This window comes from Notothenia rossii (genome assembly GCF_949606895.1).
Source record: "Notothenia rossii genome assembly, chromosome: 1".
Taxonomy (NCBI): Eukaryota; Metazoa; Chordata; class Actinopteri; order Perciformes; family Nototheniidae; genus Notothenia; species Notothenia rossii.
This window is the reverse complement of record NC_136912.1, coordinates 45,204,762-45,276,850: the sequence shown is the minus strand read 5'-3', so window position 1 is coordinate 45,276,850 and position 72,089 is coordinate 45,204,762. Positions and strand designations below refer to the sequence as shown.

At 44.3% G+C, this 72,089-nt stretch overlaps 2 protein-coding genes across 6 annotated transcripts; both read right to left on the bottom strand.

Moving 5' to 3' along the window:
* Window positions 1-30,560: 30,560 nt before the first annotated feature.
* On the bottom strand, window positions 30,561-47,260 carry LOC307013946 (adipose-secreted signaling protein-like). 3 transcript variants are annotated; one of them, XM_079641588.1, is made up of 6 exons: window positions 46,691-47,260; window positions 45,637-45,661; window positions 45,273-45,412; window positions 44,055-44,208; window positions 34,367-34,492; window positions 30,561-33,765 (listed from the first exon to the last, which is right to left on the bottom strand). In XM_079641588.1, exons 2-6 carry the CDS (start codon window positions 45,653-45,655, stop codon window positions 33,665-33,667), a joined length of 540 nt encoding a protein of 179 aa, XP_079497714.1. In that variant the 5' UTR covers window positions 45,656-45,661; window positions 46,691-47,260; the 3' UTR covers window positions 30,561-33,664. The 3 variants fall into 3 exon arrangements, with proteins under 3 accessions (XP_079497714.1, XP_079497713.1, XP_079497712.1); XM_079641587.1 differs by having other exon boundaries at window positions 45,637-45,691; window positions 46,691-47,252; XM_079641586.1 differs by having other exon boundaries at window positions 45,637-45,731; window positions 46,691-47,251.
* Window positions 47,261-47,550: 290 nt separating this feature from the next.
* LOC307013916 (dual specificity testis-specific protein kinase 2-like) lies at window positions 47,551-70,675 on the bottom strand. 3 transcript variants are annotated; one of them, XM_079641530.1, is made up of 10 exons: window positions 70,468-70,675; window positions 65,526-65,647; window positions 62,730-62,778; window positions 60,351-60,497; window positions 59,868-59,950; window positions 59,283-59,373; window positions 58,052-58,135; window positions 53,499-53,585; window positions 53,308-53,401; window positions 47,551-50,130 (listed from the first exon to the last, which is right to left on the bottom strand). In XM_079641530.1, the coding sequence occupies exons 1-10, from the start codon at window positions 70,672-70,674 to the stop codon at window positions 49,007-49,009; spliced, it is 2,088 nt and encodes a 695-aa protein (XP_079497656.1). In that variant the 5' UTR covers window position 70,675; the 3' UTR covers window positions 47,551-49,006. The 3 variants fall into 3 exon arrangements, with proteins under 3 accessions (XP_079497656.1, XP_079497657.1, XP_079497658.1); XM_079641531.1 differs by lacking the exon at window positions 65,526-65,647; XM_079641532.1 differs by lacking the exons at window positions 65,526-65,647; window positions 70,468-70,675 and adding an exon at window positions 64,553-65,458.
* Window positions 70,676-72,089: the final 1,414 nt, after the last annotated feature.

The window sequence follows — 72,089 nt, the reverse complement described above, 5'->3', positions numbered from 1 at the left end:
GAGAAGTAGACTCCTCTGCTGCCTCGAGAAGTCCCCCAGACCGCTGACGCCTCCTTCCAAGTCGTCTGCTGTAGGGATGTCCGCGAGGTCCTTCTCCTCCAGTCCGCTGATGCCTGCTTCCAAGTCGTCTGCTGTAGGGATGTCCGCGTTGACGATAGCCAGGTCCGTCCTGATGTCCTCCAAGGTCCTAGCCGGAGTGTTCCTCGCCGCACACTGGCTCCAGTAGTACCAGATGTCCCCCTTTGCTCCTCGGCGGACGGCATGAGATGTCCTCTGGGTCACTCTGTAGAGGCCGGAGAGCCTGGGGTTGAGTCACGTAGGCCTGACGAACTCCGCTGTGTCGGCCTCCTGCTCCTCGGGTCCCCCTTTTGGCGTCAGCAACCTGTGTGGAGAAATCTGATACCCACCCCTCAAGTCTACGCTCAGTGCTTCTGGGCCCTCAGGTGTTTGACCCACCGCGGGTAGGCCGCTTCAGAATTCTAATACTTGGCCTGTGTCAACAAAATAAACCCCAACATCTTCAGTTGAACTAAATAACATATCTCAATAGCTCTGAATTCCTGACAAGCATCTGTGTTATTTTAAATGAAATCCTTGAGATCCCATTTAAAATCTAAATATAATATGAACTGCTAATGTCTCTGGTATTGGAACACACTAATGTTATGGATTAAAAACAACTAAAATCATGATACTGACAAAGTGAATAATTTCCAGGCGAGACTGCTTCTACCTGTCACTGCTTGGATATTATCAAGCTGAAAAATGAATACAGAAATCCAACATACCGTCATCAAATGTCTATCTATTATGACTTTAAATTAAATGTACATCCCCATAATGATCTAAACAGTCTATGGCTTTTACTTCTTTACCAGGCTAGTTACAAGATGTTGTCTAAATTAAATTCTATCTCATTACATTACTATGTTTTAACTTAGCTGTAATATGTTCTTTCTACATTTCAAACCTCCGTTACTTTAATACCTGTTGAAATATTACCAAATTGTTTTCATTATCACAGTTCACCTTCTCATTCTCTTTCTGGAATGACCTCTCTCAGTAGCCCCTTGGCCACTGATTCTGCATCTGTGTTACCTGTTATAACTCAATCAATATTAGAAACATGTCAATATTAATCAAACAGTATCTTATCCCCAGATATGGAGCAGGTTAAATCTAAAACTGCCAATCAATGGTCAGATTGAACATCTGAGTTGGGGCGGCAGGTTTCTTCCAGTCCCTAAATGAAAATATCCCACACTCCCCCTTTTTACACATGTAAACATGTGTAATAAAATCCTGTATGGGAAGAAAACCTTCAGGTAACCAGTGGTTATAAGAAAATACCAAACATCATTCACAAAAGTACATCCATCATTTTTCACAGTAAACACTCCAGGGAAAATAAGTGTTCATTTCCAGCTGGCAGTCCTAAAAGAAACAGAATCTTTAGATTTTAGTTTGAGTTTTACATTTGCAAACCGCCAACTCCTGTGGGAATTAGAAACGGGTCACATGTGCATTTTTCCAAATGTGTGAAATCGTAGGAAACCTGTGTTTCCCATGGAGCTCCAAAATAATGTATTAGTCTAAAAACATGCTCGGTTAGTTATTGTTTTAGAATCATGCAGTTACACTGATCACATGCAGAAATTCATTCACACCCACACTGTCAGGTTGTAAAGTCAAGTTTGGTCAGCCCCAGAGTCAGTCATTGATAGTGCTTTTCTCAAGTCACACTGTCAGTCAGGGTCAAAGGTCATTTGGTCTCAGTTTCATTGGCCATGTGTCGTGCTCTGCAGAGACTTTAATATTCTACTAGCTGGAGTTGTACTAGTGACATCATTGTGTTGATGTCAACCAATGCAACAAAGTTTTTCTCGTGTTCGCAGCACCATTTTCTTCAGATGTTTAACAAACAAATGATCAATACACTTTATTAATATACCGCCCCTAGGAAACACAATAACAAATGTTCTGACAAATGTTCATGCAAGGCATTCTTAAGTGAACCTGCAGAAAACGGCCTTTTGAATTAATATTCCAAATTAATCAATAATAATAATAATCCATTTTATCAATTTGTTTACCCTTAGAAGTGAACATACCTCATAATGTTACATCAGGATGTTAAACTAAGCTTTGGCCAAATCGATCATTATTACTGTTTCAGATCTAACTGGAGGTTGAACAAACAAAATCTTTTTTTTTGTTTTGTTTACATCATGTAAACCACTAACATATTTCCCAATTTCAGCATCAGCCTTGTTACTCTCAAATTACATCCTAAATAGGAATATTAGGAATGAAACAAATATTTAATCTTCAGAAATGTTCTTAACAAATAGAGAGTAATGCCATCTCTCTATCTAGTGAATAGCCAACATATTTAAAAAATGTCAGATATACAAAAATAAGCCTAAATACTCTTTTACTATCAAAGTCTAAAGCTAGACCTAAGCTGAACAGTTTTGGTAATTGAAAATGTAATCTAGAAAAAAACAAAACTGGACCTGTGTTCTTGTGTGTTCTTCAAAATACATTAGTAAATACCTTGTGAAGTATTCACAATATAACTATTCCTCTCTAGGATATGAAATCCATTCATCTTTAACCAGATACTATTTCCCTATTTATTTTTAGTTCATGATAATAATGGTATAACGTCCACACGTTTACCCATAGCTAGTCACTATGTCAAGATTATCATGTGTGACATAATAATCAGATGTCTTGTTTGCCAAACAAGGATATTAAACCTTAACCCTTTCAGCATTCCAGACCATCATTAAACAATCAGCCTCCCTTCCTAAACACTAAGCATATCGTTCTACACCACCTTCTGATAAACTCTTGCACAGTTATGCTGTAAAATCATTGCATGATTTCTTCAGAGTCTGAACAGACTGAGACCAGCCTGTCTCAAGATCTTGTCATATTGAGAACAGTCAATGATTCATTGTCCTCTTCAGCTGTAGTCAGTGGCAGGGCCCCCAAAAAGCTAGAACCGGCCCTGGTCAGTGGGCTCCAAGGAAACTCTCTCTGGCATTGGGATGTCCCGAGGGGGAAGGGACCTCTGGATCAATGTGATACAATCAGCAGACACACGTTGTCCTCCGTGCCGCCGAAATCCCCCAAAACTGCAGTACCTCTTCACACCACTGTTGCCTTGACAACGAGGCACAAGCAAACTGTGAAACCCTCCTCTGAGATGTGTTCTATGCACAGTTCTTCTGTTTGCAATGAGCAACTTTTCACCAACACCCTGATTCAGAGTACAACCCAAAGGTGGCGCACAACTATCCAATGCTGCTGTAATCACAGCAAATCAGCTACTGAGAAAAACTCAATGTAAATCTCTCCCCCAGCGGGTTACAAAATAAAACAGCTGAGTGTCTATATGGTCAGGAATGCTGAAACATGTGAATGCTAAACCCATTAATGGTAACAGTCTTCCTATTCTTCATTACTTCAGTTCTCATTTAATAGGCAAAACAAAAAACTTTTCTTAACCACTATAGATTCATCTTTAATCTTCTTGCTTATTCTATTCTTTTCAAATTGTTTATCTAAGTTGTGTGTTACAAGCATGGTTAGATTTGTAACAGAATACAAAACTAACTGTATCCAGCGCTATATATTTAAAACAAGTAATCTGACTACAGTTAATGAATATATTTTGGAACACTTAAAGGAATTATTACAAAATGTAATCTTCATTATTACTAAAGCTGAAACCTAAATAAATCATCACGGGACATTTTTCTGTCCTTATTACTTAATTGTTTCAATAAAAACTAAAAGCATTGTGAAAACTCCCATTTTTGAGAACATCTCTCAACACTTTTATTCCATCTAAGCACGAATGTTTATGACAAACTCGTCCTATTAATCCCAAACGGTCTTTAATGGTATCAATTGTGAACATTTCTTAATATTAATTGTAAATGCAACGTACGTTCTCTTTAGAACAAAGATAGGATAGTTGCAGCTGAAACTGGTTAATAGCAATGTTCTGTTAACCTAGATAAGCCTGTTGTTCTTATATCTAGTAAATATATTCTTATTTCATGTTACTCACAAAACAATATGACATTTTCCAGAATAGCAGTAACTCTATATAACCTCTCAATATATATATTTCTTCCAATGAGTTCGTTGTTTCATGTCTAACAAATGTTCCTCTTTCCATGTCGTATTCTAGATGGAGAAATCCACCTATCATATTTAATTTGAATAAAACCTTAACTTTAATGTACTTCATATTCTCAGTAAATCTCTTTTTACTTTCCCCTAAGGTTACTGTATGTAACATAATTTTCCTTGAAGTATAATTAAGTACAATCCTTAGTTAATGACAAATACTATGAAATTCACAACGCAATGCAACGGTATCAATCAGTTCTCAAAGACTATATTTAAATAACAGCAAATCATTGTTTATTAATTTCAATATATCTACCACTTCAAATCACACCTTGATCTGTTAATTTTCTATGTATTTCAGTCCAACTTCAGATCACTAGAGACAAAAGCAAGCAGACACCCTCCGGGCCGCTGCTGCTCTCGAGAGGAAAAAGGTGGGGGGAACTCTCACAGACAAATACTGACACCCCCTTCTCTCTCCCCTGCTGTAGCTCTCAGCCTCTCCTTTGGAAAAGGGGGCTTCTTTCAACAATTAACACTTCTGCTATCCTTTTATTCAATTTTTTTTTTTTTTTTGCTTGAACCCACTGTCCTCGTAAGCTCCTAACTCACGCTCCTCTCGTTAAAATTCTCCTTACATTATGACTTCGTATCTATTCATCTGACTTAGGCTGTTTCTGTTACCAGTAAATATTCACAGACTTCATATCTATTGATCTGACTTACTGTCCTTGTTACCAGTAAATATTCACAACACACCAAAGGATATAGTGAGGCCCGGTCACTTCAGAATGACTTTCTGAAGTTTGCGTTACTCTCCTTTGGATCACTTATAACAAATAACTCATCTCCAGCCCCGTCGAGCTGTGGATTCGTTATTTTGGGTCAGTCTTATATGGAGACTTAATACAACCAACTGACTACTCTTAGACAGTTTAACTGTGGGGACTCAACACCGCCACTTCCAAGCCAGGGACTTTAATACCCTTCTGGCCTGTCGGAACTTGATATCCGATTTTAACTGTGGGGACTCTTATACCTCCACTTCCAAGCCAGGGACTTTAATACCCTTCTGGCCTGCCGAAACTCGATATCCGGTTTTAACAACTAAAACACGCATTTGCATTGTTACTATAAAAAAACACTGTAAACCTCGTCTGACAACCCTAAAATTTGGAATATGGTCAAATCACAGGTTTCGAATTAAATCGTGTCTGCTCACCTGGTAGCCTATTGTACAGAGCTCTGTTTGTAGTTGTCAGAAGAGGCCGAGATGTTTAGCCCTGGACTATTCCGTCCGCTCGCCGCTGGTGGTCTCTTCCCCGAAAACACCCCACTCAGAAACGTCGGGTTCACCACTTGTTGGAGATTTGGAGGATGTTTAAAACCAACCTCGTCTCCGCGTGTCGTTTGACAAGCTAGGTGAATTCGGGAAAAAGGAAGGGATTAAGAAACACCAGAATGCAAGTGAAACAATAATCCGGCTTTAATGATACAAGGTAACGATACAAAATACAAATACAAAGAAATCACGAAGCACTCTGCAGAGTACTCCGGGCTCAGGTTCTACCCCCAGTGTGAGACAGGTCTCAGGAACGGCCGGTGAAAAACAAGAGCGCGAACCAAAGGAAAACACAGTCTTTCATACTAAAACACAGGAGGAGGAGGTGTACGTGCTTTCCCCCAGAGGTCATCTTATTGGCAGAGACCAACACATGGCCTGTCGCACCCAATCAGTGCGACACAGCAGAAGAAACCCGGAAACAAAAGTCTCATTCAGTTTGACGAAGACCAGACACCTTTTGGTGTCTGGTACGAACCTGCTCTCAAGCAGTAAAAAGTACCGCACACTCATTTAGCCTGCAGCTCTTTCAGACACTTGAGCTATTGTTCTTTAAGAATATTTCCTGCAGAATCTTTATTTCAAATAAAAGGTTTCACATTGCATATTTCCAGCTTCCTTTACCCATACTGCTATTATTAATACAAAGCAATCAACCACACATCTATTTAAAACAAGTAGATTTCCCTGATCATTTGACATGCTGCTTCCATTTCCCATAGAGTAATAAAACATGTTTAATCTAATTTCTCCACACTGTTTGTAGCCATTTAGTACCCACATATGAAAGAATAAAAGCAGAGGAATCAAATAAAACACTAATACAGGAATAGTTGATAAATGATTATACAGGACATCTGATCACAGTAAGAAATACACACACATATTCTCTAGGAAGTGACCCTTGTTATAGGTCCGAATGTCCTGTCCCCTGAAAGTCATGAGTTTTGGTTGATTAACAGAAGTTTAATTGTTCTTGTGGCTTAATGGCTTCCCTGAACTTCCCTTCACCCCAAAGTCAGCTTACTAGGAATGAATACATTTTATTGATAAGCTCAAAAGGACGTTTATCTTGGTTACTGCTGGGTGACCCAAGTCTCCAGGCCTGCAGGATGTGTAGGAGATAAACATTAATTCTACAAGACTTTAACTACATTATCTGAAAATGTATCTGGGACTTCCCCTGTTAATTGCAAGGACTATTGATAATTAACAGAGAGACCCTAGGGGCCTCTTCTTGGTATCTGCTAGGCAGAAGTCACTCAATGCAGAAATCACAAGTTTAACACATATTCTATATAAGGTGACATTAAAATGAATATACCAGATTGAACTTTCCTGCCCTAACACGTTACTTTAATACTTCAAATAATTCAAATAATCCTTCAAGCTACGGCAGTGTCACGTTAGCATGTTTGTTTATTAGCTTGGATAGCTACTGCAGTGCGTCTGAAACTAGTTTGTATTTTTGAACGTACTCAACCAAAGTGGCTGGCGTTTTTAACCTTTATTTATCTATTTTTGAATTTCATATATAGGTTAATCACTCCCAAAGGCTTAATGAAAGTCAACTAAAGCCATGGGTGGTGGTCAGGAACGACGGTGTTGTGCTGGGAGCCCACTGCAACTGCACAGCGGGACTCGGGGAGAGAATATTTTCAACACGGGTTTGTTTACCACTAGCTTGCTACAAGCTAACTGGCTAGGCTGCACCAGAGCCACACTTGTTGAGTTAAAAAGGGACATCACAGAGTCCGTTAGCTATAATAACTGGGTGCTAGATTCTACTTCGGTAAAAATTAAACTGACCAGAAACTTTTTGTAGCATTGTACTTTATTCCTTCACCCACCTGATATGAAGTGATCACTGCATAAGCGAAAGCAAACGGCCGGGGGGTCCCATCTTTCAGTCTTGTTCAGACGGCTCCTGGCTCTTTTAATCGCTGCGATCCACTTTTCCCTCCTCTCCGCGTCTTTTGGAATGCGATAATAAGATACACCTTTCTTCTTCCCACGCCTATTTGTGCAACCTGGTGCACAGCAGTTATCCACCATCCTCGACAGTCTGCCAGTGCCTGCCAATGAATTTACTGACGCGATTACTGCCAAAATGGCTGCCCCCTTCGTTTCTCGTCACGTGACCAGCATATGTGACATCATCCGCAGGAGCTCTATAAGGCACATTTCGAGCATAGCCACTGAACTGATTACCCAAGATCCTCAGCTATGGTTTAAGCTTGCTGATTGGATGTTTTAGCCGCAATGCATGTAGGGATATGGTGTTAATGCGATATGAAGGCCCAATCCGAAACCACTCCCTCGACCCTACCCCTCCGTGACGGAGTGAACTCCGTCTGTAGCCACACTCGCAGCTCAACGAGGCTCCCTCCTGTCTGATGGAGTGAGTAAATACAGCAGCAAGCTTTGGGACGGCCTCCCCTCTCTCCGGCAGAAGCAGGACATGCCGTAACTGTATGTAACAACGATTTCAAATCAGCATCTCTTAGACAAAAAGTTTAAATGAATAACTCAAATAAAACTCCAAACATCTTTCATTGTGTTTCAAAGCTCTTTTAGTTTTAAACCTGATGTTTATAAGCTTCTTAGTTTTTGCAACGGTCTGTAAATATACACAACTTTATAATAAAATGCACACATTTACCTTTTTCTAGACTAAACACAGGTAGGATCCTAAGTTAAAAACATATGAGGTTATCATGAGGTTGTTAACATCGCAATTTATCAGTGGATGTTTGCTGGAACTACTTGTAAACAGCGTGTTTCCTGACGGACACACACAGCGTGACTCCATTCAGGTAGAGACCAGGGTTGCGTTCCAATAGTCCATTTAGCTTAGGAACCTTAATAACCAAGTGAAATGACCCGGAAGTACGTCAGTGGCAGCCATGTTAAGTGCCGTTCCAATTCTCCAAATGAAAGGAAAGGAGGTTTCAAACTTCCTTTATAACCTCCTTTAGCTTAGGAACCAATGGACCTCCCTTACCGAAAGGAGAGGAGAAAATGCTGCCCCACAATGTCTTGCAGCCGCAGCATTTGCGTCACACAACAGTCGGCCGTTCACGGAAACAAACGATTATAACGGAGAAATTATATCATGAAAGTTACGGTGCTTATTAAGCATTTTAAAACGTATGTGGTAAGTTGCCAAAGTGCTTTGTTTTGAACGTTCATCAGTATTATAATCAAAAAAAGAAATATGAATGTTAGTTTTTACTGAAATGATCAAATAAAGTCAACATTTCACTGAGCTGTGTGGGGTTTGTTCAACTTTTAAAAGATGTTTGAATGGTGATGTACACAGTAATAGGTGTTAAAGACTAACGTTTATAATAAATACATTTGTATTGATTTTAAGATATTTTCATACAATCATACGTATTGGGATCATTTGTATTAATGTGGACCGGAGGGAGAGGGTGACGAGCATAAATTTCACTTTCCTTTTTTATTTCAATTACAACTTTGGTCATGAAGAATATGTTTCTCTGTTGTCCACGTTCATAAAGCATTAAAAAACAGCATCAGAGCATGGTGCAGAGTCTCTAGATGAGTCCCCCGTTCTTATTAAACATCCAAGTAGTCCGTTGTATAGAACACTGTAGTTTCCATAGTTTCACCACAACAGCAGACGCACACAATGAAGTCCGCTGGCGCATCATAAACACATCAGATAGTGAAAGTGCATTCGGATTCTCTAAAGTACCGCAGTCTCTTCTCCTAAGTCCTTTTGAATTCTCCTATCCACTATCCCTTAACCCCGTGACGTTTCACTCAGAGGTCAAGGAATAGGAGATAGGGTTAGAACTTAGGAGCTGATTTTTGGATTATCGGAACGCAACCCAGGGCCCCGTCTCAGGTCGGTTAAATGAAATCCTTGCTTCCCTCACTTGCGTCGTTTCCCTGTGTTTAGTCCCTCCCTCCAGGGAAGCATGGAGGGACGCAACGAAACCACGAGAAGCAGGGAAATAAGTTTTAAGAGCAATGGGACGTCCTTTCCTCCGGAGTGTCTCGTGAAGCGACGTCCGTTTGTGATGACGCCGCACAGCTGTTCGTCTGACAGCAGCTCTGTCCCCGTTATTTTCACAAACACCCCTGCCACACATTTACTGACACAAACATTTGTATCATCTGTTGTAGACCCCAATAAATAAAATCAAATAAGAACTCATTCTCAAAAAAGATAAACGCCATTCTTAAAATGTATAAACGAACAATAGTTTGATTAATATTGATTAGAGTGCACAATAGAAATAAAATAATTGAGAGAAGAAAAAGAGATATATTATCTATCAAAACCCAGTTAGATTAACGTTCATTGGATTGCACACTTTGTTTGTTTGTGTGGATATGTAGCACGTTAACATTTTAATAGCACTTAATGACTGACTGAATGGAAATGACGGTAAATGAAAATATAAAACGAAAAAAGCGATCATGAAAATGTTTCCAATAAATGAATAAAATGATTTTTGACTACTTTGTTGTTCAGATATATCACATATTTGTAACTAAATGATACATGAATTGAAATAAAACACAGTTTAAACTGAGGAGTGACTCTCGTGAGTTTCATTTATTTTCTTCACTCCGCTGGGGTACTGCTCTCATGTCAAGAACAAGAAGCATGAGATCAGTGCATGCACTGCATCGTCCAATCAGTGAGCAATACACAGTAAGGGGGCGGGGCGAGTATCTGAAGATTTCATCGGAGGATGGACTGGTGGTTCCTCGATTATCTCTCCTCCATTATCGCTCCTCGCTCCTCAATCCTCGGTCCTCGGTCCTCCGGCAGAAATAAGAGCCATGGGACGGTACTCAAGATGGCGCAGACAAATCAACTTCCGGTGAGACCGAGGACCGAGGAGCGAGGAAATGAAAATAGTCGACCTGAGACAGGGCCCAGGGCCGTTTCTCAATCGCGAGGATGCTGGCTTGGTAGTCGCGTACTTCCAAGTCACTTCCTTCAGAAACGAAGCCAGTATGCTTTCAAGCCACGGCTTCAGAAAACAAAGAAGAATGGAACAGACTAACAAGTGTGCCACTCTCTCTAACGGTTTCAACATAAACTGTACCGAAAATAAATACCTCACGATGTCTATCTAATTATGAACTTGCTTTACTTTCACGGAACACATTTTTGGTGATAAAAAACAAATGTAACAAAGTAACATATTTACCAACACATGTTCTACGCCACTACATACTTACATTTAAATGTGTGCTGTGTCGGTTCAGCCATTCTCCGCAAGGTTTTTTGAAATTGGTCCATGGGCAAAGCATTGTGGGAATTTTAAGGACGCGAAGTCTACCCATGTGCAGCCTCGAAATTTCCCCCAAACCAAGGACACGGCCTCGGTGGAATTCCAAGTATGCTGGAGATTGGAACAGTCCTTCGACGGCACTCGATGACGTAGTATCCTTGAAATATTGGCTTGGAAGCCAGTATCCTCGAGATTGAGAAACGGCCCAGGGTTGCGTTCGAATAGTCCATTTAGCTTAGGAACCTTCCTAACCGAGTGAAATGACCCGGAAGTCCCTCAGTGGCAGCCATGATAAGTGCCGTTCGAATTCTCTAGAATGATAGGAAAGGAGGTTTCAAACTTCCTTTATAACCTCCTTTAGCTTAGGAACCACTGGACTTCCCTAACCGAAAGGAGAGGAGAAAATGCTGCCCCGCAATGCCTTGCAGCCGCAGCATTTGCGTCACACAACAGTTGGCCGTTCACGGACACAAACGATTATGACTGAGAAATTATATCATGAAAGTTACGGTGCTTATTAAGCATTTTAAAACGTATGTGGTAAGTTGCCAAAGTGCTTTGTTTGGAACGTTCATCAGTATTATAATCAAAAAGAGAAATATGAACGTTAGTTTTTACTGAAATGATCAAATAAAGTCAACATTTCAATGAGCTGTGTGGGGTTTGTTCAACTTTTAAAAGATGTTTGAATGGTGATATACACAGTGATAGGTGTTAAAGACTAATGTTTATAATAAATACATTTGTATTGATTTTAAGATATTTTCATAGTTCATACAATCATACGTATTGGGATCATTTGTATTAATGTGGAGAGGGTGACGAGCATAAGTTTCACTTTCATTTTTTATTTTAATTCCAATTTTGGTCATGAAGAATATGTTTCTCTGTTGTTCATAAAGCATAAAGCAACAGCATCAGAGCACGGTGCAGAGTCTCTAGATGAGTCCGTCGTTCTTATTAAACATCCATGTTGTAGTCCGTTGTATAGAAAACTGTAGTTTCCATAGTTTCCCCACAGCAGCAGACGCACACAATGACGTCTGCTGGCGCATCATAAACACGTCGGAAAGTGAAAGTGCATTCAGATTCTCTAAAGTACCGCAGTCTCTTCTCCTAAGTCCTTTTTAATTCTCCTATCCACTATCCCAGTGACGTTTCACTCAAAGGTCAAGGAATAGGAGATAGGGTTAGAACTTAGGAGCTGATTTTTAAACTATCCGAACGCAACCGATGGATGAATAATAAGGTAGAGACCGGTCTCAAGTCAGCACCGCAGCAGACTCGCTGTTTCAGGGCTTGATAGCCCACTCCCCCTCCACACCGCTCCACACTCGTTGGTTTGGAACTGTTACGGTGTGTGTGTAGGAAGCAGGACCCATATGCAGATTAAAGTGACAAAATAACTCCTTTATTTCAAGGCTAAACTCTAAACAAAGACTGAACAGAACACTCACCGAGGAACAAGCCATATGACAAGACGAACCGACAAAGACAGACAGAAAAACCAGAACTTAAATACACACAAGACTAATCAAACAAACAAGACACAGCTGAGGAGGGAGGAGAAAACACAGGGACACCAGGTGAACACAATCGGGTAAATTAGACACACCAGGGAAACCAACGACAGGGAACCACAGACAGATCAAAACAAGACAAAACACAACGCAGACAGAAAACCAAAGACAGATCTAGACAAGACACAACGCAAACAGAAAACCAAAGACAGATCTAGACAAAACAAAACACAACACAGACAAATCGTGACATTACCCCCCCTCAAGGGACGGATCCCAGACGTCCCAAAACAAAACCACAAAAGTCCAAAACCTAAAGCAGGGTGCGTGGAGGGGGTCAGGAGGACGGGACGTATCACTAGGCCACCAGGGTGGGTGGAGGGGGTCAGGAGGACGGGACTGAGCTGACCGCCCAGGGGCACAGCAGAGGACCAGGAAGGGATCTCGGGCGGACGGCCCGGGGGCAAGGCAGAGTTCAAAAAGGGGGATTCGGGCGGACGGCCCGGGGGCAAGGCAGAGTTCAAAAAGGGGGACTCGGGCGGACGGCCCGGGGGCAAGGCAGAGTTCAAAAAGAGGGATTCGGGCGGACGGCCTGGGGGCAAGGCAGAGTTCAAAAAGGGGGACTCGGGCGGACGGCCCGGGGGCAAGGCAGAGTCTAAGGTGGGGGACTCGGGCGGCCGAGCATGAGGGCGAAGGCAGCGGCAGGAAGAGTCAGGGGGCCGGGCCCGAGGGCAAAGACCGCGGCAGGAAGAGTCAGGGGGCCGGGATCGAGGGCGAAGACTGCGACTCTCAGGAGGCCGGGCTCGAGGGCGAAGACTGCGGCTCACAGAGTGAAAAAAAAATGGTGGATGAGAAAAAAAATTGTGTCGGCAGGTGAGGCAGGTGTAGTCACGTCTCTCTTGATATATGTATTACTTTTGAATTTCTTAAGACCCGTTGACATCAACCCGCTACAAAAAATATATGCAAACAATGCTGATCTGCTGCACCAGCAAACTAACCAAATTCATGGAACTTTGGACATGGGAAGCACACTCTAGCAGTGTTTCTCATTTTCCTGTCTCTGTACAAACAACTGAAAAAAAATACAAAGCCACCAACTCGACTTCAACAAAGCAACGCACTGTTCATCACATCTGTCTGCTGCTATCTGTAGATATTCATCCGTGTCCTGGTCCAAACCACGCTGAAGCCAACATCACCGCGGTCGGCACACTCAATACAACTTTCCCACGGAGTGATGTTTGGCTTACCCCGGGTGTCGGGAGAACAGCGGAGGTCGAGGAGGCTGGCTGTGGGCTGGGCTGAGCGGAGCGGCGCTGTTCGGGGTTGACCGACAACGATGGACCACCGTGAGGGGCGAGGGGGACGCTGCTGTACCACCGCATGACACTCAAAACAACACTTTGTCTGGCTGTAATAATCCACGTGCATTTGGAAACATTGATACTCCAAATGTAAACAGGAAGCAGGTAAACCCGGAAATCAGAAAGAACCGGAACCGGAATTTCTTTCAGACCGTCAATAACTCAAGAACAGTCTGGGATCCCAAAGCTAAGCCATCAGGCCTTTTAGGGGGACATCTGAACATAAGAAGCATCAAATCTAAAAGTGAGCAAGTCCATCATCTTTTAATGGATTCCAATTTAGACTTTTTGTGTTTATCCGAGACCTGGCTTCATGAGTCTGCCCCCACAGCAGCCTTTCACGTACCGGGTTTTAACATTTACCGGCGAGATAGACGCGGCTCAAAAGGAGGCGGGGGTTATGATTTATGTCAAGGACAGTATTCCCTGCAATGAAATACAGTGGTCAAATTGTAAATGATTGGAAACTATCAGTGTTAATATAACTTTCACCACAAATGTCATTTGTTCTTATTGTAATTTATAGGCCTCCATCTTCAAATAATCTTTTTTATGAACATTTTAAGAAGTTATTAAGAGAATGTAATTTCAACAAAGAAGTTATTATAATGGGTGATTTTAACATTAATTGGGAGGATAAATCAGCCAGAAAGAATTTAAAACAGATAACTGATCATTTTGACCTTGTGCAACTGATTAGTGGACCTACAAGAATAACAAATTCAACCAGCACTCAAATTGACTTAATATTTAGTAACAGACCAGAAATAATTTTTAAATCCTTTAACATGTTAACTGGTCTTTCTGACCCAAATATGACTTTAGTCGCCAGGAAACTAACCAAAAAGCGTTTTAGCCCTTACGTCAGGAAATATGAATCTTGTGGAATCCCCAAAAACAAATATGAGACCTTTACAAATGCTGTTGAACAGATTAAATGGGAAGATATTTTTGCCTGGAATAGACCATGAGGAAGCCAGTAAAATGTTCTCAAAAACGTTAGAGAGGACTATTAACAACTTCAACTACAAAATCAAGCATAGAAATAACAAACACACTGTCCCTTGGATAAATGAGGATATTTTCAGACTAATGAAGGAACGTGATCTAGTCTTAAAAACTGCAATCAAAACTAAATTAAGCCATGAAAGAAGTCATTTTACTATGCTTAGGAATAAAGTTTTAAAGAAATTAAGGAAAGCTAAGAGGGATTTATTTTTAACTATAATAGACAAGGCAGGAGGTAATTAGAAACTGATCTGGGACCAGTTAAAACATTAACTGGTAATCAACATAGGGAAAGAAAACAGTTAGAACTTAAAGTAAATGGTAGACTTATAAACACTCCAGGCGATGTAGCTGAAGTTTTAAATCACTATTTTATTGATTCTGTTGCTAACATTGCACAGTGTTTTTCTCCTGACTGCACAAGTAATTGTCAAATTGATACAATGGAGCCGGCTTTCAGCTTAAGAAACACAACTGAAGCAGAAGTTAAAAGAGTAATTAAATCCCTTAAACCATCTAAAGCAAAGGATATATTTGGTATGGATGCAGTTATGCTCAAAGACCTCAGTACAACTCTTTCTCATCCTATTGCCAATATCATCAACCTCTCTTTCTGTCAAGGAATGCTTCCAAATGTCTGGAAGCCGGCTGTAGTTATCCCAATCTTTAAAGGTGGAGACCCAATGTCTACCATCAACTACAGGCCAATTAGTATCCTTCCTACAGTATCAAAAGTCGTTGAAAAACTTGTAGCTGAACAAATTATGAACCATCTGAATAACAGTGCTTTTTCTCTGCATCCAATGCAATTTGGCTTTAGGGCCAAATACTCTACAGAAACAGCCAACTATTTCTTCACAGAAAAAATCAAATCCAATATGGATAAAGGTGGTGTTGTAGGAGCAGTGTTTCTTGACTTAAAGAAGGCCTTTGACACTGTTAATCACAGCAAAATCATATCTAAGCTATCCAGCATTAACTTCTCCACACTAACACTTAAATGGATAGAATCATATTTGTTCAACCGTTCTCAGTATGTCACAGTAGAGAATAATCAATCATCTAACCTCCAGCTGTCCACAGGTGTCCCACAAGGGTCAATTCTGGGTCCATTGTTATTTTCATTGTATATAAACGACTTACCATCGATATGTCCTGACACAAACATCCAAATGTATGCTGATGATACTGTCATTTATGTTCACGGAGGCAGTAAGACACAAGTGGCTAATGAACTGACGAACAAGATGGTTCATATAACAGCTTGGTTGGAGCAATGCTGTCTGCAACTCAATGTCAGTAAAACTGTATGTATGTTCTTCACCAAAACCAAGTCCTCCTGCGTTGAGCCAGATGTGTTTGTGTCCGGGGAGAGGCTACAGGTGGTCTCACAGTACAAATACCTGGGGGTCTTAATTGATTCAAGACTCAATTTTAAGGCTCAGGTGAAAAAGGTTTGCAACAGGGTTAAATTCAGTTTATTCAATTTGAGGTTTACCAGGAACTGCATGTCAACAGAGGCGGCTCTGATGTACATGCACTCTATGGTTCTATCTCATATCACCTACTGCTTAACAACCTGGTCACATGCCTGTACAACCACTCTTAAACCCCTGGAATCATTGTACAAACAAACACTTAAAATAGTAGATAAGAAATCAGTTCATTCTCATCATTGCCCAATACTCACAAAATATAACTTGTTGAGCTGGGGAAATGTAATGAGATATGCAAATGCTTGCCTCATGTACAAAATAATACACGGCCTTACCTCACCTCCGCTCAGACATTTTATCACCATACGCACACCTGTAACTTGGTCAACAAGAGCTGCAACAAGAGGAGACTGCGTTGTTCCATTAAGGAAGAGCTCATTCAGCCAATCTTTTTTTCTTTTAAAGCTGCACAACAGTGGAACTCAATCCCAGTAAAGATTAGAGAAGAAAACACCTGCAGTTTATTTAAATCTAACTTTAAAAAGTGGTTAGTGGAAAGTCAGCTCTGTCAACACTGACACAATCTGCACTTTACAACGCTCTGTTTGTACATGTGCCTTGACCTGTTGCTATCTGTCTGCTTTGTGAATATGTATTTTAGTTTTGTTTTTATATATGCTTTTATCATAATATAAGCATCTCTGTTGAATGTTGTTTTACTGATTGTATTTACCTGTTATTTGAAGTGAATTTTTGTTTTTAGGATGACTTTTAACATCTGTCCAGGGACTACAGACGAAAAATAGCCTATTGGCTAACTCAATGCTAACTCAATCAATGTGTTCTGTCCCTGTCAAATAAATATATAAAAAAAAAAAAAAAATAGAGGGCCGGGATCGAGGGCGAAGACTGCGGCTCTCAGGGCGCCGGGATTGAGGGCGAAGACTGTGGCTCTCAGGGGGCCGGGCTCGAGGGCAAAGACCGCGACTCTCAGGGGGCCGGGCTCGAGGGCGAAGACCAGACAGCTCCAGAGGCCGAGTAGTGCCCGGTGTCGGCCGAACAGGAACCGGAGCCGGTGGGATAGGCCTCGGCAGGATCCCCCACGGAAGAGGACCAGGTGTTGGTAGGACCCCCGGCAGGACAGGTGATGGCGGGGCCTCCAATGGTACGGGACATAGAGTTGGCAGGACCCCCGGTAGAAGAGTAGTCGGCGGGACCCCCAACGGGACAGGACACAGGGTTGGCAGGACCCCCGGCAGGAGAGTAGTCGGCGGGACCCCAACGGGACAGGACATGGGATTGGCAGGACACCCGGCAGGAGAGTAGTCGGCGGGACCTCCAACGGGACAGGACACGGAGCCGGCAGGACCCCCAGCGGAACCTCCATCGGCACAGGAAATAGGGTTGGCAGGACCCCCGGCAGAAAAGTAGTCGGCGGGACCACCAACGGGACAGGATATAGGGTTGGCAGGACCCCCGGCAGGAGAGTAGTCAGCGGGACCCCCAACGGGACAGGACATGGAGTTGGCAGGACCCCCGGCAGGAGAGTAGTCGGCGGGACCCCCAACGGGACAGGACATAGGGTTGGCAGGCCCCCTGGCAGGAGAGTAGTCGGCGGGACCCCCAACAGGACAGGACATAGGGTTAGCAGGACCCCCGGCAGGAGAGTAGTTGGCGGGACCCCCAACGGGACAGGACACAGGGTTGGCAGGACCCCCAGCAGAACCTCCAACGGACCAGGACATTGGGTAGGGACTTGAGAGGGAACTCGAGAGGAGCCTCGAGAGGAGACTTGAGAGGTGACTTGAGAGGTCACTCGAGAGAGGTCACTTGAGAGTGAACTCGAGAGGGGACTCGAGAGGAGACTCGAGAGGTGACTTGAGAGGTGACTCGAGAGGAGACTCAAGAGGTGACTCGAGAGGAGACTCGAGAGGTGACTTGAGAGGGAACTTGAGAGGGGACTTGAAACGTGTATTGAAAGAGGACTCGAGAGGTAACTCGAGAGGAGACTTGAGAGGGAACTGGAGAGATGACTCGAGAGGGTTTCGAGAGGAGACTCGAGAGCAGTGTTAATTTCGTCAACGAAAACTATGACGAAAAATATTCGTCAACGACCTTTTACATGACTAAAACGAGACGATGACGAGCTAAAAATCGATTCTTGATAACGAAAACTTTGACGAAATGTATATTTAGTTTTCGTTGACGAGACGAGACGGGACTAAGGTGTTAATGGTGGACTAACGGACATTCAAAATACAGGGTATTTTCCCCCAATTGTCCGTCTTGTCTGTCAAAATGCATCTTACGTTTCTAACTTGCAATATCATTATTTCCGCTCCCTTCACTCCAGAAGAGCGATCTCCCTGTGTCTCTCTGTGTGCGGGGGGCGGGGCCTAACAGACACGCTGCAGCGGCCCACAGAGATCTGCCGGGGACGGAGCGTTCAGAAGGGAGTGGGAGTGGGACACATGCTGGAGTCCTTCAAGTTTGAATGAATTTGTATACTGCAGGGTAGCTTGTGAATTTACTCCAGGTGGAACTAAAGTCTGATTCAACACTTGATTAGATTTCACATCATGCATCCATATCTGTAAAGTAACTAAAGGTATTAAATACATGTTTTGGAGTAGAAACACAGTAGCAACATATTTAAATACTCCAGTAAAGTACAAGTACCTCAACATTGTACTCAAGTACAGTACAATATTTTAACATAATTATATATATTTCATTTATTTCACATTTAAATAAAGCAATTAATTCGGTTAACAATTTGTTAGTTTTTCCCTTTAAAAAATAACAAAAAGTAAATACAAGAATATGTTAAAGTACCAGATCAATAAGCAGTATCGATAAGACTAGAAAACCTTAACGATACCCATCCCTAGATATTACACAAAGTGTTAAGAGAGTGAAATGTTGCTTTACGAATTTCAACACTTGATACTGTCACATTGATTCCAATTTCAGATAGGCCTACCTGTATTTGCATAACTGAATTGGTTTAAAGAGAGAAAACATTTTGACTAAAAGTTGACTAAAATGTAATTTTTCATCGACTAAAAGTAGACTAAAACGTTTTGAGTTTTCGTCGACTAAAACTAGACTAAAACTATGAAGGATAGGAATGACTAAAATGTGACTAAAACTAATAACCATTTTCGTGTAAAGACTAAGACTAAGACTAAATCAAAAGCAGCTGCCAAAATTAACACTGCTCGAGAGGAGACTCGAGAGGGAACTTGAGAAGTGTCTTGAAAGGGGACTCGAGAGGGAACTCGAGAGGTGACTTGAGAAGGCACAGGAGAGGAGACTTGAGATGGAACTTGAGAAGGAACTTGAGAGAGGACTTGAGAGGGGACTGGAGAGGGAACTTGTGTCGGACGGTACGCCGACAGGACACGGGGAGCTGGCGTCGGACGGACAGCCAACAGGAGACGAGGTGCTGGAGTCGGCCGGTATGCCGACAGGACACAGGGAGCTGGCGTCGGACGGACAGCCAAAAGGAGATGAGGTGCTGGAGTCGGCCGGTACGCCGACAGGACGCAGGGAGCTGGCGTCGGCCGGTACGCCGACAGAACACGGGGAGCTGGCGTCGGCCGGAGACGAGGGGCTGGAGTCAAAACCATGGCTGCTGGGACCAGGACTGAGGCTGGAACCATGGCTGCTGGGGCCAGAACTGGGGCCGGAACCATGGCTGCTAGGGCCAGAACTGGGGCTGGAACCATGGCTGCTGGGGCCAGAACTGGGGCTGGAACCATGGCCGCTGGGGCCAGAACTGGGGCTGGAACCATGGCTGCTGGGGCCTGTACTGGAGCCGGAACCATGGCTGCTGGGGCCAGAACTGGAGCCGGAACCATGGCTGCTGGGGCCAGAACTGGGGCCGGAACCATGGCTGCTGGGGCTCGGGCTGCTAGCCTGGCCTTGCGACTCCTTCTCTTAGCAGCCGCCTGAATACTCCGTGGACCTCCATAAGCCAGACGAGTTCCGGAATACGACTCCTGGACAGGAGCAGGAACTGGGGCAGAAGCACGGGTTGACTTCAGGCGGAACCCACCGAGGCGTATGGTGCCAGGTTGGGAATTGGGAGACAGGGAGCTAGCATGCCGGGAATCACATGATGAAAGGAAGTCCAAAATCCAGTCAGGTACGAACTCAACAAAACATGGTTTCTCTGCTGCCAACCGGCGCGCCTCTACCAGAGCGGCCCTCTTCTGCCGAACACTGGACGCTCCCTTCCACCAATCGAAGCAGCAAGCCAGATAGAAAGTAAAATGCTGTAATTCTACCTCCCATGGATCATCTGCTGGGTCCATTTGTTGGTCGGTTCGTAATGTTACGGTGTGTGTAGGAAGCAGGACCCAAATGCAGATTAAAGTGACAAAATAACTCTTTTATTTCAAGGCTAAACTCTAAACAAAGACTGAACAAAACACTCACCGAGGAACAAGCCATATCACAAGACGAACCGACAAAGACAGACAGAAAAACCAGAACTTAAATACACACAAGACTAATCATTCAAACAAGACAGAGCTGAGGAGGGAGGAGAAAACACAGGGACACCAGGTGAACACAATCGGGTAAATTAGACACACCAGGGAAACTAACGACAGGGAACCACAGACAGATCAAAACAAGACAAAACACAACGCAGACAGAAAACCAAAGACATATCTAGACAAGACACAACGCAGACAGATCTAGACAAAACAAAACACAACACAGACTGATCGTGACAGGAACAGCCCTCATATGGCGGACCCTCCGCGTGAACGCGCAAACGGAGGGGTATGGTGTAGGGGTAGGGTGTAGGGGGCGGTTTGGGAATGGGCCGAAATCCGAAGAACGTTTCTGAGTTTAGGATGGCCGAAGACACGACACTACCCATAATCCCCAGCTATCGTTTAGGACTACTGTCCCCGTGATTAATCTTCAAGCTCTGGGATTGGATTTTGGAGTGGCAGTGCGCCAAGGTTAGCCTAGCTTCAAACAGCTGTTTGAAATGGAACGAAACCACGCCAGACTATCCAAAACTGGAATCGAATGCCCCCCCAGAACTACACATGCTGGCTATTGTGTTTCGCAAAATGTTCTATGGGACGTCTCTACTGAACGTTTTCGTTTTTCCCACAATTAGAAGTTGCCAGTATTAAACACATTGGTGTTATCAAATGTAAAATATATAATTAATAAATGGGTGAAAATCGCTTGTGTCCATAATGCGCAGCATTAATATATACCCATATGACAGCTCATTGTTACTTTATAATTCTACTCCACTACAATTCAGAGGTTAACCTGGTATTTTTACTCCACTAAATGTATTTGAGTTACTTTGCAGATTCTGATTAATGATGTGAAATATAAACAACCCTTAAATCAGACTTTAGTTACACCTGAGTAAAATTCAGGGAAGGTGATTGTCAAGTGCCAACAATCAGGAGAGATATTTGATAGTTGGTGCTTGAGAAGACTAAACATTTATCTGCAATTGACATGAATTGAAACGAGTTATAAAGTATATTCATTACACGTTATTCTCTACTAATAGTTCATTAAAGACTGTATAATGGCTATTTTGCACATCCCTTTCAAGATTTCAAGATTTTCTAAGGTTTATTGACATATCATACACACAACTATGGTGTAGTTATGCAATGAATGAAAAACTTGGGTCGCAGCTGAGGTTCCTCAACAGTGAATTACAAGACATCTATCAATATGTGTGTATACCTCCACCATTAAACTGTCATATTCTGCACATTTCTTATACTATCTACATACATAAGAGTATAATTCATATGTATAATATCAGTTAAAGTAAGTGCTTCAACATAGTTAACATTGCAGGAAAGCAATATATTAGACGTTAAGTAGTTTGTTAGGCTTAATATTTATCTTTTGATACCCCCAAAGCTTTTTTCTTATTTAAAAGAAGACCTTAATTAAAGTATTATTTAATGTTTAAATAAAGGTTCATTCATTTTTTCTGTTTTGCACCTCCTCCTATTAATATCTTTGTACATCCTGCACTAAACTGTTTTATTGTAGAGATCATGTATCTTCTTGATTTTTTATATTCTACATTTCTATCATTGACCTTCTACTTTCCCCCTATGAAAGTATGTACTCTTAATATTTTTTTCATCAAATATAACACATAAAAACAATAATTCAATGACGTGCTTTAACCACTAGGCGGTGCACACAAGGTACACACAGCCATAATAACTTTGTATTATTAGCGTAGGACACTTATGTATGTAACATCTAAGATAGATTTAGAGTTTTGAAGATTCAACTATGATGAAGAGAACTCTGAACGTGAGTCAAGCTATAAGCTTGTTTTTTGACATGGAGGAGGAGGAGGAGCCTGTGATGTTGCCCTGTGTGTCGTAGTTGACAGAAACTGCTTTGAAGCGTGGCACAGATAAAGACAGAAAAAACAGATTTTTGTACATAATGTCTAATGTGTATACATATATTTATATTATATTTATAATAACACTTTTGCCTTATCAGAATGAAATCCCATGTACATTATTTAAGCTTTTAAATGTTTTGTTGTGCCTACTGTGTCACCGTTGACAGAACTTGAGAAATTAGGAAAAAAAAGCCTATGGATACAGCTGTTATTTGTTCATAAAATGTGTATATAGGTTCATGCTACCTCAATCAAACTTTCACATTATCATAGTGACATCCCATGTATATATTTCCAGCTTTCAAATGGTTTCGTTACGTATGTTTGTGTTACCTATAGGAAAAATAATATCATTTTCAAAATCTGTTTTTACGTTTTTTTGTGATTTGGGTCCAAAATGTTCATATAGTATCTCAAAACGAAACAAATAACTATCAGGTCATATAGGTGAGGTTGTCCTTAAAAAAAAGATACCAAACATTGACATGACAAACATTTCTTAATGGGGTTTAGTAAGACAAATCAAAAGTATGCGAAAACGGCCAAATTCGCCCAGGATTCCAAAGGGTTAACACCATATCCCTACATGCATTGCGGCTAAAACATCCAATCAGCGAGCTTAAACCATAGCTGAGGATCTTGGGTAATCAGTTCAGATCGCAATGATGCTCGAAATGTCCCTTAATGTCTGTTGCCGGTTATTTTTATTTTGAAATTCAGTTCCTGACGGACGCCATAAAAGCCCGAGATTATGGAATCAAACAAATAAATAAAAACAAGGATAATTGTGTGTTATTTGTGAGTAAATAACAAATTAGAAGGAAAAAAAGATTTAAAAAAATACAGATTTCAGTATTCTGAGGCTCTGAGCCCCATTTATTTTCCTCACAGACGACAAAAAAAGTCAGACATTATACGATTTAAAATAAAAACAATAATCGTGGCTTGATATTGAGTTAGAACATGTTTTTATGAACCCCACAGCTGTCCGGTCTTCCAAGACACGAACGGAAAAAAAGACGTGCTGCAGGCACGAAACATACTAGGCTTGTTTGAGACAAGCGAGACCTGCGCAGACCCGCGCAATTTCGATCACCGTCTTGCTCGTGCGTTGCATGATGGTTAGTCATTTTCTCCGACTTGCGCTGGAGGCTCGCTCACATGAGACGTTGAAATCTCGCGGGACAAAGACTCCCGCAGCCTTGAGAGCGAGGCGCGGCGAGGCGGCGCAGTTCCTCTCCACGGGCTGCGGAGGCGAAATGCTTGATGGAAAACGACACGCTGGTATCTCGAGCAAAGCGCTCATTGGTGGTTTTTACCCCGTGCTGCTGATGAAACTCTCCAATTGGCTCGGCAAAAGTTGTTGTTTGGTGTCAGTTTTACGTCGCCACTTCCATTCACATTTTTCATCATTGTTCCACAATGTTTATCATCATGAAATTAATATCTATATACTATACTTGCACTGCTTACCGTTTTTATACTTTATATATCTTAGCATATTCATACACACTGTTCATTGCTCACAGGCTGCTGTGTGTATCTAGTGTATTCATACCCCTCACTGTTTATTCATCATACACTTCATTCTATCTTTTATTCTGTAGATTGTGTACATTACTTTTCACTTTACTGCTTGTTGCACTCCTGGTTAGAAGCTAAACTGCATTTCGTTGTCTCAGTACCTGTAATCTGTGCAATAACAATAGAGTTTAATCTAATCTTGAGCAGGAACAAATGTATTTACTTAGTACATATCTGACATTAACAATTAAACACGTGTGCATTCTTTATAAATGCAAACCGAGTCAAGCCGACTCCGGAGGTGGCGGTATGCACTTTAAAGTTGTTTGCAATCTGCCAAAAAAACCGAGAGAAGAAGAAGAAGGCGAAGAAGAAGGAGAAGAAGAAGGCGAGGAAGAAGAAGAAGAAGAAGAAGATTTGATTTTTAAAACAACATTTTATTTCCATTTGTTTTAACTATACACCGAAACAAAAAACAAAAAACATTACACAAATCAAATAAATAAACAGATTTTCACGTCTACCAAATAAATGTCATTTGAAAACGTTTTACCCATTTCAAAACATCATCTTTTACACACCTTAAAAACAAAAAGATTCACCTACCCTTTAAAACTTCAATATTAGAGAGTCATTTTCCCCCAGTGATCACAGAACCTGCCCAACAGCCCACACATCCAGAAACCCCTGTAGATGATTGATCAGCGTGTAGTATGCATGCTCCACCCTCAGACGCGCTGCCACCAGCCCCCTCAGAAAGAGCACTGCATCCGTCCACCCTACTCCAGCAAGTTTGTTCTTCCTACTTTTCCAGATTGCTAATTTTGCATTAGCAAACAAGAAATTGATCAATAGTAGGATTTCCTTCTTTTTCAGGATGTATTTGGGGCCATGGACAAAAAGTGGTATGGAGAAAACCTCCCCGAACCCCTCCACCCACTCCTGTAACATTTTTTTAAGACCAGCCAACCTGGGACAGGACACCACTAAATGCTCCAATGTTTCTGCCATAAAACAGAACGGACAGCCCCCCCTTGTGCCTGGGTCAAAATGAGCCCTGTATTTGTTAGTGGCTATTGCACCGTGTATAATTCTCCATTGGATGTCAGCCATCCGTTTTTCAACGGGAGACTTATACAGGATCCGCCAGCTGCCCTGAGGGGAAGAGCCCAAACCAAACACATCTGTCCACCTCGACTCTCTGACGCCTGCGAGCGAGCTGAGGTTTAGCACCTTTACGCAGCTAAGATATAGCTTCTTCCCATTGCAGGAGCTGAACATTCCAGGTGTTAGAGTCCCCAGTGATAGCAGGAGACCATCCTCCTCTCTCCATTCCCCCACCGCAGGACCCACCCTCAAGGCAGGAAAAACATAATCATGTCCCTTTCTCCACTGGTCGGCCAGATCTGCATCCAGAGCAAAAGTCCGGTGGGATGGCGACAGCGACTGCCACACCTCTTCTACCAGGTTCTCCAGAACTCGAGTTGATCGAATGCCCGTCACCTCAGCCAGTTTTTCTGTGGAGATCCCTGTCAAATGGCCAAGTTTTACCACTCCCGCTTCAATGAACGCATTTTTTAGGGCGGCTGAAGAGAAAATGGTTCCGGAAAGAAAACCAGTGTCAAACAGGGGCTCCTCAAACAGCCACATCCCAGGCCGGGGGTCGGGTGGTCTGGTAAAACTCAGAATCTTCCAGGCATTGATGACTGAGCAGTAAAAAGGTGCAAGTCCAGTTATCTTGTACGCAGGGGCCTTCAGCAGAAACAGGTGTTTATCAAAACCAAAGCCCCCTGCCCTCCAGAGCAACAGCCGGGCCATAGCCAGCCAGCAGGGAGAGGCACCATACACAGCCGCTGAGCTGCCTGCAGTCTAAAAGCAGCAGTCCTCGCAGTAATGTCCACAAGGCCCTGCCCCCCCTCCGCCACAGGGAGGTACAGGACCGATGCTGGCACCCAGTGATGACCCGACCAGAAGAAATCCACGAGGAGCCGCTGCAGTTGTTTCATGAGGTCCGGCGGTGGGGTTAACACCTGGAGTCTGTGCCACAAAGATGAGGCAACCAGATTGTTGGCTACAAGAACTCTTCCCCTGTAGGACAGCTGGGGTAGCAGCCATTTCCATTTAGCTAATTTTGCTCGCACCTTTCCCAGCAATCCCTCCCAGTTCTGTGCCACCATGTCCTCAGACCCCAACCAAACTCCCAGGACCTTTAAACCCTCGTTTCCCCAGCTGAGGTTACCAGGAAGACTGGGCCTATTTTCTAAACTCCACTGACCTACCAAAACTGCCTCACTCTTCTCCCAGTTAACTTTGGCTGAGGCAGCCTGCCTATACAAAACTAAACTGTCCTGTAGCTCCTGGATATCTCGCTGACCCTGGATAAAAACACTGACATCATCAGCATAAGCTGATACAACCACCGGGGGGGCCTGAGCTGACACTGGCAGACTCAGGCCCCTCAGCCGGTTTCTAAGCCTGCACAAAAGTGGCTCGATGGCAATACTATATAATAGGCCTGAGATAGGGCAGCCCTGCCTGATCCCCCTTTTAACTGGTACAGGTCTGCTCAGCCCTCCCCCCACTTTCACAACACAACATGCATCACTGTACAAACACTTCACCCAGGACAAAAAATGCTCCCCAACACCAAAAGCCTGCAATGTGGCAGCCAGAAAAGTGTGATCCACACGATCAAAGGCCTTCTCTTGGTCAATAGAAATAATACCAACATTTATATTGTACAGTTTGCAAACATCAAAAGTGTCTCTCATCAAAAACAAATTGTCCACAATTGATCTGCCAGGGATGCAATATGTTTGATCAGTACCAACAAGAAGTTCGATAAAACACTTCAGTCTGTTAGCTAAAACCTTTGACAGTATCTTATAGTCCGTACATAAGAGAGCCACAGGTCTCCAATTCTTCAGCAGGGTTAGATCTCCTTTCTTAGGCAACAGTGAAATCACTGCACGCCTACAGGAAGCTGGAAGAGTCCCTTTCCCAAAGGACTCCATCAATACATCCAACAAATCATGTCCTAGAATGCTCCAAAAATGTTTAAAAAAGTCTGCAGGTAAACCGTCTATGCCCGGAGCCTTGCCGGAGGCCATCAATGTCAGAGCCCAAGGTGTCACTTTCGGCTGGACTCAGCTGTGGAAGACCCTGAAAAAGTTCATCAGCGGCTTCCACGTCGCAACCTTCGGCTTTGAACAGGTCCGTGTAGAAGGACACTGCATGTCTCCTCATCTCAGCAGGTTCAGAGGTTACCTGTCCATCGGGAAGACGCAGACATACCATCTGCTTCCTTTGGCCCACAGACCTCTCCAGGTTGAAGAAAAAGGTGGTTGGTGCATCAATGTCTCTCATGGAAGTAAAACGGGCTCTAATCAGAGCTCCCTTGGCCTTCTCCTGAAGAAAACAGTTAAGCTGTTGTTGTTTTAGGAGGGACTGTTCTATATTTCGAGCAGACACACTCTCTAACTCTCTGATCTCTCTCTCTAACTGCTCTATAGCTCTCCTAGTGTTTGCAGTGGAGTAGGCTGTATACTGTTGACAGAACACTCTAATCTGAGCCTTTCCTACCTCCCACCACTGACTCAGGGAGGGAAAAGACTCTTTCTTTGATTTCCAGTTGATCCAAAACAAATTAAAATTCTCACAGAAAATCAAATCTTGTAAAATTTTATCATTAAACTGCCAGAACGATCTAAGTTTCTCTGTGTTGGATAAAACCAAATCCAAAGAAACTAGCTGATGATCTGTAAAACCAACAGGTTGGATGTGACAGTTCACTGCACGAGTAATAAAAGAAGAAGACATGTAAAATCTGTCTAGCCTGGCTGCACTGACGCCCCCATCTAGCATTCTCATCCAGGTGTATCGTTTAACGGAGGGATGTTTCATCCTCCACACATCCACTAAGTCAGCCTCTCTTATCACCTGTGACAGTAAAAGGGACGACTGAGGATGAGGCTCCCGTCCTATTCTGTCTAAAGTGACATTAGTGCAAACGTTCCAGTCCCCCCCCAGTATAACACACTCCCCCTGTACACTAGTGTCTAGCTTGTCTTTTAATAACTGAAACACAGATACACGTGCAGGGCCCTGATTGGGTGCATACACATTAATAAAAGTGAAACTGAACTCTAACAGTTCCACTTTCACCATCAAGGCTCTACCTGCCACTATCTCAGTGCTGGATAAAATCTTTACATTTAGAGAGGGGGAGAATAAAACAGCTATTCCAGCACTAAGGTTTGAGCCATGACTGAGTACATACTGACCCCCCCACCACATCCCCCAGTCCATCTCATTCAGGCTATCACTGTGCGTTTCCTGCAGAAATATCAAATCAAATTTTTTCTGATTAAAGACTTCTAACACTAAAGCTCTTTTCTGTGCACTTCTACCCCCGTTCATGTTCAAGGAAGCAACCCTTAAAGCCTGCATTAGAGGAAGGAGACAGAGAGAAAGAACAGACAGGTACACACAGCAGAGAGGAGACACCCAGTGTTGCATGATCATGTTGAAATTATTTAGACCTTTTCAGTTTCTTCCCTCTTTTGCTTCCTGGCGTATCTTTTTTCACAGCAGTTACATGCCTCCTGAGACGATAACGTTTCTTTTCATCCAGCAGGTCTAACCCTACAACTTTCTGAAGAGTTCTCACTGTATGAAGAAACTTGTCAATGTCAGGGAAAAAATCTCTCACTTCCACTGACTTGCCAAAAGACTCGTCTAAAAAGACATTAATCTCTTCCAAAGAATATATCTCTGCGTTCTGAGAGAGACTATCTGCAACTGAACCACAGTCAGAATCCCCCTCACCGTCTGTGTCCATCTCTGTCACCTCATTATTGTCTGCAGCCTGTTGAAGCTCATTTTTCCGCCCAGAGCCAGACGGCAGCTCCTTCTGTGTGCCAACAGCCTCTACCTGTCCCACAGCACCAGTCCTCACCTGTCCTGCTACATCATCTCTCACCCGTTTACCTGTTTCCACATTTTTTCCTCTCACACTCACCACACTCTCTACAGTCCCTGTTTCATCTCTCACGATATTCATCCCTACTTCCTCCGCAGCCACCGGGGCCCCGGCGGGTGCAGCAGCAGCCCCCGCGACACCGGGTCCCGCTGCCGCGGACCAGGCCGCCCCGGGCACGGCCGCCCCCGGCTCGGCCGCCCCAGCGGCCCCCGGCTCAGCTGCCCCAGCGGCTCCCGGCCCGGCCTCCCCAGCGGCCCCCGGCTCGGCGGCCCCGGGCCCAGCCGCACCCGGCGGAGCGGCGTGCCTTCTCTGTGGACATGCAACACGTTTGTGACCCGACTCCCCGCACTCAAAACACTTTACGCTCCCTGAGCTCGCATAAACCATATAAAAACCCTCTTCGTGCCTCACCCGGAAGGACACATCTAGGGTCTGAGTGGGACAATTCAGAAACATGAAAACCTGTCACCGCAGAGAATGGACATGTTTTAACTTTTCCTCCTTACACCAAAGAGCAACAGTGCGGAGACTACTGGCAAACTTACCAAAACGCTTCAGCTCCCGTTCCAGCGCCTCATTCGGGATGAACGGAGGAACGCCAGACACAGTGATCCGCGTGGACGGTGTCGCCAGCGGTGAAACTTGAATGTATTCCTCGTTTTGCATTAATCCGCTCTCGATAAGTTCCGTCACATATTTCTGGTCTTTCAAAAAGACCACGACCGCTTTGTTCATGCGGGAAGCATAGGAGATATTTACATGACCGACCTGATCCCCCACAGCCAGCAGCACCTGCTCCACTGTGCTTGCGGCCTGAGCCACCAGCCGCACTCCGTGTCTCAGAGACACCGGCGGCGCCCCGGAGGACGCCATCCCCGCCACGAGGCACGGAAAAACACTAAATTAACAAATTAACCGTACTTGCAAAGGGTACAAAAATCCCAACGAAAGATCATACAGTTAAAGAAACGATTGAAACAGAAACACAAGAGTTAAAGTTGAAATTCCCTCTTCCCTCTTCAAACACACATCCACCACCGAAGAAGAAAAAGAAGAAGAAGAAGAAGAAGGAGAAGAAGAAGAAGAAGAAGAAGAAGAAGAAGAAGAAGAAGAAGAAGAAGAAGAAGAAGAAGAAGAAGAAGAAGAAGAAGAAGCCGACTCGGAGCTGTCCGACTTCAGGCGAGCTTTTTGAGACCTCGCCCGGCTACGATTGGCTATTCTCGTCTACTTTCGAGGCGAGCCGCAACGCGTCTCGAACAAGCCTACTACCAATAGAAATACATTGCTTTTAAAATCGTTCTGTGTGACACGAAAAAAAGGGGAAAATCAATAGATTAAATATCGTGACTATAAAACAAAATGCCGTGAGACTGGGTTGCCTCTTATGCTGTGCTGCAATGATTTTCATATTATGACGTTTATGGTTTTGTTCTGTTGTTTGCTTTTATTATCACATAAGTCCATTCACATCTTTTTTTTTTTTTAAATGTGCTTTAGAAATAAAGTTGACTTGACCTCGTACAGTATGTGAGGAGATGCTTTATTGACATCAAGTGAACAGACAAATAGTGATGTTATGATGGGAACAAAGACACACACTGTGAACACATACACTGCAGGCCGCACAACCAACACTATTGAAACAAACAGGAAATGTAATCAGACCATTTGGTCCTGAATGTGTCTTGGTAGACCCCCAACACACACTCTCTCTGCTGAGTACCAGGACACTGCTAAGACACAGTGTCACTATGAAGCTCCAACAACACGTACTATTGTCACAAAAAAATAAAATAATAATTCTAGAGCCAAATACATTTGACTAGTGATGTCCAAAAAGAAACTGATCCTGTTACATTTAGTCAATAGGCTATACCACTCATGCAGAAGTACACTGTTTATGTGACACTGTTGGCAATTTTGTTTGGATAAAATCATGGATGTTCAAAGGTATATTGATAAAAGCTGGTTATCCACTTTTAAAATAAATTGCTTAATGTGACTAGGGTCCTGTTATGATAATATGAATGTCAGATTTGTGACTGATGGCTCAAACTGCTCACGGACATGAGGGTTAGCATTGAAAATTAAAATCTTTGAAGCTAATGAGCTAGCTGCTAACTGTTTGTCTGAGACACCAGCTACTTTTTCTACGGTTAATATTCTTGCGTGCTAAATCATTTATACATTGTATTTTTCCATGCCTTATTACTTATTAAATGTCACTTCTGGTGTCCAAGAAATATTATTCAAGTTACGATTGAGATGTAGGAACGATTCAAAGTGTACTTATTGCTAAAGGGTTAGCAACACAACACAGTGTATGCTAAAACCTTAGCCTGTAGCTGATGATCTACCAAGAACACAAACATTATATTAGAGTTATTTGAATCATTCAATAAACCAAATACTATTTGCCATGTAATAAAGTGCAGTTAAAATGCGATAAATAGTCTACAGCTTAGGAAAAATCATTTTTGTGTTGCTATAAGGTTGATCATTTAGCTGACCTGTTCATTTGGTTACACTGCTTGACATGAAGTGTAAATCATGCAGATAATTAACAATCTTTGTCTCTGCTTTACAGCATTAACAGTATAACTTATACATGATATATTATGTATCATTCCCTGATCCTACTGTCATTAACTACGTACATAAGGCTGCTGATTTGAACAGAAGAGATGCTATAGGCATATACATGTTTTACAAAACTTTACATAAAAATAAAACATGTTTTTATCTTTTCAGATTCTGTTGCACCGGTCAAGTCATACAAATAATATTTCCTGGTTATTAAAAGACACTTTCTGCTTTTTAAGATTACATTTTAAAATATTCCAATATTATTGTGCTGTTATATACTTTGTAATTTACATGTAGAACAGACTGGTTATTTGGGTAATCCTCATGCTCCCCTCTCCTAGTTAAAGGCTACTTAGAAGCAAAGGAGTAACAGCCTCCTGATAACGTGTGATGATAGCTGCTGAGTCACTGTTGCCAAAGCTAAAACCTAAGTGGCCTCAACGACTGTCGCTATGGTGTGGAATCAATGTTCTCTATACTATACAATATATCAATGTTACATTTAGAACTGTTAGTGCAACAATAAGACGTTATCAGTCAAATATAGCATCTTGCACAAACTGTGATAACAACATGTCATCATTTTGAGCAAATTCTATATTGGGATTAGACTTGTTTATTAAAGGTCCCATGTCATGGCCATTTCTACTGATCATATTTCCATTGTTGAGGTCTACTAGAATAGATTTATAATGTGCAATTTTCCAAAATCACATTGCTTTCTCATACAGCACCTCTGTATAGTATGTGTATTCACACTCTGTCCTAAACGGCTTGTTGGAGCTCTTGCCCCCCCCCTCCCTGTGAGCCCAGTGTGCTCTGATTGGTCGGGACGTTGCGAGGCTCGCTGCTGCGAGGAGCGGACAGGTTTCCGGGTCGGCGATACAGCGAGAACAAGCGAAACTCATCCTGAGCACACACAAACACTCACAGCCGAAGTAAAAACAATAAGTGTGGCTTGATATTGAGTAAGAAAAAGGTTTATAACGCTGTGAGAATGGGTCTGTGGAGAGCATTTCTCCGCCATCACAACTCGTCTATTACCAGCGTTCAGGGAGCTCTATGCAAGTCAATGGGGACTCCCTGTTAGTTAGCCAAGGGATCCTGGTGTGTGAGGTGCTCTGCACAGTACCCAGGAAGCAAACAATGGAAGAAGATAAATCTCCAACGAGGCGTTCTGGGGCCGCATAGACAGGTCTTTTCTGTGTTAGAGTTTTACTCGCTACAGGGTGTACTTTGAGGGTTTGTGACTCTGCAGACCGTTTACATGCAGAAAAACCTTCATAACACACAAGGGGACGGGTAATAACCAGAAAAGCATGACATGGGACCTTTAACTTCCGTGTATTGCCTGATAAACACATATAAAAAATAAAACATAAGATCATTTCAGAAGCCTCTGAGCCTTTAACTTAACAGGTAATGACTGGCTGTGATCAGACCCCCCTTAACACTCTAATAACATTGATATTTGCACCAGCATCATTGTGCAAGCCTACTGTCTTTACTTGGTTAAAAGATAATAGACAAATAATTGAGTGGTGCTTTATTTTCCAGGCAGTGGCTTATTGTGTGTGTGTGTGTGTGTGTGTGTGTGTGTGTGTGTGTGTGTGTGTGTGTGTGTGTGTGTGTGTGTGTGTGTGTGTGTGTGTGTGTGTGTGTGTGTGTGTGTGTGTGTGTGTGTGTGTGTGTGTGTGTGTGTGTGTGTGTGTAAGCTGCTAGTGATGACTGCTGGTGTACTGTACTTGCGATTGTCATTTGTACTTTAGATTTTTGCTTCATGATCAGCATATATTTGTATATTTATTTTGACTACAGTATTTGTTTGAGCTGTTATTTTCCAACAAAAAATGTGGAATACCACAATAACAGAACAAAGCTTGACAAACATATAGTAAACATAAACATATAGTGACAGACATTATTTCCCAGTCAAATTAAGCTGTTTCTTATTTGCAGACCACATGTTGGTGTTCCCACGCTTCCTCCTCTGACACTGTGGTACAGACATATTCAGGATATGTGAGTATATCGTTCCATCACTTCTTCTCATGATCGCTGCTGCGTCTTGAGTTGCTGTCTTTCCGCGCACCGAGACACCTCACCCCTTCCATCAGCATGGGGGTCCCATGTTGTTGGTCTGTACAGAGGGAGTAAGTAAAGAGAGCATTAAGTATTACACTTTGTACAGGAAATTTGATCAGGACACTGCTGCATTCATTGTGGGGCTTATCCCAAGGACTCTTTAAACAAAGAAGCAGGCAGCATATCTTTGAGGCAGTGCTGGAAAGCAAATAGGTAAATCTACTCAAGTACTATACTTAACCCTTTGGAGTCGACAGTCCGCCGGCGTGATCAGATCATGTAACCTGTTCAAGCCGGCACTGCATATAAACAACAGTCGGACCAACTTCTACTCTTCTACAGTCCAGAGGTAAATGACCTTGAAGCAGGCCGCTGTGTCTGTAAATGCTTTGGCTAACATGTTGTATGACTGTGTTGTGATTGTGTGTTTTAAAATTGTCTGTAACTGTGCTGTTACCATTCTTGGGCCCGGACTCTCTTGAAAAATAGATTTGTAATCTCAATGAGACCTATCCTGGTTAAATAAATAAATAAAATAAATAAGAGGTAAATGTTCTACTTGTACTCCTTTACCAGTTTGTGTGTGTGTGTGTGTGTGTGTGTGTGTGTGTGTGTGTGTGTGTGTGTGTGTGTGTGTGTGTCCTGTGGGCACCTACCAATGACCTTGACCTGGAAGGTGACCTTCAGTTGGCTTCCTTTCCTCCCTCTGGTCGCCAGAGTGAGCTCCTCATGCAGCACTCCCTCCTGGTGAGTCCTGTACTCACAGGTTACCTTCACCCCCCCTGTGAGAGGGAGAGGCTTCATCACATCATTTACATTTGCTTACACTATTTAGAAGTGTACCCTAGATGTAGGTAACTAAGTACATTTACTCAAGTACTGTACTTAAATACAATTGTGAGGTACTTACTATATATTATTATAGTATTTCCATTTTTTGCTACTTTGTACTTCTACTCCACTACAATTATGTAGTAACTTTAGTTGCTTTGCAGATATAGATTAATGATAAACAATATAATCAACACTTAAATCACACTTTGGTTCCACCTGGATTAAATTCACATTCTAACCTGCAGTAAATAAAGTCATTACAATGAGTTCCACCTCAACAGCTGAGATAACATTTTAATGATCAATAATTATAATCAAAACAGATATTATTCTGAAATGAGCCAATCTACACAATGACTACTTTAAGTATATTTAGATGCAAATATTTTGTACTTTTACTTAAGTAATTAATTTTGAAAGCAGGACTTTTACTCCTACACTTTGGTATTTCTACTTTTATTTAAGTACAAGCTCTAGCTCTTTCTTCCACCTCTGATTTCTACTAATGATTGTGTGTATCCTGTTTACTTCTGTTCAGCGTTAGACACCGGACTGACGTAGAAAGAGCAAGGTGAGGGCGTTAGACACCGGACTGACTTAGAAAGAGCAAGGTGAGGGCGTTAGACACCGGACTGACGTAGAAGGAGCAAGGTGAGGGCGTTAGACACTGGACTGACTTAGAAAGAGCAAGGTGAGGGCGTTAGACACTGGACTGACTTAGAAAGAGCAAGGTGAGGGCGTTAGACACCGGACTGATGTAGAAGGAGCAAGGTGAGGGCGTTAGACACTGGACTGACGTAGAAGGAGCAAGGTGAGGGCGTTAGACACTGGACTGATGTAGAAGGAGCAAGGTGAGGGCGTTAGACACTGGACTGACGTAGAAGGAGCAAGGTGAGGGCGTTAGACACTGGACTGATGTAGAAGGAGCAAGGTGAGGGCGTTAGACACCGGACTGATGTACAAGGAGCAAGGTGAAGGCGTTAGACACCAGGCTGATGTAGAAGGAGCAAGGTGAGGGCGTTAGACACCGGACTGACTTAGAAGGAGCAAGGTGAGGGCGTTAGACACCGGACTGATGTAGTGAGGGCGTTAGACACTGGACTGACGTAGAAGGAGCAAGGTGAGGGCGTTAGACAATGGACTGACGTAGAAGGAGCAAGGTGAGGGCGTTAGACACCGGACTGACGTAGAAGGAGCAAGGTGAGGGCGTTAGACACCGGACTGACTTAGAAAGAGCAAGGTGAGGGCGTTAGACACTGGACTGACGTAGAAGGAGCAAGGTGAGGGCGTTAGACACCGGACTGACGTAGAAGGAGCAAGGTGAGGGCGTTAGACACTGGACTGACGTAGAAGGAGCAAGGTGAGGGCGTTAGACACCGGACTGACGTAGAAGGAGCAAGGTGAGGGCGTTAGACACCGGACTGACTTAGAAAGAGCAAGGTGAGGGCGTTAGACACTGGACTGACGTAGAAGGAGCAAGGTGAGGGCGTTAGACACCGGACTGACGTAGAAGGAGCAAGGTGAGGGCGTTAGAAACCGGACTGACTTAGAAGGAGCAAGGTGAGGGCGTTAGACACTGGACTGACGTAGTGAGGGCGTTAGACACTGGACTGACGTAGAAAGAGCAAGGTGAGGGCGTTAGACACCGGACTGACTTAGAAAGAGCAAGGTGAGGGCGTTAGACACTGGACTGACGTAGTGAGGGCGTTAGACACCGGACTGACGTAGAAAGAACAAGGTGAGGGCGTTAGACACCGGACTGACGTAGAAGGAGCAAGGTGAGGGCGTTAGACACTGGACTGACTTAGAAAGAGCAAGGTGAGGGCGTTAGACACTGGACTGACGTAGAAGGAGCAAGGTGAGGGCGTTAGACACCGGACTGACGTAGAAGGAGCAAGGTGAGGGCGTTAGACACTGGACTGACGTAGAAGGAGCAAGGTGAGGGCGTTAGACACCGGACTGACGTAGAAGGAGCAAGGTGAGGGCGTTAGACACCGGACTGACTTAGAAAGAGCAAGGTGAGGGCGTTAGACACCGGACTGACTTAGAAAGAGCAAGGTGAAGGCGTTAGACACTGGACTGACGTAGTGAGGGCGTTAGACACCGGACTGACGTAGAAAGAACAAGGTGAGGGCGTTAGACACCGGACTGACGTAGAAGGAGCAAGGTGAGGGCGTTAGACACTGGACTGACGTAGAAGGAGCAAGGTGAGGGCGTTAGACACTGGACTGATGTAGAAGGGGCAAGGTGAGGGCGTTAGACACTGGACTGACGTAGAAGGAGCAAGGTGAGGGCGTTAGACACCGGACTGACTTAGAAAGAGCAAGGTGAGGGCGTTAGACACCGGACTGACGTAGAAAGAGCAGGTGAGGGCGTTAGACACTGGACTGACGTAGTGAGGGCGTTAGACACCGGACTGACTTAGAAAGAGCAGTTGAGGGCGTTAGACACCGGACTGACGTAGTGAGGGCGTTAGACACTGGACTGACGTAGAAAGAGCAAGGTGAGGGCGTTACACACCGGACTGACTTAGAAAGAGCAAGGTGAGGGCGTTAGACACTGGACTGATGTAGAAAGAGCAAGGTGAGGGCGTTAGACACCGGACTGACGTAGAAGGAGCAAGGTGAGGGCGTTAGACACCGGACTGACTTAGAAAGAGCAAGGTGAGGGCGTTAGACACCGGACTGACTTAGAAAGAGCAAGGTGAGGGCGTTAGACACTGGACTGACGTAGTGAGGGCGTTAGACACCGGACTGACGTAGAAAGAACAAGGTGAGGGCGTTAGACACCGGACTGACGTAGAAGGAGCAAGGTGAGGGCGTTAGACACTGGACTGACGTAGTGAGGGCGTTAGACACTGGACTGACGTAGAAGGAGCAAGGTGAGGGCGTTAGACACTGGACTGATGTAGAAGGAGCAAGGTGAGGGCGTTAGACACTGGACTGACGTAGAAGGAGCAAGGTGAGGGCGTTAGACACCGGACTGACTTAGAAAGAGCAGGTGAGGGCGTTAGACACTGGACTGACGTAGTGAGGGCGTTAGACACCGGACTGACTTAGAAAGAGCAGGTGAGGGCGTTAGACACCGGACTGACGTAGTGAGGGCGTTAGACACTGGACTGACGTAGAAAGAGCAAGGTGAGGGCGTTAGACACCGGACTGACTTAGAAAGAGGAAGGTGAGGGCGTTAGACACTGGACTGATGTAGAAAGAGCAAGGTGAGGGCGTTAGACACCGGACTGACGTAGAAAGAGCAAGGTGAGGGCGTTAGACACTGGACTGACGTAGTGAAGGCGTTAGACACCGGACTGACTTAGAAAGAGCAAGGTGAGGGCGTTAAGACACTGGACTGACGTAGAAGGAGCAAGGTGAGGGCGTTAGACACCGGACTGATGTAGTGAGGGCGTTAGACACTGGACTGACGTAGAAGGAGCAAGGTGAGGGCGTTAGACAGTGGACTGACGTAGAAGGAGCAAGGTGAGGGCGTTAGACACCGGACTGACGTAGAAAGAGCAGGTGAGGGCGTTAGACACTGGACTGACGTAGTGAAGGCGTTAGACACTGGACTGACGTAGAAGGAGCAAGGTGAGGGCGTTAGACACTGGACTGACGTAGTGAGGGCGTTAGACACTGGACTGACGTAGAAGGAGCAAGGTGAGGGCGTTAGACACTGGACTGACGTAGAAGGAGCAAGGTGAGGGCGTTAGACACCGGACTGACTTAGAAAGAGCAAGGTGAGGGCGTTAGACACCGGACTGACGTAGAAAGAGCAGGTGAGGGCGTTAGACACTGGACTGACGTAATGAAGGCGTTAGACACTGGACTGACGTAGAAGGAGCAAGGTGAGGGCGTTAGACACTGGACTGACTTAGAAAGAGCAAGGTGAGGGCGTTAGACACTGGACTGACGTAGAAGGAGCAAGGTGAGGGCGTTAGACACCGGACTGACGTAGAAGGAGCAAGGTGAGGGCGTTAGACACTGGACTGACGTAGAAGGAGCAACGTGAGGGCGTTAGACACCGGACTGACTTAGAAAGAGCAAGGTGAGGGCGTTAGATACCGGACTGACGTAGAAAGAGCAGGTGAGGGCGTTAGACACTGGACTGACGTAGTGAGGGCGTTAGACACCGGACTGACTTAGAAAGAGCAGGTGAGGGCGTTAGACACCGGACTGACGTAGTGAGGGCGTTAGACACTGGACTGACGTAGAAAGAGCAAGGTGAGGGCGTTACACACCGGACTGACTTAGAAAGAGCAAGGTGAGGGCGTTAGACACTGGACTGATGTAGAAAGAGCAAGGTGAGGGCGTTAGACACCGGACTGACGTAGAAGGAGCAAGGTGAGGGCGTTAGACACTGGACTGACGTAGAAAGAGCAAGGTGAGGGCGTTACACACCGGACTGACTTAGAAAGAGCAAGGTGAGGGCGTTAGACACTGGACTGATGTAGAAAGAGCAAGGTGAGGGCGTTAGACACCGGACTGACGTAGAAGGAGCAAGGTGAGGGCGTTAGACACTGGACTGACGTAGTGAGGGCGTTAGACACCGGACTGACGTAGAAAGAACAAGGTGAGGGCGTTAGACACCGGACTGAATTAGAAAGAGCAAGGTGAGGGCGTTAGACACTGGACTGACGTAGTGAGGGCGTTAGACACTGGACTGACGTAGAAAGAGCAAGGTGAGGGCGTTAGACACCGGACTGACTTAGAAAGAGCAAGGTGAGGGCGTTAGACACTGGACTGACGTAGTGAGGGCGTTAGACACCGGACTGACGTAGAAAGAACAAGGTGAGGGCGTTAGACACCGGACTGACGTAGAAGGAGCAAGGTGAGGGCGTTAGACACTGGACTGACTTAGAAAGAGCAAGGTGAGGGCGTTAGACACTGGACTGACGTAGAAGGAGCAAGGTGAGGGCGTTAGACACCGGACTGACGTAGAAGGAGCAAGGTGAGGGCGTTAGACACTGGACTGACGTAGAAGGAGCAAGGTGAGGGCGTTAGACACCGGACTGACGTAGAAGGAGCAAGGTGAGGGCGTTAGACACCGGACTGACTTAGAAAGAGCAAGGTGAGGGCGTTAGACACCGGACTGACTTAGAAAGAGCAAGGTGAAGGCGTTAGACACTGGACTGACGTAGTGAGGGCGTTAGACACCGGACTGACGTAGAAAGAACAAGGTGAGGGCGTTAGACACCGGACTGACGTAGAAGGAGCAAGGTGAGGGCGTTAGACACTGGACTGACGTAGAAGGAGCAAGGTGAGGGCGTTAGACACTGGACTGATGTAGAAGGGGCAAGGTGAGGGCGTTAGACACTGGACTGACGTAGAAGGAGCAAGGTGAGGGCGTTAGACACCGGACTGACTTAGAAAGAGCAAGGTGAGGGCGTTAGACACCGGACTGACGTAGAAAGAGCAGGTGAGGGCGTTAGACACTGGACTGACGTAGTGAGGGCGTTAGACACCGGACTGACTTAGAAAGAGCAGTTGAGGGCGTTAGACACCGGACTGACGTAGTGAGGGCGTTAGACACTGGACTGACGTAGAAAGAGCAAGGTGAGGGCGTTACACACCGGACTGACTTAGAAAGAGCAAGGTGAGGGCGTTAGACACTGGACTGATGTAGAAAGAGCAAGGTGAGGGCGTTAGACACCGGACTGACGTAGAAGGAGCAAGGTGAGGGCGTTAGACACCGGACTGACTTAGAAAGAGCAAGGTGAGGGCGTTAGACACCGGACTGACTTAGAAAGAGCAAGGTGAGGGCGTTAGACACTGGACTGACGTAGTGAGGGCGTTAGACACCGGACTGACGTAGAAAGAACAAGGTGAGGGCGTTAGACACCGGACTGACGTAGAAGGAGCAAGGTGAGGGCGTTAGACACTGGACTGACGTAGTGAGGGCGTTAGACACTGGACTGACGTAGAAGGAGCAAGGTGAGGGCGTTAGACACTGGACTGATGTAGAAGGAGCAAGGTGAGGGCGTTAGACACTGGACTGACGTAGAAGGAGCAAGGTGAGGGCGTTAGACACCGGACTGACTTAGAAAGAGCAGGTGAGGGCGTTAGACACTGGACTGACGTAGTGAGGGCGTTAGACACCGGACTGACTTAGAAAGAGCAGGTGAGGGCGTTAGACACCGGACTGACGTAGTGAGGGCGTTAGACACTGGACTGACGTAGAAAGAGCAAGGTGAGGGCGTTAGACACCGGACTGACTTAGAAAGAGGAAGGTGAGGGCGTTAGACACTGGACTGATGTAGAAAGAGCAAGGTGAGGGCGTTAGACACCGGACTGACGTAGAAAGAGCAAGGTGAGGGCGTTAGACACTGGACTGACGTAGTGAAGGCGTTAGACACCGGACTGACTTAGAAAGAGCAAGGTGAGGGCGTTAAGACACTGGACTGACGTAGAAGGAGCAAGGTGAGGGCGTTAGACACCGGACTGATGTAGTGAGGGCGTTAGACACTGGACTGACGTAGAAGGAGCAAGGTGAGGGCGTTAGACAGTGGACTGACGTAGAAGGAGCAAGGTGAGGGCGTTAGACACCGGACTGACGTAGAAAGAGCAGGTGAGGGCGTTAGACACTGGACTGACGTAGTGAAGGCGTTAGACACTGGACTGACGTAGAAGGAGCAAGGTGAGGGCGTTAGACACTGGACTGACGTAGTGAGGGCGTTAGACACTGGACTGACGTAGAAGGAGCAAGGTGAGGGCGTTAGACACTGGACTGACGTAGAAGGAGCAAGGTGAGGGCGTTAGACACCGGACTGACTTAGAAAGAGCAAGGTGAGGGCGTTAGACACCGGACTGACGTAGAAAGAGCAGGTGAGGGCGTTAGACACTGGACTGACGTAATGAAGGCGTTAGACACTGGACTGACGTAGAAGGAGCAAGGTGAGGGCGTTAGACACTGGACTGACTTAGAAAGAGCAAGGTGAGGGCGTTAGACACTGGACTGACGTAGAAGGAGCAAGGTGAGGGCGTTAGACACCGGACTGACGTAGAAGGAGCAAGGTGAGGGCGTTAGACACTGGACTGACGTAGAAGGAGCAACGTGAGGGCGTTAGACACCGGACTGACTTAGAAAGAGCAAGGTGAGGGCGTTAGATACCGGACTGACGTAGAAAGAGCAGGTGAGGGCGTTAGACACTGGACTGACGTAGTGAGGGCGTTAGACACCGGACTGACTTAGAAAGAGCAGGTGAGGGCGTTAGACACCGGACTGACGTAGTGAGGGCGTTAGACACTGGACTGACGTAGAAAGAGCAAGGTGAGGGCGTTACACACCGGACTGACTTAGAAAGAGCAAGGTGAGGGCGTTAGACACTGGACTGATGTAGAAAGAGCAAGGTGAGGGCGTTAGACACCGGACTGACGTAGAAGGAGCAAGGTGAGGGCGTTAGACACTGGACTGACGTAGAAAGAGCAAGGTGAGGGCGTTACACACCGGACTGACTTAGAAAGAGCAAGGTGAGGGCGTTAGACACTGGACTGATGTAGAAAGAGCAAGGTGAGGGCGTTAGACACCGGACTGACGTAGAAGGAGCAAGGTGAGGGCGTTAGACACTGGACTGACGTAGTGAGGGCGTTAGACACCGGACTGACGTAGAAAGAACAAGGTGAGGGCGTTAGACACCGGACTGAATTAGAAAGAGCAAGGTGAGGGCGTTAGACACCGGACTGACTTAGAAAGAGCAAAGTGAGGGCGTTAGACACTGGACTGACGTAGTGAGGGCGTTAGACACCGGACTGACGTAGAAAGAACAAGGTGAGGGCGTTAGACACCGGACTGACGTAGAAGGAGCAAGGTGAGGGCGTTAGACACTGGACTGACGTAGTGAGGGCGTTAGACACTGGACTGACGTAGAAGGAGCAAGGTGAGGGCATTAGACACCGGACTGACTTAGAAAGAGCAAGGTGAGGGCGTTAGACACCGGACTGACGTAGAAAGAGCAGGTGAGGGCGTTAGACACTGGACTGACGTAGTGAGGGCGTTAGACACCGGACTGACTTAGAAAGAGCAGGTGAGGGCGTTAGACACCGGACTGACGTAGTGAGGGCGTTAGACACTGGACTGACGTAGAAAGAGCAAGGTGAGGGCGTTAGACACCGGACTGACTTAGAAAGAGGAAGGTGAGGGCGTTAGACACTGGACTGATGTAGAAAGAGCAAGGTGAGGGCGTTAGACACCGGACTGACGTAGAAAGAGCAAGGTGAGGGCGTTAGACACTGGACTGACGTAGTGAAGGCGTTAGACACCGGACTGACTTAGAAAGAGCAAGGTGAGGGCGTTAAGACACTGGACTGACGTAGAAGGAGCAAGGTGAGGGCGTTAGACACCGGACTGATGTAGTGAGGGCGTTAGACACTGGACTGACGTAGAAGGAGCAAGGTGAGGGCGTTAGACAGTGGACTGACGTAGAAGGAGCAAGGTGAGGGCGTTAGACACCGGACTGACGTAGAAGGAGCAAGGTGAGGGCGTTAGACACCGGACTGACTTAGAAAGAGCAAGGTGAGGGCGTTAGACACTGGACTGACGTAGAAGGAGCAAGGTGAGGGCGTTAGACACTGGACTGACGTAGAAGGAGCAAGGTGAGGGCGTTAGACACCGGACTGACGTAGAAGGAGCAAGGTGAGGGCGTTAGACACTGGACTGACGTAGAAGGAGCAAGGTGAGGGCGTTAGAAACCGGACTGACTTAGAAGGAGCAAGGTGAGGGCGTTAGACACTGGACTGACGTAGAAGGAGCAAGGTGAGGGCGTTAGACACCGGACTGACTTAGAAAGAGCAAGGTGAGGGCGTTAGACACTGGACTGACATAGAAGGAGCAATGTGAGGGCGTTAGACACCGGGCTGATGTAGAAAGAGCAAGGTGAGGGCGTTAGACACCGGACTGATGTAGAAGGAGCAAGGTGAGGGCGTTGGACACTGGACTGATGTAGAAGGAGCAAGGTGAGGGCGTTAGACACCGGACTGATGTAGAAGCAGCAAGGTGAGGGCGTTAGACACCAGGCTGATGTAGAAGGAGCAAGGTGAGGGCGTTAGACACTGGACTGATGTAGAAGGAGGGCCAGTGATATTCCTGATTCACTCAGCAAAGTGCTGCAGTGCAGTGGTGTGTCTTCTACCTGTGCTTCAGCTGCACTTTATAGTGTATAGCTGGCCTAGTATGTGAGGTGAGGAGATAGAAAGAGAGTGATGATACAGCGTTAGCTAAGATTGTTTTCACTAAGATTGAGTGATCTGTGACTAATTTGTGTCACTGCAATAGGGAATGGGAGCCGCAGTGTATTCTGGGGCGTCACAGCCATCTTTGGAGCGTCTATAGCATCAGCAGTATCCATTAATACAGTATCAGCAGTTCTGGTCATCTGTCAGCAGTTTTGTATCCAAAATGAATAAAGTACATGTGAAATATAAATGCCCTCACAAATAGAAGCTCTGAAATAAATCCAGCTCATTGGTCACTGTGTCTCCCTCCTAACTCCTGATGAATGTGTGATGGGGCCTCACTCACCCTCCGGTGTGGAGGTGATGCGCTGCACCCGGAGGCTGGGGAACTTCCGGCTGGGAGAGGAGGAAGGGAGGCAGGAGAGCTCTTTGCCCAGAGTAGGGACGTCTGGGACCGTGAAGACGATCTCATACAAGTGGTGGCTCTTCAGGAAACCAGCCTGGAGAGGAGGTTTGGAGTGGGAGGGAGGGGGAGACAGACATTATATCTGACCCAGGTGGCACTAAAGTAAACTTCTCAACACATACGGCTCATTCCATACGCATAAAGGTTCCACAGACCAGATTTAAACACCAAGTGAGCCATGCAACAGCCCTATGGCTCGTTTGTTTTTACATTAACACATAACATGGACATCATTTTGATAAGGTCCACCTGAATGAGCTTTTCCCTCCCTAAGAATTGGATATAATTGTGCTATGCTAACAGGACTCGTTGAAAATTAAAGAGTTTGGGAACTCTGCAGGTCTCCCTTGAAAAAGAGATCGTTGATCTCAATGGGATTTGACCGGGTTAAATAAGTGCTGACTTGTATTTCTACCTATCTGCCGATATAAATGGTATATATATGTTGTCTTTTATTAGGCATTAGGACAATATATTGCTTGGGCGTAAACCCATCATTTCTTAAAGACTATGATAGACTGAAATAAGATGATACATTCATCGTGGAATGACCCTTATCCAGAGGTGGAGGAAATACTAAGATTGTGTACTTAAGTAAAAGTAGAAAAGTATTCTCATCAAAATATAGTTAAAGTACCAAAAGTAAAAGTAGTGATTGTGCAGATTGGTCCATTTCAGAATAATATATATGATATATTTTAATAATGATTGATCATTAAAGTGTTATCAAAGCTGGTAAAGGTGCAACTAGTTTGAATGACTTTGTATACTGCAGGGTAGCTTGTGAATGTACTCCAGGTGGAACTAAAGTCTGATTCAACACTTGATTAGATTTCACATCATTCATCCAGATCTGTAAAGTAACTAACGGTATTAAATAAATACAGTGGAGTAACATTTACCTCTGAATTGTAGTGGTGTAGAAGTACAAACTAGCAGAACATTTAAATACTCAAGTAAAGTACAAGCCCCTTAAAATTGTACTTAAGTACAGTACTTGAGTAAATGTACTTAGTTACTTTACACCACTGCCCTTATCAAATTGTAAAGCTGCTTCATGTGAAAAGATAAAAAAAAAAAAAACACACACACACACACCTTGACCAGGTAGCCTCCATCCTTCTCCAGCACAGCGATGAGGGTACTGAGGTTGAGCTCGTCGTCTCTCCGTGACGGAGAGCCGGGGGGCTCGTCGTCGTCGTCAGGGAAACGCACCCCACCGGCCTTCGAGGTGTATCCTGGTGACGGAGAGGTGGATATGATTATAATGAATAGAGAAATACAACAAGGTGTTCAAAAGAGCTAAATCATGAAGGTTTTATACATTCCTGTAGAGCAGGAAGTGAAATAAACTCAACACAAATTCTCAAGGGATGGCAAATAGAAACAGGAATAATTATGTCTCATGTAAATGTTCATTTGTCATGACTGTCAGCTAGGTATGGGCACGGGTAAAACTTACCTTTTCTTCCTGATGCCATGGTAATCTGGTTAGGAAATGGGAAGTGTTGTCATCACTGTCCTCCCCACCGACAGACACACAGAGACAGGGTCATGCTTTCAGGAAGTGTGGAAATGACAGCAGAGTGACACCAATACAGTTATTATTCCTATTGATTTCATAAAAAGTTGAAATATTTCAAGTAACTATTATGAATAGATTATCTTAGATGTTGAGGACCTTCAGTCAGCATATGCGATGAAATGTAATCAAAGCCTACATTCTTTATCCCGATTTATTTTTCATATCTTTCATACGCAAAAGTAATGGCATGTGGGTCCTTCCAGCATGTTCCAATAACCCATGTCCAAAAAGCTAAAACATGCATTTGTTGTGTTCAATAAATATAATTGGCCTTTGATCAAATACATTTGTAGGAAAAGTGGTTTCAAATGATTGAATATATCATTGTATTCTGCAGCTAGCATTAAGAGGTAAACACTAACGTTAGCATTGATTTGCAGAGTTGCATTTTCTGCAGTTTCATTTATTATCTTTAGTATAATTAAATGTTTATATATAATTTACTGTAATCCCAGAACAGGAATTGCCTTTCTGTATTTGCACCTGGGAGCCTAAGCATGTTATGGTTGCAACCATTAACCCTTTTTCTTAACAATAACTCAAAATGAACACAACTGTGTTTTATATTTATGGTTATATTAAATAGTTCATTTTTTTTCTCAAATACATAATACAAATATGAGTAAAGGGTTCAAGTTATTATTTTAAATTGTCTTCCAACTGTGGAATGACCCATGTGTGCATGTATTCTCCTCCAGTGTAGACAGCCAAACAGAGCCAAACATCCTCACATGAAAACTGTGGCTTTTGGAACACTGTAATGAAAATGAGCATTTGTTCATTCTAAAGTCCTAACAGGGTGGACAGTAAAGCGCAGAGGATTTGTTGTTACTGCAGTAAAAGGCAGAAGGCACCTCCCTGCTCCAAACACAGAGACCCTCCCATCCCCTCAGCATCCTGACCACAGGCCTGTGAGAGTGGCGGTACGTACCGTTAGTGCCGCCGGTGGAGCCTCTCTACACCAGGGAAAGCAGCGAGGACATGTCGCTTCTTAACTCACAGTGTGACACAGCCATGCGTTTTACTGGTATTCCCTGTGAGTCTCTGTCCCGCCCGTCCCAGGTGTCCCGCGAGCGATCAGCAGCTAAAATGGCTCTGCCGTGGCCCGTGATGCTTCATGCACGAGAGCGTGTCCTCCTCAGCGGACACGCGCCTGGCGTTTGCGTCGTGTGGCCAGCAGCTAGCAGCTAAAGTCTGTAGTAATACTAGCTACACAAACGCTACATAAAAGCTAACTACACGGGCTATTTATTATTCAATTACATTCTAAAGCAGACAGAGGTGAGAGGGTGGCGTCAAAACAGAGCCGACACCCTATGTGACTGCCATAGACTGCTCAGAGCAGGCTGTCGGCACTTGGCTTGGTAACAGCAAGGTCGCTGGTTCAAGTCCCCGATTGGACCAAGTGGTGTGGACTAAAACATTGAGAAGTACCTCCTCAGGTTGCTCTTAAGCAAGGCACTGCACCATAGACTGTATATCACTTGACTCTTGCACTTTGTTTGAAAGCTGCCCAAACTTAGAGCTCCTGCATTTACATGTGGTCTTATGTGATTTAATATTGCATTTCCGGCCAATAAAGAATTATGATAGGAAGATTGATACTTTTTAATATGGATTGATATTGTTTAGGAATAAAAGCCTCTACTCCATTCCACTGTACACACCAAACAGAAACCTCTGTATTATCTCCTTTCAGTTAAAACTACTTTTTTTTATCTTACAATACAGAGCTGTGTAAAATATTATTTGTTGACATGGTAAAAAATATCCAGAGGGGTATGCTGGCAATTGTTTTCATATGGATTAATGTTATAGCAGTGACAACATTTTTATTTTGTTCGATGACATGTACAGGCGACAGTCTGTAAGGACTTTACTTTGGAACAGGATGGTCGCTGGTTCAATTCCCCAATTGGACAAAGTGGTATGGACTGGAGCTTTGAGAGCTTTGCCCACTATACTCCTAATACTGGGATTGCCATTAAAACGCAGAGACTAATGCAGATTTCACTTTTAAGGACATTTTTTGTCATTTTAAAAGCAAACTTCATGGTTTTGTTGGCCATATATTTGTGTATTTGTACCATCTGTGTATAAAAAAAGTGTGGAAACTGAATTTCAGTAAAGGTTAATATATACGTAATGAGTGAGCAGGTCCACTTATTTAATCTAAAAAAGACAACTGGTAATACAGTGATGAACAATAAAAGAGTGTTATTAGACTTGCATTAACATACTTTCATCAGTTAGGAACTTAGGTTTATAATTTCTTAAATTATTCAACATATTTTGACACACACACACAGTGTGAAAGTACAGAATTATCTGTACAATAATTATGCATACCTGCTTCACATGTAATCAAAAAAACATTTACACACAGATGGGGGGAAATGGGGGAGTAGTGTTCCAGTCAAAGTATGAAAGGTTTGTTGGCTCAGAAGTACACACACACATTTATAAAACATCAGTAGCCCATAGGAAAGCACCATGTAGTGAAAGTCTGGTGTCTCACTGCAAAGTGTACCAAACTCAAGTGCAAAAATACACAATTTACTTGACATTATTATTAATTATTATTATCACTTAAGTCCCCAAAAACAGGTAAACACACACACACCTTCTATAAAAATGTAGGAAGTAAATCCTAGAAAAGTCCCCTATAGCTGCTATAGAGTCAGAATGAAGAGCAGAGCAGCACGGTGTGTGTGCAGCCACACTGAGCTGGGCTCCACACTGCAGTGTTATCAGCACAGAGGCTGCCATGCAGAACAACATTATTTTCTATTTCTCTTAAACTTCCTCCATAAATGGACGGACAATGATTTACCAAAAGGGGTTAGGGTTAACATGATGTTGTAGTTTTGGCCATATATCTATACTTCTTAAAGTAATTTTGGAGAAGTGTGAACAGGGTGACATCACTATAGTACAATGAAACGAAGGCAGCAGGAGGACTATTCTTTCTTAATGTCACATGTTCACAGATCTCTGTGATCCCTCTGAATACAGATGATAACCACAACTACCAAAAATAAGAGCAAGTTTCAATAAACCATAGTGCAGGTCAAATGAGCCACAAACTTTGATCTGGTGGGTCCCCGTGTGTGGAGGAGCAGAGTGATGTGCCCCCGACTCAGCAGGCCCTGTTGTTAGCACAGCACTAACAACAGGTCAGAGGCTCAGTGTGAGCGTAGCAGCATCTAGTGTGTGTCGCTAACATGTACTGCCAATGCACTCAGAGTTATGTCTGTGCCTCGGGCAGGGAGCGGCTGGACTCACATGGGACTGGTGCCCCCCCCCCTGTCAGTCCATTGGTGCTGCGACACAGCAGAGCTTTGGTTGCCGTGGCGGCTGTTGTCGACGAGGACACACTGACCCCGGTTATGGTACTATTGAGGTTCCGGTAGGGTTGCTGCCGTGGTAACGAAGCCCTTCGGCGGGGGATGGGCACCGCGGCTGTTCCACGGAGGCACACTGAGGGAAAAGTCAGACCCACCAGACAGCATCCTGGACAAGAAATGACCTCATCCGGCTCAGAGGGGCCGCCAGGGTCCGAGGACTGATTGGGCGCTGTGCTGTAACTGTTAGCCCGCCCCCCTCTCCCCCACTGCACCTGCTGACCTATCACGAGGGCGGAGCCGTTGTTGTTGTCCAGTTGCAGCAGAGCAGGCAGGGGGGGTTGGCCGTAGGAGATGGGACGTGGCCAGCCGTTGGTCTGTGTGGAGTCTGCGGACTCAGGAGACTTGGTACAGTCCATGGGTTCGGTCAAACATCGCCTCTCCTCCTCCTCCTCCTCCTCCTCCTCCTCCTCCTCCTCCTCCTCCTCCTCCAGCCGCTCCAGAGACATCATCTCCAGCTCCACAGACAGACCTACATCCTCCTGAAGCAGGTCTCTCCTCTCACGTATCTCTGTCTGCTCCACCTGTAACCTCACACCGGTCTCCCTCCTGTCACCCTCCACCCTGACGTCCTGTTCCTCTTCCTCCTCCCTCCACCCAGTATGTCTCGGTGAGGCTACAGTCCGGCTGAGCTCAGGAGTGCAGGGCAGGGACCGGCATCTCCGGGGCAGCGCTCTGAGGAGGTGGGGGGAGGAGCAGGGGTCCCGCAGGGCAGGTAGGGTGAAGGTCAGCGAGATAACCGACTTGCTGGGAGTATCCAAGAGTTTACAGCGCCCCCCATTCAGGTCCTGCCTGAGGGAGAAGGGGTTGACCCGTGCAGGGGTCCCGAGGAGAGGAGAGCTCAGAGTCGCCGGGGGTAACACGTCCGACTGGCTCCTCGCCAAGCCCTGCCGTCGCTGGCTGCGGTTGCCTGGGTGACAAGGGGAGCTGTGGCGCCGGTAAGGGCTGGCGTCTGCTGACAGTGACTCTGAGGGGGGGGGGGGGGACGACAGAGTGAGAAATTAAGAACAGGTGGTACTACTTTTAAAACAACAACTACAACAAAAGAAAAGAGCAAAAACTGAAATGAACCAAAATATCAACAATGCTGTCATGCTGTTTGCTTTTATATTGTCATACCACTTGTATTCATACACGGAATGCTTTTAATTTGCTGTTAATGAGGTCCAGAGAAGCTGTCTTGGTAAATGTTTAAGATTCTCGGTTCTAGGAGTTATTTTTACCGGTAACAGCAAGCAGATTTAGGGTAGAACTCCCAGGATTCAACAAACGTCTGATGATATTCAGCCTTTTTAAGCTAACTCTTGTGAGTTAAAGCCTCTCTATACCGAGTTCAGAGCACATCAATGACTGCGCGATGATCTCCATGCAGGCAGGGTACTACTTCACGATATGTAAACATTGCAGATCTAAAAATCCTACAGTTTACAGAACAGAACAATGTCTGTAAAACAAGCTCTACTTCACAATGTTAGCTCATATCACTAGGGCTCATGCTTGATAATCTGATTTTGAGAGTCTTTGTAACAAATATCAAATCAAACTTTATTTATATAGCACTTTTCTTAAACAAAGTGTTTCACAAACCAAACATATAGACAATTTACAAAAAATGTAAACAATGCTTTCTTCCCAGGTAACACATACTGTAGCTTTGTGATTTAAGAGAACACTAAATACCAACGCACGACTAAATAAAATAAAAGAAGGATAGTAATAATAATAATAAATAAAGAATAAAATAAGAAAAGATTACAATCCAGTTAGCCAAATCAGATCACTCTTAAGCCCCTTACACACCGAGCCGATTATCGGCGTCGATAGATGTCGATAGATGTCGGGCCCATAGGCGGAGCGTGAGGCTCAGGTTTGGGAAGGCTAAATCACTTTTTTTTAACCTGACGCTGCCCGCCTCCGGCGTCAAAAATCAACTCAGTGAAAGCACCGCCTGCTGACCAATCAGAGCTCAGTGTGCGGAGTTTAAATCTATCAAGTCATATTACAGGTGTAAGGAACTGAGAGGCAGAGTAGTGGGAGGCACCTACATTCCCAATAGGTGGCTCCACACGCTTCCAATTAACAGTACTGGGAGCAGGTGTGGAGACCTCACACCTGGTGCTAATCACTCTCTCAAGGGAGACAAAGCACACAGAGTTGCTCAGTTGTGTGTGGCACATGGAGGGAGCAGGAGACTCCCAGCGTGAGGAAACATCTTGTAAGCTGGTAAGTCGGTTAGCGGCCCGGCTACGTTAGCCTTTTTATAGTTAAAGGTATTTTTGAGTTTAACAGCAATAAAGCCTCTTTTTTGGACTTGAATACTGCCTCTGTCGTGATTGCTACACTACCACTTTTCTCTTTATCTGCCCAGTCCTGTTACACTGGTGGAGAATGCGGGCATAAGGACTCTAGTGGTGGTGCTGCAGTCAGAAAAATGTATGTAATAAGGGAGTTGGTGTGTATTTCTACTGAGCAGCAGACTCTTCAACGGCAGATGATACAGGAGCAGCAGAAACAGAATGCGCTTCTCCATGTGGAGGTCCAAAAATGCCTAACAGCAGCCTCTCCTATCCAGAGGGAAGCAACCGTGCAGCCTAACCCAGGTCTATTCATCCCCAAAATGACGGAGAGTGATGAGATAGAGGCCTACTTAACAACCTTTGAGCGCACAGCTGAAAGAGAGGGCTGGCCAAGGGACTCCTGGGCTGATCTGGTTGGACCATTCCTCCTGGGCCCGGCACAGCAAGCTTACTTCGACCTCCCTCCTGACCAAGCAAAGGATTACGTCGTCTTGAAGAGGGAAATCCTGGCGAGGTATGGCTACAGCTTAGCAGCAAGAGCTCAGCAGTTTGATGACTGGAAATACAAGCCAAAGTTGCCAGCGAGGGCCCAGATGTATGACCTAGGCTGGGTAACCAGAGCATGGCTGACATGCAACCCCGAAAAGTTTAGTGTTTTAGAGAGGATAATGATGGACAAATATATTCGGTCTCTGCCGTATATTCTTGTGATCTTTGACTATGCAACCAGGTACCCGGAGGCCATTCCCTTGAGGAACAGGACAATGAGAGTGATTGCACGGGAGCTGCTTCACCTGTTCAGCCGAGTTGGGATTCCTAAAGAGATGCTAACAGGCCAAGGCACTCCCTTCATATCCAAGATAATGAAGGATCTCTGCAGGCTCTTCAAGGTAAAGCAGCTTCGTACATCTGTCTACCATCCTCAGACAGACAGATTGGTAGAACGCTTTAACAAGACGTTAAAATCCATGTTAAAGAAGTTTGTTGACAAGGATGGTCGTAACTGGGACCAGCTCCTGCCCTATGTCCTGTTTTCAATCAGGGAAGTTCCACAGGCTTCAACCGGAGCTGCTGTATGGCCGACAGCCCAGAGGACTTCTCGACATCGCGAAGGAAGCCTGGGAGGAGCAACCAAGCCCCCATCGGAGCCTGATTGAGCATGTAGAGACGATGCAGACCCATATGAAAGATGTTTGGCCCATGGTCAAAGAGCACATGGCTCAAGCCCAAGAAGCCCAGAGGAAAGTGTATAACAGAGGTGCCCAACCGCGTGAGTTCCTGCCCGGGGATAAAGTGCTTCTCCTGTTCCCCACCACAGAAAACAGATTCCTGGCATCGTGGCAAGGTCCCTATGAAGTGGCAGAGAAGGTGGGACCAGTCAACTACAAGGTACGCCAACCTGGCCGTCGCAAACCATCCCAAATATATCATGTTAACGCACACGCTATTTGTTGTTTGTTTATATCACGCAGTCTGTTCTTCTTCTCTCGGTTATCACGCAGTCTGTCTTCCGGTTGTTGCCTCTTTTGAATGACGAATACACACTACCGCCGCCTGCTGGTAAGGAGGGTTATTGCCACTCACGCATGCGCAGTTCGTACGTGCTGCTTGGCCGTCGGCTGAAGTCTTTGTGGTGTGTTCCAGTGCGACACATGGCCAAGACGCAGGAGACGCGAGGAGACCTGAGGCGACGTGAGCCGACGTTCCGTCGGGACGTGTTCTTTGGTGTCAGTTTGGTGTGTAAGAGGCATTAGAAAGCTGTTTTAACCATACGAACAGTTGTGTAAAAATACGTAACACACATTGAAAGGAGACATTTAAAAGAAAAAACAGTTTGGGGGGTTTACCGAGTGCAAGGGGATTCTCCTTCTCCTCCTCCCTCTCCATGCCCTCCAGTGTGAACACAATGTGAGAGAACGAGGGACGCTGCTGTGCACTCATCTGAAAACAACCACACAAAGACACATTTAGATTACACACACACACAGCCTCCATTACCTTGCAGTGTATGTGTGTGTGTGCGTGTGTGTGTACTTACATTACAGCAGGTGACAGCCAGGCTGAAGAACGCAGCTGGACAATCCCTAACCAGGTTCTCAAATGCATCCACGTCCAGACCAAAGTCCTAAAACACAGACAGTGTCATACACTGATTCCTTAACAACTTGTTGCCAATATGAAATGAAATCACTGAAAACTGTATGGAGTATGGAGATGGTTATGTATAGGGATGTCTCGATCACCTTTTTTTGCTCCCGATCCGATTCCGACCATTTGATTTTGACAATTTGCCGATACCAATTTTTCCCGATCCAATCTTTATCAGGGTGTCCGCGGGGTCTTAAAAAGTATTAAAAGTTGATAAATAAATTTAGCGAAAATTAAGGCTATGAAAAAGTATTAAAAAGTATTAAACGGCATTTTCCAAGGTATTAAGAAGTCCCACAGCAACGAAAACATGAAACACCCTTTAATTTACTGAAACGACATGTCGGGAAACCCCCTCAAGGTGGCCCCAATAGCGCGCCGTAAAATGCTGCTTCTTATTTTAAGTTTCGTTGCCTTGCTCCGCTCTGTGGGGGGGGGGGGTCCCAAGGTGGGTAGACCGGCAGACGCAACGCTCTGGGGGTCCAACGGCTCCGTGTGTAAGCCCTATATGATCATTTTCTGATTACGATGAAATAGCCCGCCTCCCTCTCCCCACGTCTCCTGCTGCTGCTGGGCTGTCAGAAGAGAGGGAGGAAAAGAGAGGCAGGCACCGTTTATTAAATATTATTATACAGAGAACAGAGTCGTTATCAATTTGTTTTAAAGCTCAATAAATAACAAAGAAGACCTCTGATCGGCACTTTTCTAATTTTGTACGGAAGATTTAAACTTTAACGGACATGTTGACCGGCGGAACATTTTTTTAACGGACACTCTGCCGCACGGTTCCCTCGTCCCTTGAAAGAGGCGGAGAGGTGGGTGTTTTTCATCTGCTACCTGAGAGATATACAGCAGGAGAACACACCGTCCACCGCGGAGAATAAACAGAAGGGCAACCATTGCAACCATGCTCCGGGGTCTTCTTCGCTGCTTTTGGTGTATTTTGTGGCGGCAGCAGCGCCACTTACAGGCCTGGCATATGTACTACATCGTTTCCAGCATTTCCAGCGGTCTAGTGTGAACGGACACATTAATGAATCGAATGCGTGTGAACGGAAGACTTTTTTGCGTTTGCGTATGCGTTTTACCGTATGCGTCCTCGTGGGGCCGGGGTCTAAGCCAAACTATATCCGGTCACAGAGATGTGCTATTTTAAAGTAAAGTCAACACATATCGACCCTAATATAGTCTATATTAAGAACGAGAAAAGTCTTAACATATATATTGTTTTTTGTAAACATATGACAAATGTGTGAGGGTGATGACGTCAGAGCATCGTCCTATGTGCCAGGGCTTAGCCCCGGACAGCCCCAGCCCAATTTAACCCCTGGGTATTTGTGAGGGAGCTCCTATATGGCATTACCCCGCTGAAGCTCACCAAAGTTTAATATATTTCAAAGTTTTGTCAATTGTTTTGATTATTGGTCAAATACTGGTTTCTAATGGTTTCTGAGGAGTTTTACTGGAATGAAAGAGCACAGAGTACAGAAGCAACAAAGCAGCATACTGCATTAAACCTGACCTTCACAGAGAGGTTGAAGTTCATGTGGAGAGGAGGCTTCAGTAGTCTGTCTGCACTCTTGAGTTGTGCTATCTTACAATCAATATAGTAAATGTGAGGTAAAGTGTGTCGCCAATGTAACCGGTTAGAAGTCAAAGTTGCGATGAGGTCTTAAAATGTATGGAAAGGGTCTTAAAAAAGGTCTTAAAAGGTATTAAATTTGACCTCAGGATTCCTGCATATACCCTGTTTATGCAATGCATTAAGAGAAAAAAAAGAAAAAAGCATTCAAGTTGTCCCTTAAAGAGCCTGTGACACGATTTCCCCCCGTCATCCAAACCCATCAATTTGAGTAAATATTGTCCCCTTGAAAACCGTTACTGAACTGATTTGGGATATTTGTACTTTGATAACCATTAATCTGCCCTTCAATGTTGACCATTTCCTGGATCTTCTCGGGGGTTCTTCAAGTCCCGCCAAATTATGGGTGACGTCAATGCGGGCACAGCGCTCCAGCTGCACCGTTCAGGATCCCAGCATCTGCATGTAAACGCACGATGGCGCACACAGCAGCAAGCTCAGACAGCGATGACAGTTTAATTTTGAACGTGTCTGAGAGCTCATATGAGGCTGAAGGATCGGTTTATTTTGTATCTGTTAGAAGTTTAGGAACTAGGTGCGTCAATATGGGCGATCATACGGTCATGTAGCCAGTGGTGGACTGGGACTAAAAATCAGCCTGGGACTCTCGACCGGCCCACTTCGGTACAACTCGTAAATTGTCAACGGGGGGAGTGGGGGATGTGCTAGTGACTTATCCGACCGGCTCACTTCGGTACCGGCCCATCGGGATTCGTCTCGATGGCCAGTCCGCCACTGCACCCAGCCCAGCCCACGTAAACTGTCAACGGGGGGAGCCTCGCTGCGGGGAAACGGTGGACCTAGTGTCCAGATCGGAGTGGGAATAATAATAATAATAATAATAATCCGTGCATTTTATCCATTAATTTCCCCAACATTGTGGTAAAAAAAAACACACGTTTAATCCATGTTGGTGTACTACTACAACCGGTGGTGTAGTGGGGATGTTTAACTGGGTGGACGAGGTGGTGGGTGGACGGGAGACACTATGGACGCGCTCGTGAACTGTCAACGGGGGGGGGGCTTGGGGACCTCTGTGTCGCCTGTCAGCGCAACTTACATGATGCCGTTTAGACAATATAATAATAAAGGGCGGTGCCGGCTGTCAGCGATCCGATCCGGCCTTTCTGCGCGAATATCACTCAAATGCGGGACATAGTCTCAATGTGTGGGACGCGGGACAAATAATAAAAATCCTGTGTGTGCAGTCCCGCACAGTGCGGGACACCTGGTCACCCTACACACACAGTTCTGCCCCTCACACACACACACGCTTCAAATCAAGTTGCATAAATGCTTGAGCTACGTTTTTATTATAATTACTGTGATTACTGTGAAATCTGCCTATTATGTTTTCGTCATTATTACAACAAACACACACTTGCAACTGATAACACTGGCAATGATTTTAGATGTATTAGACTATTTAAAAAAGAAATCATGCTTCAAATAAGTGGGGGTACGGCGTACCCCCGCGTCCAACGCCCACTACACCACTGACTGCAACTACAAAAAGCTAAGGTTTGTTTTCTCATCAGGAAATGCAGACCGGCTCAAACAAAAGATTTTTACATCATCATCCTCACGATCATTTAATGTGTCATATGTTCGCCGAATTGACATGAAAGCACTAATAAATGTAGTTTCATCCACTTGAGTTTACAAAATTAATCGATTTGTTTTTATATCACATCCGACGGGAGGAAATTCAGCAGCTCTCACTACCGATTTTTAATCCTAATTTAATCATCATCTTCACCACGATCATTTATGTTTATGTTCGCCGAATTGACATGAAAGCACTGACAAATATGAATATACTGTAGTCAACTTCATTAAAACGTTATCAACGTGCCTAAACTCAGTAATTCACAATTTCTACGCATGACAACACACTTTGTCCGTGTTTGGCTCTCTCGCCGCACAGTGAAGCGTTCCCGCACTTCCGGCTTCCCCTAAAACCTCAAAATTAGTTGAAGGAATTTTCCCGCGATGTTTGAAATTATTGATATTTATTGGAACGGTATCGCTTTTTCTTTTTTAAACTGACGGTTCGAGATTACTAGTAGCCCACTATTTCATTGCACAACAGTTGTTGGGTTCGTGTCACAGGCTCTTTAAGGTTATTTTTTTATTTAAATTGGATATTCTATCGAACATGGATATAGCTGCTTTTTTTCACAGCAGCATTGGATCAGTTCAGTTGTGCAGCATTGGATCAAAACAAAATAAAGCTTATCAGTACTCGTTAGCTTACTGCTACAATTAGACACTGCGCCCTGCCCACTCTGTTGCCAGATTTGAGAGAAATAAGCAACCAGGTCTATGAAAACAAGCCCCAAAGAAGCAACACATACATGATGTTGTGTAATTTGAAACCAAAACTAAGGCCTCAGGATGACTTTAAGACTTGAACATGGTCCTTTTTGTTTTGTAACATTGAATACAACATTTAAAAAAAAAAAATCCCGATCCCCGATTTTTTTCTCCCGATTCCGATCTTTTGAAAATCACGTGATCGGCTCCGATCCCCGATCACATGATTGGATCGGGACATCTCTAGTTATGTATGACAGTATCATCCTAGCATGCATGTTGTTGCTGTTGCTTTAATGCAGTAGCATTAAACTGGCATTAGAAATACAGAAAAACTGCCTATGCAGCTCCTCTCACCGCACACTGAAGTATCCTTTATCTGGATAAACACAGTTTCAATAGTATTTACATCAGAACGATTATCTACTATACCACATAAAAGGAGCACCATGCTTGTGTGTGTGAGGAAGATACATGACAGGTACCTCTGTCCTGGGTAAGAAGTCTGGATCAGCTTCGATGCGGGCGATGATCTCACACAGGATGATGCCGTACGCAAACACATCCACCTGAGCACAGCACAGGAAGGTAGGTCAGGGCATCCTGGACACTCTGAACGTATTATAAAAGTAGCATTTGTGGTAGTCAGTAATATCTTAATAGCTAACTTAAGCCCCCAAAGGTTTTTAAAGGACTAATATGACTAAGGGTGTGTATTATTTAGAACCTCCAGAAAAACGCGATTCTGCGATCGCAGAATTTACCGCATAATCAGCAAAATGGCGCAGATTTTTAAAAGGCCGCATATTTATCAAAAGGCTGCATAATCCCCGCATTTTTCCACACAAAGTTGAGAATAGTTGACTCGTCTTGACGTGACGTCATCAGCTCGCGCATCACAGAATGTAAACAACACTATATAGAGTGAACGTGTGGAGCTCACACGATAGAGAAAACACCAAGATGAAAAAATCTAATCCATCTCATTTACCGACGAACATTTCTACTAAAGACCGGGCAAAAAGTGGGGGGAAACTATTCTGCACCCCGTGCAACTGTGTGTTGGAGCATAAGAGAAAATCGACGGTGACGACCCACTTTGATTCATTCAAACATTCGAAAATGCTTTCTGCTGCTGCGGACAAGAAAGCCAAACAACTCACATTCACCGAGGCATCAACCTCCAAAACCCTTTCGAGGGCTACAAGAAACGAAGTGAGTAGCCTACAAGATTGAAGCTGGTCAGATAACGAACGAGTAAATGAAAACGGAATGAGGCGGAGAAGTGTGTGTGTGTGCGTGTGTGTGTGTGGGGGGGGGGGGGGGGGGGTGTGTGTGTGAGATTAAAAAAGCCCAATTGCTTTTACAATAAATAAACATTGAATGTGTTTAATTGAATAGTAAAGGGGTTTAACGTTAGTGGCAGGTTGTGTGTGAGAGAGAATAAATAAGACAGCCCAATATTTAAAAAAATTGTTTTTCTTTTCCCCTGCATATTTAGCATATTTCCGCATATTTCACCGCATAAAATCACATAAAAACCCCGCATTTGTAATCGCATAATCAAGGATTTTAGCCCGCATAATCAAGGAATTTAGCCCGCATAATCAAGGATTTTTGCCCGCGTTTTTCTGGAGGGTCTAATTATTACTTAAAACTGCTCTGAATCTGCAACGTACTCCAGCGGGTGTGTGTGTGTGTGTGTTCTGGGTTTACCTTCTCATCGTACAGCTCTCCTCTCAGAACTTCAGGTGCCATCCAGTAGGGGGAGCCCACGATGGCCAGAGGCTGCTTCCCCCTTCTATCACTGCAGAGACAGCATGTTTCCTCAACCTCTGCTCAACAGCTGCATGTAGGGCTGTGACCCATTCAGAACACTTTCTATGTTCTCGATGCACTATTTGATATACCAGTGTAACATGTCTGAGCTGAGAGGTCACGTATCCACACTGTGGTCCTCTTCAATTCTTTATTGTTGTAGTGGGTTATATTATATAAGATATTTGACCTTATTATGACAACGGTTTTCACTCGCCAAAATCAGACTAACTCCGGGCGTTATTTAGGCATTTCCATAACAAGCTAAGCTAGATTCAAAGAACTATTGCTTTAAATCGGAGCCTACTTCAGTCTGCCTAGGCTGGTGGCTTTTCAGGAAGTTAAAAGGCTTTTCTAATGAAAAATGTTGAATACATATCATACATTTTTAATAATTCACTAATTAATGATCGGTTATGAAGTCAGAGACGAGTAAAGTTTTGCATCAGAAAGAGTGAGCTTTTTGCTAAAGGTGTGTCTGACCTGTAATCAGGGATCTTCTCTGCCAGGCCGAAGTCTCCCACCACCGCCGTGAACACACCGCCGTCACAGCGCACCAAACAGTTCTGCACACAAACAAAACAGTCACTAAACAGTCACTAAACTCTTGTCTCGCCGTGCGGATAGCTGTATTTGTCCAGAGAAAGAGATAAATAATGTGTTCTGAACTGTGAACGGGTCGTACACTCACTAGAACCTGCACATCGCCCCCCCCCCCCCCCCCGCTGAGGATTGTGAATCATCCAGCAGGAAGGCGTGCATTCATTTGACTGGCCAATACTTCAGATATTTCTCAGAGCCCCCTCACCGCTCTGAATCAGCGAGCTACTGTAAGATTTAACTCGTGGTGCGTTTAATGTTGTGTTTAAACATCTCCTAGCAACAGTTAGTAGCTTCAGTACAGCCTCATGGCAGCCCCCCTCCCCCAGCCCTCCCGCTCCACACTCTGCCTCTCCTCCTGGTTACCTTGGAGGTGAGGTCTCTGTGGAAGATGCCCTTGCTGTGCAGGTAATGCAGCCCCCGGGCGATGTCCAGGGACAGCCCCATCCTGACGGCCCAGGAAAGGTGCAGGTCGCTGTCCAGCAGCTGCTCCAGGCTGCCTCCATTGATGTACTGCAGGGACACATCAGACACAGGTCAGACACCTGGGTGACTGCTGACATCTCTTAGGAACTCACTGATTTGAAACAATTCTCTTGACCTTTATGTTCATGAACCACGGTTATTCTTTGGGTGAGAAATATTATTCTGTGACATAAAACATTCTATTGTAACAAGAAGTATTCTACAGTAAATTGATATATTATACTGTAACATGGCACATTCGGCCGTTGTGTGATACATTCTACAATAATATTAAATATTCTACTGTAATATAATATAATATATATATATATATATATATATACACACAGTGGGGCAAAAAAGTATTTAGTCAGCCACCAATTGTAAAAGTTCTCCCACTTAAAAAGATGAGAGGCCTATTTTCATCCTAGGTATACCTCAACTATGAGAAACACAAAATGAGAAAAAAAAAAATCCAGAAAATCACATTGTCTGACTTTTAAAGACATTTTTTGCAAATGATGGTGGAAAATAAGTATTTGGTCAATAACAAAAGTTCATCTCAATACTTTGTTATATACCCTTTGTTGGCAATGACAGAGGTCAAACGTTTTCTGTAAGTCTTCACAAACACACACAAGGTTTTCACACACTGTTGCTGGTATTTTGGCCCATTCCTCCATGCAGATCTCCTCTAGAGCAGTGATGTTTTGGGGCTGTCGCAGGGCAACACGGACTTTCAACTCCCTCCAAAGATTTTCTATGGGATTGAGATCTGGAGACTGGCTAGGCCACTCCAGGACCTTGAAATGCTTCTTACGAAGCCACTCCTTCGTTGCCCGGGCGGTGTGTTTGGGATCATTGTCATGCTGAAAGACCCAGCCACGTTTCATCTTCAATGCCCTTGCTGATGGAAGGAGGTTGTCACTCAAAATCTCACGATACATGGCCCCATTCATTCTTTCCTTTACACGGATCAGTCGTCCTGGTCCCTTTGCAGGAAAACAGCCCCAAAGCATGATGTTTCCACCCCCATGTTTCACAGTATGGTGTTCTTTGGATGCTTCTCAGCATTCTTTCTCCTCCAAACACGTCGAGTTGAGTTTTTACCAAAAAGTTTTATTTTGGTTTCATCTGACCATATGACATTCTCCCAATCCTCTTCTGGATCATCTAAATGCTCTCTAGCAAACTTCAGATGGGCCTGGACATGTACTGGCTTAAGCAGGGGGACACGTCTGGCACTGCAGGATTTGAGTCCATGGCGGCATAGTGTGTTACTGATGGTAGCCTTTGTTACTTTGGTCCCAGCTCTCTGCAGGTCATTGACTAGGTCCCCCCGTGTGGTTCCGGGATTTTTGCTCACCGTTCTTGTGATCATTTTGACCCCACGGGGTGAGATCTTGCGTGGAGCCCCAGATCGAGGGAGATTATCAGTGGTCTTGTATGTCTTCCATTTTCTAATAGTTGCTCCCACAGTTGATTTCTTCACACCAAGCTGCTTACCTATTGCAGATTCAGTCTTCCCAGCCTGGTGCAGATCTACAATTTAGTTCCTGGTGTCCTTTGACAGCTCTTTGGTCTTGGCCATAGTGGAGTTTGGAGTGTGACTGTTTGAGGTTGTGGACAGGTGTCTTTTATACTGATAACGAGTTCAAACAGGTACCATTAATACAGTTAACAAGTGGAGGACAGAGGAGGCTCTTAAAGAAGTTACAGGCCTGTGAGAGCCAGAAATCTTGTTTGTTTGTCGGTGACCAAATACTTATTTTACCGAGGAATTTACCAATTAATTCATTAAAAATCCTACATTCTGATTTCCTGGATTCTTTCCCCACATTCTGTCTCTCATAGTTGAAGTGTACCTAGGATGAAATTTACAGGCCTCTCTCATCTTTTTAAGTGGGAGAACTTGCACAATTGGTGGCTGACTAAATACTTTTTTGCCCCACTGTATATATATACTGCTACATGAGAAGAGCTAATACAGTATAGAATAGATGGTTTATTATACTTTCATAGGCTAATTGTTGATACAGTAAACAGGGGGAGAGGACGGGTACTGTGTAGTAACCACGGTAACATCTGCACACCATGTACACATCAGCAGTTTGGTACAGCATCATGCATCAGCCATTCTAGCAGCTGCATGTGTGATTGTGTGTGTGTTTGTGTGTGAGTGAATCTAAGAATGAAAGAAAGAGACTCAAAAGGATACAGTAACCATTTTTAAAAGCTCAAGAAATGTGATATTATTAAAGTAGAGAGTGATGTTTTTACCTCCGTCAGAGCGTGGAGCTGACCTTCATGCACACACACCCCGAGAAACCTGAGGACAGAGGCAGGCAGAGGATTTAAAAGACCACACTCTAGTATCAGGGTTAAACAGAGCTGGAAAGTAAAAATGATGCTCAAGGCGTTGAGTGCTTGGACATAGCCTCCTGGAGCCTATGGGTCTGATCATTTAGCACTGCATCATCTCGTTCAGCAACTATGATAGCATGTGTATACATCCTTCACTCATCGTTGGGCTACCCACACACAGCTACTTCTGATGGCTGTCATGGGCTGAGGAGCTCTACTATAGATGTTCCTAGTCCAAATATACTGCTGGTTGCCCCTGGTAACCTGCATTGTCTTTCCGCTCTGGTTTGGGACAGAGTGGTGCTGTGATGACAGTGTTGGTCGGACCACTTATTATAACAGTTATTATTATATTCTTCTTGTTCATTGTTTAAAGCCAAACTGTAATTACAGGCAACACTGAATTCCAAAGACAATTCACAAAGTGTGACTAACTTCACCTAAACAGGAAAAATACATCTATGGAGGTAGATTTGTCTCAATGTGAATTGTGTGAACAGATCAATAATATCATCAGACAACATCAACTTCCACTGCTATGCTGACGACACCCAGGTCTATATCAAAACACAACCCAATACTATCCAAACACTAAACACCTGCCTGGAAGACATCCGCTCCTGGATGACCACCAACTACCTCCAGCTCAACAGCAGCAAGACGGAGGCAATCCTGATAGGCACCACCGACCAGCTTGCCAAGGCCGCCAACATCAGCCCCTCCCTTGATGGTCAGCTCATTCTTCTCTCCTCTGTTGTCACCAACCTCGGTGTAAGGTTTGACCCCACTCTGTCTTTCCAAGCCCATATCAAACACATCACCAACACCTCCTTCTTTCACCTGAAAAACATTTCCCGACTGAAGCCCTCACTCTCAACTGATGACACCAAAAAACTGGTTCATGCACTTGTCTTCTCAAGACTAGATTATTGCAATGCACTCCTCTCCGGTCTCCGAGCCAAATCCATCAACCGCCTGCAACTTGTCCAGAACAGTACAGCAAGAGTTCTCACCGGTACAAAAAGGTCCGCACACATAACCCCCATACTTGCACAACTACACTGGCTCCCAGTCCACTACAGGATCCAGTTTAAGGTTCTGCTCCTCACTTACAAAGCCCTGAATAGACAAAGCCCAAAATACCTCTGTGACCTCATCCGTACCCAGACTAGGCTTGGGCGGTATCATTTTTTTCATACCGTCATACCTTGCTGACATCATACCGTGGTATACGGTATATGACGGTATGACTTGTGTCGACTTGAGTGAGGTGGCGTTCGGCGGCAAATAGATGTTTCGAACGGTATATTATATGTTCGGTGTAAAATGCAGCCCGAGCCGGTAGATGCTCGCAAAGTGCCGCGACGTGCGCGTAAGTGCAAAACAAGGGCTGCATACATGACACATTGTGCAAATGGCACATTTTGAGATCGGATACAGGACGCGTTTGTAGATGTCCGACGTTGTTTCCATAGTGAGCTAAGTTAACAATATATCATCATACATAAACATTTTCCGGGAGTAAATACTTGACTTATTGAATAAAGTTTGCTATATTCACTAACTAGTTTGGCAATATTATTCCGTGCATATGTTAAAAACCTTATTTCCATTTGATTCATTGGATTACTCGCGTGAATGTTTAGCACGTAAATGCTTTCGTTTTTAAAACCGTCCGACCTCGACTACAAAACCATCAACCAGTTGCATAGGATTAAAAAATGTCAACACTCACTTACCCCGTCTTAAACATTCCCAAAGAAGTGCCTCTGTCTCTCGTTGTACTGGATGAAGTCACTGGCGACGAGTAAACCCAAAATAGTCCCAAACAGGCGCAGAGGCATTTTTCTTTTTTACTAGTTGTCCGAGTTCGGGGACGGCAAATGCTGCCGCCATCTTGCTCAGCTCAGCTCTGTGCTGAGCTCTCAGAGCGGGAAAGACGGACTGCCCTCCCCTGCCCTCTGCTGGCGCGTGCTGTGCATTACAACCAATGTCTGTCATCCCTGTCAAAACTCCGTGTCAGTGTAATAGAATGAAACGCATCTGTGATTTGGCGCACAGTCTGTGACGTCACGGTATTGAAAATCATACCGACGGGATTTCGAAATACCCTGGTATACCGTCATACCGCCCAAGCCTAACCCAGACACCTACCCGCTCTCTACGCTCCAGCCGGGCTCCTCTTCTTTACATCCCCCGCACACGTCTCCGGACAATGGGAGACCGAGCCTCTGGAACTCCCTCCCAGATCAGCTGAGATCTGCCCCTTCCACCGAGGTCTTCAAAACTGGCTTTAAGACCCTCTTATTTCGGCAGGCCTTCCAATAAACGTTGAGCATGGTACACCTGGAGTACTGCCATTTTTATCGCTATCTCTGACTTTTATTATTTTTTTTATAATCTCTCTAATTTTATCAATGTCCTTTGTTGTGAAGCTCTTCGAGATTTGTCTTGGCAGATGAGAAGCGCTATATAAATTAAATGTATTATTTATTTATTATTAATAATCCGTGTGAATGTGCGTCATAGAGTGCACCTGGACTCATTCACCCTTCATGGTAACACTGTGTGATGAAGAGAATGAACCTGATCACTGTTTTGAGTGAAAAGACAAGCTACACACATTAATGAGTAGGCACATATAGCTATAACGGAAAAATGACTTTACTTACTGATTTACTTAAATTACAGCATAAACACTTTGTGACCTACCTGAGTATGTTTGGGTGGCAAAGCCTGTTCATGAGCTGCACTTCTCGTAGCATGTTAGCTTTGTTGCTAGCCAGCGTGTTCATCTTGAGCGCCATCACCTGGCCTGTGATCCGGTGCTGCACCTGGAAAACAGCCATATTACATTATATTTCATTTAGCTGACACTGTTATCCCTAACGACTTACAATAAGTGCAGTAAAACATGCAGGTACAAACTCAGAACAGCCAAGTCCATTTGATTCAAATCAACCAAACAACTGTAAGTAAGGGTGCATTCGTTTTTTAAATAAGCTAGACTTATTAGAACTACAGTTTGTGTTGTGTATAGTATGTGAGGATTAATGTCCAAGGTGTATACTGTATACACAATAAGCTATTTAAGTAGGCTAGCAGTTCTCTCCTATTTGCAGATGCATTTTTCTTTATAATTTATAAGCTGATGTTTAGTGTCACAATTTGGCCTAAACTGTTACCGATGCTGACTTTTTTCTTTTTCCTTATTGTGGTAATTTATTCTAATGTGCAAGGGAAACACATAATATTTTTATTTAAAATATTTAATAATTCTGGATAAGCACAAATTCAAAGTCTTTGTAGCCTGCTGTTTAATTACCAACTCATTAAGAACAAGTTCGGTCAGTGGTTAGGTTTTTATGAGAATAAAATAAATAAATAATAGCATACAATGTCCAAGCATTAACATTTTTGATAATGAACACACACTGATCAAGTTAGTTTTAGTTTATGCATTTAAAAAGGCATGAAAAACATAACAAAATAAAGGTGAACAGAGTCTTGGCATTTCCTGTCAACACAAACGGAGCCGGGGATGGATTATATATATATATTTATTTTTTTATTTGAAGTGCCCGGCCAGCGCACATTAAGAACACTGCAGAATTGTGCCTGAACAGTGAAATATAACGGCTTAGAGTGTGGCGCTGCGTTGACACGGCAGACTGAATCAGCAGTAAAACTTCAGAAAAAGTCCCGAAGTTGTGAAACATTTCTCCAAGAGAAGTGATCAGAAGTTGAAAACACTCTCTGGGCTGATGCTAATGTCTAGAAGATGCATCGGCCCATCCCCACCTATTACATCTACTTTTCTCTCCCCACACAAGCATCAGTGTGAAAAACACGATGGAGTCCAGAAGACTGTTTCCCTCTCACAACGTGCTGGAGCTCTGACTCGTGAAGCTGACTGCACAATGAGTGGAGTAATGGCTGCTGTAAACACCTCAACAATAAGTGTTGTGTGCTAAAGTTGATAAAAAATGTATTATTATTAGAAGCATCACAAAAACACTGGTAATGTGCCTCGAAGTCCAGCCAGAGTCTGGACCTGCAAGCTTGTGTGTGTGTGTGTGTGTGTGTGTGTGTGTGTGTGTGTGTGTGTGTGTGTGTGTGTGTGTGTGTGTGTGTGTGTGTGTGTGTGTGTGTGTGTGTGTGTGTGTGTGTGTGTGTGTGTGTGTGTGTGTGTGTATTAATAGTGTAGCACTAATAGGCTTTCTGGATGTCCCATCACTCCTCCTGATCTGCTGCACAAATCCACTGGGCTGTCCTGGGGCGAGGCCCAGCAGCTGGCTCAATAAACTGTTAGCATTTTAAACTGAAGTGTACAACAGTATGAGCATTGATCCATGCTGCATCAGTCAGTGCTGGTTCTGGTCATAAGTTTAAAAAAGCAATAAGTGCAATGTGAAGTGACCTTCCTCTCTTACACAGACACAAACCCCCAAATTGAGGTTTTTCAGCATTTGTATAAATTGGTTCCAACTGTACAATAAATGATTGGCTTTATTAAAGATCTAGACAGAAAAATGTGTAGGATGCCAGAAGATTCATTGATATTTGTTGGTAGTAATTTAAACGTGAGGGTGTTATCTGTAAGTCAATAAATCAACTCATGTATTTTTATCGGTGGGGTTATTACTTTTTTCTGCAATATACTGGTGAAGTAATAACGTATAGGGCTGCTTTGAAAGTTTAAAATATTGCTGAAAATATTATCTGTGGTCAGCACATTCTCATATTATATCTTATATAAAATGAATCCCGACTTATGATTATGTTTGAACGCAAACAACAGAAGTATAAAGCTAACTGTTAGGGAAATAATTCTCCTGGACTCCTAGATACCTAACCTTTTTGCCCTTTGACGTGTATGACCAACCCTGACGTCTGTTATCTCCTTTAAGGAAATGGGCTGCTTCAGCCATAATGTTGTTGTTCCCATTCTATGACCGGGCAACCCTAGGTCACAGATGGTTTATTGTTGTGGGTACACTGGGACACTTCCTTCTCGGTGTTTGTGGTCTCCAAGGTGTGAAATCTTCGAGGCCATAAGTGCCAGACGCAAGTAACTCAGTGTTCCCAGCTGTTTAGGCTATCTTCTCAAATATGTTGATTACTCTCTGTGAAACCAGTTAAATGGGCTAAGGAGAGAGAGGCGCTCCAGAATTGATGTGGCAACTCTCCCGTGCAGTCAGACCGTGGCTGCTGTGACTTGTGATGTGAATCCTCCGGCCGAACCTCCTAAATAAACCATCAGTGTTTGACATCAAAGCTCCTGCTCATCCCGTTTCTCCTTCATGAGTCGGTGACTCCCAATGCATTGCTACACAGAAGTTTCCCCCACACTAACGATAGGAAATAAACAAACTACATCACAGTCACATGACTTTACGTCACCATCGCTAAGCTAAAGGCGGCTAATGTTCTGCATGTTGTGGTTATTTGTTTCATTCAGTCACTCGTGAGCAGCCGACACTTCAGACATTTAGCAGTGCGTTATTTACTTATGTTTTTTTTGTCATAAAACAAAATGGGAAAATCTCTTCAGCTTGTGTTACCACAGACCTTATTTCAGGAATTTAACCAAATCACACGGAAAAACCATTGACTTAGAGAAGAGGGACCTAGAAGTAATAAATGCTAACTCATTTCTGGGTTTGAAGATTCATTCATTCACCACTCAATTCTGTAAATACTTCCATATGTTTGGATAACCAGAAAACAACCTTGTGTCCTGTCCTGCAGTCCTACAGTCACCTGGTCTGAAAACAGTCTGCTCCTACCCTAAGATTTTGACCAAATGTCCATGAAATGCTACTACTCTACTACCTTCAGAGGCAAATGTTGTACTTTTGACTCCACTACATTTATTTTAAGACTCACAGTTACTGGTTACTCAGTACATGAAAACACACACGCTGATATGGTATACTGCAGTACTGTAGTACTGATCTACAAAGTATTTTACGTATCTAAGTTGATCCAAATTCACCAACTGCAATACTAAAATGCTCTTATATGTATAAAAACAGGATAGCACATTAACCATAATCCATTCTGCATAATAAGTACTTTCCCTTTTGAAACTGAAGTACATTTATCTGATAATACTTCTGCACCTATTTTATTCTGAAAAGGGTCATTGTACTGAATCAGTACTTTTACTTGTTGAACTTGAAGTATATTGTGATGCAAATACTTTGGTACCTCCACTTAAGTGTTGAAATCAGGACTTAAATCAGGACTTTTAATCATAACATGACAGAGGTCAGGTAGTCAAGATGATAAAAAGATGGACATGTTCCATTTGTAACATTTTAAATAAAGGCTTTCTCTGTGCAGCTCTTCTGTATCAAACTCATCGGTGAGACAGGTGGCTGGAGGTGGAACATGCTGTCAGCACAGTGATGATCACATGAAGCAGATAGATCTCTCAGGCTTCATGTTTGACTTGACTTGATTTCAAAGAGCAAAACAGATATTAAAAAGGAAATTATGACCTATTTCACTTTCTAACAAAAACAGTAGGAAAACCAAAATAAAAGGAGTGTTAGTTGATGTAAATGGGATTTATTTATTTGTAGGAAATTAGGTATAGAGAACCTAACCAAACCCTTAAACAGCAATGTCCTCTATAGCTGCTTTCTCTTTTCCTGGGTGGGAGTGTGTAAAGATTTATTTTCAGATAAGAGTGGAGGAACAGCTGGAAAACATTTTGTAGAATCCCTCACCCGAGCAACATTTCAAATACTACTGTACAGGCCAGTACAGCACCATCAATCAATTATATGTTTTTTATAATAATAGGCCTATTGGATTATTCTTTTATTTATAAATGTTTTGCTTAGCAGTTTTTAAATTCATGTTGTTTTATTTTCTCTTTCAAGTCTAACATAAAATCCATGAAATGTTCCAGGCTGTCCAGATGCAGATATTTGCTGCCACTGACTGATTTTCTTTTAATCAATGTACCGGTACTCAAATCTGAAGTTTTAAACACTGACTGAGGGCGATCTCTCATAATTCACATTTAGTGAATGTTCCGAGCCTACAAACGGTGTTCTAAAGACCCTCACACACCATCATCGCTTAAAAATGTAAGAATAATCGTTCCTTTTATATTTTGAATTATAGCACAATTGCAATATCAGTAAAAAAAAAGAAAATGAAAGTTTTCTCTCCATGCCCTTATGAATGAATGCATACCATTTACTGTGTATTATTTATGTAAAAAATGTAACTAAAGTGCTATAAAATGTGCATTATCGAACAGGTTTTAAAAGATTATTTCTAAATTCCAGGACCCAGACTGTCAAAATGACAAAGATGGACACCTTTTGGACTGTGTTGGTCAGAGGTGGGGAGGGGCACCTCCACTCTTCTGCTGTCACAGAGGAAGAATCGTAGCTGTGCTCCCTTTCTACAAAAAAACTGCCCTGGGTATTTTAAGGCCAATATCATGGCTTTTAGTTGTTCAGACAAACTATTTAAAGAGCTCTATGAGCTCAGGACAGGCTGGATTATCACAGGTAAAGTTCACACTGTCAGCTGCAGGAAGTGGAACACTCTTGACTTCAGTGATTGATTGACATTTAGCGCAGTGACGATAAACCACGATTTCCCCTCTGACAGCTGTTACAACACATACCTTAAAGACCTCAGAGAAGAAGCCTGATCCGATCTTCTCACAGAAGAAGTCGTCGATGCGGGCCAGACTGGACACGGCGCTCCGCAGGGCTCGGTACGATGATGGCCTGATGCGGTTTTGAGCGTGGATACTGTGGAGGGGGGGCTCATCCGGGCTGCCATAGCCCTCCTCGGGGTCACAGAAGCAGCATTCAGCATGGTAGTCCATGATGCTGGAGGACCACCACCCTCTCTACAGGTGCTCTGTTCCCACAGATGAACCAACGTTTTTTTTAGATAGCAGTAGTCCTACGACACGAGGGGAAGGGGGGTCCCACCATCATGATGTCACAATGATCAAGGCTATGATGTGATAACCTGACAAGATATATTTCACACAATACTGCGCCTTATTAGACAAATATAGAACACATATTATCTATATTTGTTCTTTTGAGATCCACAGATTCCATTCTCATTCAACTCATGTGAGGTAAAGAGTTCAGTCATCAGGATTCAAAACCCCCCTCCCGGGCTTCTGTGTGGCTCACTGTGCCCCCCCAGGAGTGACAGAGAAAGTCTCACGATGAAGTCACTTCATTACTCCTCGTCACCGAGGTTTTAGAAACTCCTGCAGCCCTTGAACGTGGCCTCAGCGTGCCGGTGCATGGGTGGGCTGGGTCCCTCCAGCATCCCGTTAATGGAGGAGAGATGACGGAAGCGGCACGGTACCTGGAGAGGGAGGGCTGGTAGGGCCAAGCCACAATAATGCACAGGTCCCTGTGGAAGAATTGGGAGAATATAAGATGACACAATAAACTGTAGCCAACCTGCCGTTATAACACAGGACTGGACATATGGCACAGAGCAGGCACGTGCACATATAGACATCAAAGTGGGCTTGAGCCCCTGCCCTTTTTATTCCTCCAGAGAAAGTGCCCTTTTTATGGGGTGCTTTTTTTTTCTTCCAATAAATCAATATATATATATATATATATATATATATTAGGGCCGGGACTTTAACGCGTTAATTAAGATGAATTAATTACACAAAAATTAACGCATTTTAATCGCACTTATTTTTGCACCGCGGAACGTTTCTCACTGGATGAGTTTCAGGGGTACCGATTATACTGGAGCACCAACTAACGTTCATGACTTCAGACAACAACAAACCACAGTGAACAATAGTCAAACATGAACGAAGAAGCTGATGAGACCGCTTTGGTTGGCCCCGTGGATGGGAGATTTTGTTTTAAAAAACGGACGGATGGAAGCGTCAATAAGAGCACGGTTGTTTGCAAATTATGCAAAAAGGAATTTGCATATCACCGCAGCACATCAAGCCTCAAGTATCACCTCAATGCAAAACATATAGCAGCTAGCGTGGAAGCTAGCGTGGACGTTAGCCCGACTCGGAGTACAAGGACCCACACCCAATTCGCGTTGATCAAACAGTGGCCTATGCAACAGAGAGATTTTATTTTTCATCAGGATATTGGAAGAATAGGAGGGATTGAGGTCAATCACTGGCACTTTTTTATTTTATTTTAAATGGTACACTTTATGTTGAACTATTTATTATGTTGTTGGTGCAACTGGCACTTTATGTTGAACTGTTTATTGTTTTGGCCAAGGTTATTG

Bases quoted from the DNA above. Each gene is read 5' to 3' on its own strand.
- LOC307013916 (XM_079641530.1), bottom strand. From the start codon at position 70,674: ATGGACTACCATGCTGAATGCTGCTTCTGTGACCCCGAGGAGGGCTAT. The intron at 65,648-70,467 runs GTATGTGTTGTA...GCTGTTTTCCAG, and splicing joins TCTTCTCTGAGGTCTTTAAG to GTGCAGCACCGGATCACAGG. The intron at 59,951-60,350 runs GTAACCAGGAGG...GTTTGTGTGCAG, and splicing joins ACAGAGACCTCACCTCCAAG to AACTGTTTGGTGCGCTGTGA.
- LOC307013946 (XM_079641588.1), bottom strand. The intron at 44,209-45,272 runs GTGTGTGTGTGT...CCTCCTCTCCAG, and splicing joins ATGGAGGCTACCTGGTCAAG to GCTGGTTTCCTGAAGAGCCA. The intron at 33,766-34,366 runs GTAGGTGCCCAC...CCCTCTGTACAG, and splicing joins CTTCCAGGTCAAGGTCATTG to ACCAACAACATGGGACCCCC.